The following is a 72,089-nucleotide window of genomic DNA, read 5'->3' on the forward strand; positions in this document are numbered from 1 at the left end:
TCAGACCTAACCAGAATTTTTTCTAAACATCTCTACTAAGGTTATCTTGAAAATTTATGACATTTGCACATGAATAAATGTATGGAGATTTTAGTAGGGAGGTCTAGGTTACAAAGACCAAGTAATTAAAAAAATATTTTTTGTTTTGTAAATATGGTCTTTAGTCTCCATTTAGATGATATTGATTATTTATTTAGTTGTATTATCATATATACTTTTAACCGCGCATTGGTTAAATGAAAACTTTGGCTTCAAACAATTTGTTTTTCATTGCCGGAAAATGGATGGTGAGCACACTAGCCAAAATATTTAGGAAAGCAATTGAAATGATACCTTATTCGTGTTCACGTTTTTTGCGTGACAATACAAGAAACATTAAAAAGGCAATATTATTGTTAAAAACCTCGTCAGTAACTTGTTTTTTCTATACGGTTAAGCTAGTCATAAAAGATTCGTTGTTTGAAGACGATCGTATAAAATTGCTTTTAGCAAAGCTACAAAAATTAGTTTTTATTTCAGTTTTTTTTCGAAAGCGAGCCAATTGCTTAAAAATATTTTGACCACGCACAAACAAAATAAAAAAACTTGATTTTTCAATAAGATGTAGATACAAGCTAGAACTCATTGTATTTTATGCTACAGACACTAAAAAACTCAAATAAAGTGTATTGTGCTATGTGGATAACTATAAAAACAATCATGATTCGATTATTACAGCTAAAGAATGTCAACTATTAATAAAATTATTCTACTTTTGAACCTTCTTTCTGTAACAACGGAATTTAGTAAAAAAAAATGCATTTCTTTCTAGCGTCATCCTGCCTGAGAGATCACTTACAAAGTTTGTTACCTTTAATGAAAAATCAGAAAAAGTATCAAGTATTTGTAAAACTTCAGCAAAAAGTATATGAGAGGTTTGTGAAAGATGGTTTTGATACCAATAGCAACAACATAAACCTAAATGATAACAAATTACTGTTAGTTACAACAGATGTTCATCGACGATATCGACTTTCCGCTTTCCCTTTTTACCTCAAAAATAATATAAAAGAACAGCTAAATAAAAGATTAAAAAGCATATCTTTTTGAAGCCTAATCAAAGTGGTGATTCTCTTATATTGCCACCAGAGATAAAAAAGCCACAACCCTCTGTGGATTTTGATCCGAAGAAATTTTCAACGTACTATTATTTGTTTGAAATATAACCAAACACAGTTACACAGGGGGAGGAGCAACAGGATTTCATTAATAATAAATTGCAGCAGAAATAAAGGGCTTTTTTGCTACAGAAAAAAAAAACAATAATGCTGAAACTGAAGAGTATAAAGTCTTAAACTGGTAGAACTTGAACAAAACAAAAAGCCCATATTTTGCCAGCTTTGTAAGAAAATATCTGCATCATCATCTTTTGTGAGTTCTAAAGTATTATTCTCTAAAGCTGGTAATTTTTACGAGCAAAAATTTAATCAATTGTTTTCAAAGAATGGTAAAAAACATTTATTTCTCCTGTACAACTTCAAAAAAGAAAAACAGCCTTTTGAAGTATAACACAGACATCCTTTGTAACTGCAGTAAGTTTCATATTTTTCAACAGTTGTTAAATTAATTTATATATCTTTACTGTAATGGTAAAAGCGTAACCCTAAGTTGAATTTTAAAACTTTTTACAAAAACTGTAATTCATAATTTTTTTAGTCTTTTACTATAGTTGGTATAATATTCAAATTATTACGGCTCCATGTTTATTCAATTGTACTTTGTTTAATAAATATGGACACCTGCAAAAGTTTATGCTCTAATTCGTTTATGGTTACAATAAAAACAAAATCTTATGTTAAACGTAAACTGTTTTAATTTTGTTTGTGATCATTTTTTTGTTAAAAGCATTTATTAAATTCTATATTTTTTTTTTGCATAACACAAATACAAATTAATTGTTAGTTATACTTGCATGGATATCAAAATACTGAAACTAAGTTTTTGTGTATTAGCTTGAAATTTTTAGTAGCAAGACGTTTGTTTTTTGTTTGATTTTAAAATAATTTATTCTTAAATAAAAGATTATTTATTAACACATTAAAAATGTTGTTAAAACGTTTTTGACAAAATAAGCAATAATATTTAAATAGTTATTATTCATAAAATTTTATTGTGTTTACGTTTCAAGCAGCTTAAATTTTTAAGTTTTCTTTTATTAAAATACTCGTATGCGGACTTGGACTCGGCCGGATTTAAATTAAAAAGTTGAAATTCGGATCCAGATTCGGCCAAATTCTAATTTGTAAATAAGATTCGTATTCGAATCCGGCCGAACCCTTATTTGAAATTAAGACTCGGAATCGGATCCGATCAAATCCAAACTTTTTAGATTCGATAGATCACTAGTTTCCCTTTTTTCAAATTCTCATAATCTAAATTTTCCTCTGTTTACAGAATCATAAACTTTTCAAAACCATTTTCACATGATTTTTACCTTTTATTTTACATTAACTACGATCACTTTATATTTTTTTCCTTAAATTATTCTATAAGATTGAAATATGATTAAAAATAGAAGTTTAATTAAAAAAACGATAAAACTTATTCAAATAAAAAAATGTTAATGATTATATGTTTTCTTTATTTGTAAGTAACATTACGAGACCTTTATTGACTAAAACGTATTGAATTACCAAAATGTTGAATATTTAAACTAAAAATAAGTAAAAAAAATTAATTACACAAATAAAAGTTTATTTTTTAAGGTTTAGTAGATTTTTTAAATACTTAATACATTTTTATATTTGTAATTTTGTAACTATCATAATAAAAAACAAAAAAAGTTTCTGAAACTTTGAAAAAGTAAATAATAATTTTTTAATGAAATAGTAAATATATGTCTAAATTTATGGTAGTGCGGTGGGCAATGAAATAAAAGGAATACTGAACACACTTTTACTTTTTCGTACTTACTTTTTTAACTATAATGTAGAAAAAACTTGCCAAATAAAGTTAATCAGCTCTGATTGTTAGATATTTTAAGAGTTATTTATTTTGATTGCTTCTCCTTATTATAGCTCCGCATCACAGCTGCCAAAATTCATTAAACAAGTTGTTACACAATCACTCGAGCCTTATTTTTTAAAGTTAAAAAAACAAGCATTTGTAAAGGATTAAGAATTCAGTTAGAATATAACATTAAAGTATTGTCAACTTTAGTATAAACTGTAACATAGTTGTAATGTTTATAACTGTCATAATAATAAACAAAAAAAAATGCGGAAATTATTAAATGGTAAATAATAACTTACCAATGAAAAAGCAAAAACATGTCTAGGTTCAATCGGTGGTAGTGCGCTGGGCAAATTCTAATAAAATAAAAAGAATACTAAACAAAATTTCAATTTATAGCACTTACATGTTTAAGTATGATGTAGAAAAAACTTGCTAAATAAAGTCTATTAGCAATGATTGTCAGATATCAAAGGATTATTTATTTTGATTGCTACTTTACACTGAAGTTGTCAAAATTCAACAAACAAAGTTGTTACATAATTACTCGAACATTATATTTTAGGTTTAAATAACAAACATATATTAAAGATTGAGAGTTCATTTGGTTTAGATTTAGAATACTAGCAATTTGGCATATCTACTATAATCTGTATCAAAGGTGTCAATGTGGTGATTAATTATATAGTTCTATAGCTGTTATCTATTTTAGTACATTATTGCCAGAATGCGAATGTTGCTTTGTCAACTAAACACTAAATACTTAACAAAATTTTATTTGTTTTATACAAAAAATGTTCAAGTGAATTTTGTTAACAATTGTGTACAATTACACAATAAATGACAATCTTAGTAAGCAGAGTTACGATTAATTTTAAATGTATAAAGAGTTTTGTACACTTAATGAACGTGAAAACTGGTTAACCTTTAAATTAATGCTATATTAATTGTCTGTTCAATTTTCAAGACAGTTACGAGTAGTAAAACAACGTGTAATGCTATTTTTAATCATAGTTGCCGAGTATTTGGAGTTCAGTTGCCATAACAACAATAATATTCAACAACTTTTTGCTACATCACTACACAATTTTCATTATTCTTATTATCGTTGTTGCAAAAAAGAAAATCTTCAAGCAGGGCTGTTATAAATTAAGTTTTGTATTGTTCGTAACGAAAACAACACACTTTATATTTAATTTGTGAAGGCTTATTGAAGCCACGACAATCTTGAAATAAGAATTCATATCAACTACAAACATTAGACGACAAAAATCGCGATAATTTATTGCAACCATGACTTACACAAGACATTTAATTTGTAGCTAAAACAGCTTTAAGACTACTTACAACAATTATTCGAGTCTTTAATTTTAATTAAAAAAAATTATTAAATACTCAGTTTCCAGTTACGCCTTACTAGCATTTTGACAATCTCTTCCTACATCAGATTTAAAAAAAACATTTCTTGGATTATGGTTTCCTCAAGTGGACGGTATTGTCCCCTTTTAGTAAATAATTAGCTAACAGAAAATATTAATATGGCAGTTAACTAGTAAAGAAGCGAGTAAATTTAAATTTGTACCATGAAAGCAGTATTAAGTAAAAGTGGTTGTTTATTTTCTATTAAGGAGGCCATTTATAAATTAGTTAGTGAAACCCTTGCTTGACTGCACAATAATAATTTTCCATTGTGCAAATAGGGCGTAAAATAACAGTTAAAAATATTAAAGAGTTTAAATTGTAGATAATCAATCGTTCATTAATAAAAAGCTAGGTAAAATCTTTTAAGACATAATTAAATTTTAATTCTAACGGCTTCGCTTAAAAAAATAGTCAGGAAGTGTTTTGAAACGAATTGAAAACAGTTTGTTGTGTAAAGTACGATACCGAAATTCACAAAAAAAATTTCTATTGTTTTTTTTTATTTTTTGCTCTATATCATTTAAATGACTTTTTTCTAAATAAAGTTAGCAGCTAATTAATTACTACATATCTATATATGCAGGTTTATCAAAATTTTATAAAAACTTCAATAACTTTTTAAAATATCACAAAAGAAGCAAGAGTTTAGCTTCAAGACTTAGAAAAACAAACTTAGAGGTTGCTAAATTTTTGAAATTTGTCGAATTTTCAGTATATTAAGACATGTAAATATTTAACGACAATTCAAACACGTCAATGAGTAAATAACTAAGCTCTCCTTGTTTAAAAAAATGTTTAAAACTATGAAGAAAAATTAAGGAGGAATCCGAAAAATCTGCATAGGCGAACAGTTAAATATAGTATGTAATTTTCACTTAAATGACAATCAGTTATGATCTCAAACAAGATTTAAAAGAAGTCATGCCTAAAACCTCATAAACTGTCCATATCGCGTTTATCTATAGAAAGGAAGAGGATTTTGTTAAAAAACAACATTTTAAAATAATTGAAAATATTTAACTTAAATGTAGTTTAATGTTATATCTATTTATTTTACAAAACTATTAAAAAAATCTAACAAAATGAAATTTATTGGACTATGAGTATAAGATCTTTTAAAATGATTTTTCTCTACGATTTTTTTTATTTACAAATATCCTTGTTTATAAAATAACATTTTACACAAACCTAATTCATATTTTAAAAAATTTTGCATTATAAAGCTTGTAGATGGTTAATGGACCCTAAATATTAAGTTTTGACTATTAAAAAAAATTTATCATAAAATCTTCTTAATAATTTTTTAATATATCTTAATTGGTGTTTTTTTTTCAAATCATTGGCTATTTATTTCTAGAATTATTCTTATTATAAAACTCTTTGGTAGGTGGATAACGTTTTGTTAATGTTTTTTTAGGTTTATTTATATACTAAATCTGAGGATTTTAAAGTTATATACATTTAAGTATCCATCTACCAAGAACTTTTGTTACTTTAAAATTTTTATTAAAATTTTGATAAAAAAAAAACCTTTATAATATATAATTCAAGTAGTTATTGCGTCCATTACAACAGAGTTGAGATGTTTTGCGCCATCAATAATAACTGATAAACTGCAACATCAAAAACAACAGCATCCGAGACAACCCACAACCGGATTTGTCTTAATTAGGACTTATCAAGCAGGCATAGTCGCGAGAAACCGCTATAGTGATCTTAACCTAACGGTTTTAATACGAAGTACTGAAGCGAACGCTTGTGGGTAAAGTTGAAATGAAAAATAATTTAGTGACAGATTCCTATAATAAAAAAGGTATTTAACATAACTATTACTAGATTATTAGACTGGACAATGAAGTATTTGAAAGCAAAAATGATCACAATCATGATAGACATATGGATGCTACGAGGATAAAAATTACAGGAATAACAGTAAAAGAAAATTTATTATAAAAGGTAAAATTAAGTTTCAAATTTTAAAAAAAACTTTAAATTCTCCATAAAACTTTAAAGAAATAGGTCCTCTGTCTGAGACGTTGAGCTATGAATGATTTGTTTGAGTTGGTTTTTTCAACTTTACCCACAAACGGTCGATTCAGTACTTCGTACTTAAGCCCGCTTGGTTAAGATCACAACAGCGGTTTCTCGCGACTATACCTGCCTGATGAGTCCTAATTAGGTCATAACTGGTCGTAGGTTGTCTTTGATGCTGTTGACCTTGCGGTTAAGTTCATCAGTTATTATACATAAATCAATAGATTTTTTTATATTTAATAATTACTTTTATTTTTTTTAAATTCATTTTAAACTCTGAAAAAATTGATGATTAATCACTTAAAAATATAAACTAATTTATAACCTTTCAAAATCAAAAAAATTTATACCACAAGAATAACTGTTTCTTTTTCTAAATAAAGTTATAATCAGCAAACTGTATCCTACATATTTTATTTATGCAGTTGTTGCAAAACTCTTTAAATACTTAAATATCTTTTTAAATGTGAGCATAAGAAAGCAACAGTTCAGTTTTAATTCTCAGAAAGAACAAATTGAAAAGTGGCTAATTTTATATTTATTCAGAAAGCTTATATGTACTTATAAATGAACTACAGTTTTATAAAATTTTAATGTACTACAAGAAAATTTAGCCAAGAATTATACTGATAAATAACTGTCTTATTTATTGGATATTAATCAAAAAATTCATTTATTTTATTACAACACTGAAAAGTTGCAAAAATAATTTATTTTCGAGATGAGTATGTAATCATTATGTGTACATGAGAAATAATTGTTATAAGTCACGAACGCAGTTCTCGTATTTTTTAACAAACGAAAAGTGGTCATCATTGTAATTGTACGATTGTTTTTTTGCTAATATTGAGGTACTTTTGCACCACTAGATCTTGATATATCGTTAATTATTTCACAATGCTGTTCTGACCATTCTTCACTTTCTACATCAAATAAAAAGCATTTGTTTCTGAAACAGGTGAAAAAGGCTAGTTTGCTCCCAAAAGAAGTTGCTAAAACTGGTATGGCTAAGTTGCCTATAAAGCGATTTGAGGGAGTCTTAATAAAAGAAAAATTCTCACTAAAAGAATCGTAAACCTCAAAAGTTGCAGTATAACCTCCCATTACATATAATTTATTCCTAATAGCAACTGAACTGTGATGCCACCTTCTATCATTCATGCTAGGCATGTTTGTCCATGTATCAGCTACATGGTCGTATGCTTCAACAGAGTTTAATGGTCCATTGTTACTTCCACCGGATACAACAATCTTTCCTTCAAATACAGCACTACTAGGTAAGTTTCTTTTGATCTTCATTTCAGCGATACTTCTGAAACTACAATTTTTTGGTTTAAATTTGGAACAAGAGTTAAGCTCTCTTCCTTGAAGTAATCCTCCTGTTACATAAATGTTTTCCATAAAAGAACAAACAGAATATTGTTCACGTTTATCAAACATATGAGCAACAGTTTCCCAAGCATTGGCAATTACTGAATACTTTTTCACAGATTTAATACATTTTAAACGTTTATTCATACCACCTAGTATAAAAATATCGTCTTTAATGCATGCTACTTTGGACCGTTGTCTGCCTTCTTCAAGTTGTGGTAAACTTGTTAGATTATCAAAGTTGTTTGCTTCAACAATACACACATCATGAACTCTTTCTGTATTTGTATTTACACCACCACACACAATTATATTAAACTTGTCTTGGTTACAATATCTACTGACAGCTTTATGAATTTTTGTATGAAGCGTTTTACTTTTTTCTAAAGCTACTGCATTTATAAAAGTACGATCGTCAAGAAAACTAGAAGACTTCTCTGAAACAAAATTCAAAGCAGGAACAGATAACAATGATAGACGAATTTTCAATAAAAGATCTTTTGCATATTTATTACGTTCTTTTTTGTGACCTAGCCAGGAAACTACTGCGTTAAAAACTTCCATTTCTGAGTCAATGTTTAGTTCACTGCTTGACAATACTTTTGACATATTTTTAAAATCTAACTCTAAAAATGACGTATTATCAACAATCATTGGAAAACACCGTTCAATAAACTGCAACGAATGATCAGATATTGTTGATGAATTAAACAGTCGATAAAAATAATAGATAGCCACAGCATTTCTAACATTTAGTTTTTCGTCGACATGTTTGTAAATTTCTTTTTCTTCACTTAACAAAACTTTGTTTTCTTTTGAGGTTGATATGATATCTAATGTCAGGTCTCCTATAATGTAACTGTGTAATAGTAAACTTTGTTCTAAACATAATTCTTTTTACTAAATATGTTTGTTGTCTTAAAAAGTATTTATTGAAGATAAAGTTTAAATGTTTTTATGTTGATAATTATTTTTTATACTTAATCTTGAGCTTAGGTAAAACTTTCATATCTGAACTTTTTTTTGCGTATTAAAAAACTTTAATGATCATTTTAAAATTGATTCGAAAACTTTGTTAAATTTTTATAACTTGTTATTTATACAACATGTTATTAATTTAAACAATATTTTGTTTTATAGAAACAAAGCATAAAAAGATAGCTAAAAAAAACTGAAACTATGAATACAATTTTTTTTCATACTATTTTAAAACTTTTGAAACATAATTGTTAAACAAAACTAACCTTGTTGAGCAACCGCTTTACATGTTTCCTGTTCTGTAAACGTTAAAGAATTGTTTCTACTTAGCTTAATAAAATCACACAGCTGCTTGTTTGTGCAAGATAATTTACTGTTGCTCTGTTCCGGATGAGTAGTCACATATTTTCTTTTCTTTCCAATACTACTATTAGAACAATTTGTATCTATCGGAAATTGGATGTCTTTTGATTTAATTTTATTCATAACTTGTTATATTATTTCTAAAATTAGTTGTGTAATGTTGTGTACACTTTAATATTTAAGTGAGAAAAGTTTTTCCTTTTAAAAAACTATGAACTTTAATAACTCATTTCACATTTGAGCTTAAAACAAATTTTAATTATTTTTAGTTTAAAATGTATAATAAATAACAACTAAATTAAAAATGTAACGGTTTCTATCACTTAACATAACAAAGTATCAATAGATGTTAGAAAGCAGCTAGTGAAATTTGTACGAAATCATTTCGCATTCTGATCAGTAAACTTGATGCTGATGTGGTGTTTTTTATTGCATATCCTATATATGCGGTTGTAACGCTATTCCAAGTTTCACATGAAAACCGTTTTGTTTTTAAGAGAAAATTAAGAGATTATTTAGTTACAATTCTTTCCCGGGCACGTCTGAAGTAACAAACGTGAGAAAGAGAATTCTTGGGCGCATTTCTCTTTTACGACGTATGATCAAAACTGACTGACGAAATATTTTTATGTAATGTTTGGTCATAAAATGAGAACAGACGGAGTTGTGTAGATAACTGCCAGGAGTTGCAAAGACTGTTTACAAGAAAGACAATAATGGTAATTTTTTAAAAATTGGTATTGAGTTGTTTTATAAAGTTTTAGTGTATATAGTTTTAATTGTGTTTGTTAGACTTTTAGATTACTAAAAAATTAATTTTTGTAATTCTTTTACTGTACATCTTTTTAGCTCTTTTGACTTTAAACAAGTGATTTATTAAAAGCATTTTTCACATAAGTGACATACTTTTATAGTTCTTGTAGTTTTCAACACTTGGTTTAGCATTGGGTCACCAACACCCTCTAGTTTCAATGTCGGTCTCGAAAATAAGAATTATCAATGTTTTGATAAACAGTTGATTAAAAAAATATCATATGGGTCACATAGAAAATATGCCATAGGGGATCAAAATAAATTGGCATGAGCGGTGAACAATACAATGGTTATGCTATTCAGACACAGTGAGCTGAAAATTACGAGGACCTTGATATAGCTGAGCTCAGTAAGTTGAACGTGCCAAAGTTACGGCAGATACTAGGGCTAGGGAAGAATAAAATCAACTAATTGAGCAGTTATGCTTGTATGAGGACGAAAGCAATAGGTCCATCTGCAGAATACTACCGTCAAATAATATCACCCATGCTAGTTTTTCCCCAAGAAACAGTTTCATAAGGCCTAATGAATCATACATGGCAACTAATAAACACCACGATGATATGACATATGCTAGACTTAATAAAGTGAAAGATCTTTCAAAACTGTGCCGTGATATCCACATAACTTCTGAAACGTACAAAATGGAACTGAGGTATTTTGAGTAGCAATGCGAGATGTACGGGATTAGCAACGAACAGACAAAGTCGAAAATTGAGACAAAAATGGCCTCAAAGGATGTTAAAGACTTTTGGAAGTCAACCTCGAGGCAGAAAAGAAGTTACATTAATTTATACCGCTTTCTGCAAGACAAAGGTTGCCTTTTACCAAATATTCTTAGGTCAAGAACAGGGTCTAATGCACCAATAAAATACCAAGATTTGCGTATGGGAGCAACAAAGTGGGCAAAAGCAACTTTAGATGATAGGGTCAAATTTTTCATTTGTTACTTGGCGCGAGATAATTTTAAAAGTGAGATCCGGGCAAACTTTGGACATTATATTGAAGAGTTTCACCTTAGGATGACAACAACCTTTGTAGGTCATGAAGAGCAGCACTTAGATAACACACAAGATATCGACTATTTGGTTCGCGAGCCACGCTTCAGAACAATTAGAACAAGTAGACGCAATAACGCAGGCTGGCATGAGAACCAAAACATTTCACCAGTTGAAGAAAATGAAAAAGCAGTAAAACACTGCTAGGTTGCAATTGCAAAATCTGCTTCTTTTGGTACAAGAAAAAAACTACAAAAATTTAAACCTAAAGCTTCAGGAAAAATTATAGCATATAGAGTAACTGGTCGAGTGGCATGGTTTAATGTAAGCAAGGGATATGGTTTCATTCATCGTGATGATGAGGACAGTGATGTGTTTGTTCATCACACTGACCATACTAAAAACATCCCTCACAAGTATATAAGGTCACTTGCACAAGGTGAAGCTGTTCAATTTGATGTAGTAGTGAGTACAAAAATAAACCACAAATTACAAATGTAACAGGACCCAACTTCAGACCAGTTCAGGGATCGAAATATGTCCCAGATAGGTGGCCTAACTATAATCAGAGGTTTAACAGGCACCGAAAGCCTCAACAAACATGTTATTAGGCCAATGATTATTGCAAATTAAGATACAAAAAGCAGATAGAAAAACAAAATAGTTATATGATAAAACACAACCACCAACATACCCTTAAGGTTAAAACAACTAATCTTAGAAAATTTTAAAATAAAAGCAGCAAGATTGATTCTTCAAACTAATTAAATGCTAGTTTAAATGCTAAGTTATAAACCTATTAACTTTGCTAAAGAACTGATAGAGCCTAAAAGACAAATTTTGAATCTACATATAAAACAAGATGAGTTGATAGAAGAAAGTCTAAAGATTAAAAAAAATTTTGAAAGTACAAACTTAAAATTAGGGAACTAACAAACAAAATTTTAGAAAAGCCAATTTAAAATAATAGTATTCTAGGGGTAAATTAGGCATGGCACTTCGGTAGTTTTTCTCTTGCGTCTACTTATGTTTTAATATATGTTTGTTTTCTTTAACCTAATACTGAAAATTCTGTAGTTGTTTTTGACTCATGTCTAGAATTATTTTGAAATTATTTTCTAGTAAAACTATTAAAACTTTTTGAGTATCAACAGAAAATATTATTACTTGAGAGAATCGATTAAAATCTTATATTTGTTTATTCCCAGTTATGTGAAATTTTTTTGTGTTATTAATATTTATGATTTTTATCTTTTGTTTTTGAAATGCTAGGGTAGAATTCTCTTCCCATCAAATGGAAAAAGAAGTTATATGAGTATTCTCTTTTAAAATAGCGGGAAGAGGAAGTGTAAAGCATTAAAATAGGCTGTGTCCTACTATGTTTTAAAGTTATTGTAAAACATGAAAAATGTAATACTAAATAGCATTTGACCTCAATTACTTAAAACAGTATCGTGATACTAAAATAAACTGAAATATAGCATAAAAAATTCAAAAAAAAAATTAATCAAATATCGAGACCTTAATTTTAAAAAAATATTAAAAATAGTATGACTATGAGTAAGAAAATAAAAAATTCTCAGTAATCCTCAATCTAGAAAAAAGTTCTAAGTATTTTTAATTCAGCCTACCCTTAGTTGTGCTAAGTCTAAGGTCTAAGGAAAAACTTAATCATATAATAAGGTTAAACTGAATATTGATAGAGTTTCCTAAAAGATTTTTGACCTGAAAGCCTCAAAATAATATTATGGTACTAAAGTAAATTGAAACATACAAAAAATCTTATTTTTCAAAATAAATTCTAAATTTTACATGTAGACTGAAATTTTTTTAATTTTCCAGGAAAGCTTTAGTTAAAAGAAATAAAAAACGAACAGCCTTTAGTTTAATAAGTTTAAATTAACTTAATATTTTTGGGGTTTCAGGTATTTCAATCAAAATGTTAGTCCAAGTGAACAACCCTTAGTCTGAATTACAAGAAGCTAGCCTGAGTTTGCAAAATTAATAGTAATAACATAGTAAAAGTAAATGATACAATAAAATAAGTATTAGTTAAACAAGTCGAAACAAAAAGCTATTGCAAAAACCAAAAAAAAAAATTATTGAAAAAACATCCTTTTTAGTAAAACATATTAAATTTAGAAAAAAAACTGTATAAAGTTTAAGGAAAACTTTACCAAACTAAACTGACTTAGACAAAAAAAAAACTTTGAATAATCTCAGTTAGCCTATATATTTAAAAATCATTCAAAAATATTTAAACAAGCTAGAGTATGTGTCATTACTGTAAAAGTTAAATTAAGCATACTTCAAGGGTTGCCACACTTGAGGCAAAAAAGCCAGAAATGGTCAGTAGAGTTACACCAAGCTAACATGAGTATGCCTGGATTAAATAAAAAATAAAGTGATAGGCAAAAACTGTAAAGTAAGTTAATAAATTGTAAACTGTTAAGATACAGAAACAATACAAAGGGGCTTAGTAAAAACAGAGTTAAAAAATTATAAAATTGTAAAAAGTACAATGAAATGGAGAAAAAGCATTTTAAACCTGAGAGTTGCTTGAAATATGCTTCATTTTAAAGTGTAAACTATCCTGAGTTGTTAAGAGTTTTTAAAAAACTTCATAATATTATGAGTAGTTTTAGTAAAGTCTGTAATATTTTAAACTTCTATGTTCAAAATTTATTTAAATACATAGTTAACTTGCAAATTTTAGAAAAACGAAAATAAAGGTATATTTTAATTGATTTTTTACACAAGTTTAATTCATGAACTTTAATTAAATCTCAAAAACCTACTATGTACTAAATAAATTTTGATAAAAAAGTTTATATTATTTTTTTACATATACACATAGTATTAGCTTTTACATTGATTTGTGACTGTAATTTTAAAGTAACAATCATAAGAAGGTAAGTAAAAGTTGAAAGCATACTTAAAATGTATATAACAAAAATATGTATAAAATGTATAACAGATTTTCAAGTTATATAAATTCTCATACCTGCAAACGTTTTTGCTTAATACTTTTTTGTTTTGGCTTTTATTTTTCCCATGGTAAAGTCATACAAATTTTAAACAACTTAAATTTTTATATTGTTTTAGATTGTTTTGTTTTTAAATACTAACACTTAATTTAATAAATTTAATTAAAATTCAAATTTTAATTTTATAAATAAAAACTAAATTTAACTTTATAAAAATACAATTCTTGTGATGTTTATATAAAAAAACATACATACATAGAAAGTAATTTTAAAAGAATGTTATACATAAAAAGTAAAAGTAAAAATCAAAATAAGTTTTTTTTAATCACTTTGACCATAAAATTTTTTAACTTCATGCATTAATTGGTCAAAAAAAAAGATGTTTAATTTTTAGTGAAGTATAATTATTAGATCTCTAAATAAAATAAATTTAATATAATGTTATTAAGCATACATGAATCTGACTTATTATTGACTAGTATTTGAAATGAGTATTAAAAATACTAACAGAAAATTATTTCACAATAAACTTTTGTTTCCTACAACTAAACAAATGCTATCAATATAAAAAAAGTTTTGTTTTTAAGTTGCAGTTCTTAGTTCTAAAAAAAATATGGTTGCTTGACTTATCTTTACCTAAGAACTTGCTGAAATGAATATATTTTTTTTAAGATTTAACTTCTAAGTGTTTAAACATGATATTTATGGGAATGTTCAACATTGAAAACATATTAATTGTTTAACAATTACAAAGTTAAAATAACATATATTTAGAAAGTAAAAAAAAATTAAATAGATAACTTTTTTAAAACAATTTTTTTCTACTTCTAACTAATAAAATTGTTTGTAATACCAGAACTAGAAAATTCAAAAAAAAAGTAAAATACTAATAACTTAAAATTGTAAGTAAAAACAGTTCTGGTATCTTTAAAAAATTTGAGCTTAACCATCTTAATCAAATTTTACTAAATAAAAATAGATTTTTTTTTGTTGTAGACATAAAAAGCTATTTTATGTTTATTACTTTTTTTTTTAATTCTTCGATAATATTTTACCGACAATTATTTTTAAACCAGCTATTTTAATTAGAATTTAATTTTGATAAGTCTTGAGTCATATCGATAGCTTTATCACAAACTTTTACAGACTGTATGAATAAATATAAAACAGATTAAAATAACGAATTTTTAATACTGACTACTTTTTAAATGCTTGTTTACTGAAAAAAGTAAATTTTGTGCTTTAGTACAAGTAGTAGTACCCAATCTAACCCAATCATTTTTAAACCGATCATATCTAACCCGATAATTTTTAACCCGATCACTTCTAATCCGATCATTTCTAACCTGATCGTAAAAAGTTAATATAATCATTAATAATTTGTTATTTTCTAGATTTAATTTAAACTAAACTTATTTTAACACAATTGTTTTTATAAAATACAGTTTAGTCCGAATTGAATAAAGACTAATGTTTATATAAATTTCGTTAGAATAAATTTTTAGTAACAACTTTATCTTAATTTAAAGTTTTTTCAAATTTGGTTTTATATTTTGAATTTTTTCTTTCTATCAACCTGCTTATATCAAACCTTTTTTTTATTATATACTTAATTATAACGTATAATGTTCAACTAGATTTCTATTTTTCAGTTTTAAACTTGTAAAGCAAATTTTTTTTATGAACATGGAGGGGTCTAACATTTTTTTTACTTAAAATAATATTTACTAATATATGCAAAATTTTATGATCTTAATTTTTTTATTTTCCAGCATAGTTAAACAACTGTCTTTATTTTTTCGGTATAGGAAATTTAAAGATAAATCATGTTTTTTTTGTAAACTTTCATTTGAAGACTTTTATACATCATAAAATTTATAAATTAAATGAAAAACTAATAGCTTAAACAGTTGTATTTATTTTAATTTCTTTAATGTTGTTATGTTTGTGATTTTTGTTATGCTTTTTTATAAAATTCGAGTACTACATTTTTTGGCTTTAATTTAAAGTATCCTAAGGTATAGTATGAACAATTTTTTTTGTATTTTTATTTTGCTCCTTCTATTAGAACCTATTGAATTCACTAACTTTGATCATTTATGTTCCAAAAGATGCTTTAAATGTTCTTAAGATGTTAAAAACTTTTGATACCTAATATAAAACTCTTAAAATAAGATAAACTATAGGTTGACCCCCTATTGTCTTAGTTTATAAAATATACTTCATGTTTCTAATAGTCACAATTGAACACTGTTACACTTTTATGTTAAACAAAACCGAACCGTATAATAGACTTACAAAATTAAAAGTATATATATTAAATATTTTATAAACCTTACAATAAACTATTTAAAGGGCATAGGGAGACTATAAAACATTTTTTTACACAATCTGATATACTACTTGTTACATTTTACTGCTTGTTGGAATTCAAATTAACTTCAGAGATATAAGCAATCAAAATTAAAATATTAAATAGATTTCTTATGGGATGTGCAAACTAAAAGATAAAAAAATAAATTGTTTCACTAAAAATCTATCTCCTCATTCAGTTTTTGAGAAATCGTTTTAATAAAACTTTCAGAGTAATTTTTTTTTAAGTTTTAAACTTGTTTAACACAGACTTTTTTAAGTTTTTCAAATAAAAATTAGAAAAGTATTAATTATAGTAATATTCTTTTTTTTTTTGATCATAAATTTTTTCATGACCTTTTTTTAATCCGCTTCCTACAAGTTGTTTAGGAGATTAGAAAGTTTCTTTCGTATAATTAAAATTAAATTGCTTATAAATTGAAAAAGGAGATATATTTTCACTGGTTTTGTTCTTAATCCGAGAAAATTTAATTTTATTCAATTCTATACGGTTGTATTCAAACTATTTTACAAAAATTTCTACATCTCAAAAGTAGATAATTATTAGTTTTCTGTAAAAACTATTTTATAGTATATAAAGAAAGCTTTCAAATAAGAGGTAATTTTATTAATTTTTTTAAGTGTTATTTCCCCCTATGCCATTAACATATAGAAAAATTATTGACTTATATTTGCTATGTACTTCTTTGATAGTTATTATCTTAAATCTATTCTTTTAGGACTATATTTTGCAAACTAAGTTTCGGTGAAAGACCTCGTCAGTGCTTAAATAAAAATATCTGTAACAATCATGGAAAATAGTATCTAAAGAAATTAATAAAAATAAATTTTAACTTATAATTTTTATTTTGAAAACAAATTAATAAAATTTTAATATCAAGATTGAATTTTTGGTGAAGTTTAAATTTTGATTAAGTTTTAAAATCGTTATAACATAAAAAATAGTAATAAAAAGCTATATGTAGTTTTTTTACTTATTCTAGTTAATTTTTAAAGTAAAATTGCTTCAAGGAAAATCTAGATAGTAGTATTAAGTAAGCTTTAAGTTGAGGTGCAATTTAATGCAGCTAATTTTAATTTAATTAAAAATTTAAACAATTTCATAGTTATGCTAATTATGAAATTTTTAAGTTTTGCTTGAATGCTTTTTACAAAAACTTTTAGTATCAAGGAAGTGATAGATACAAAAAAAATTTTTAAGAGCAAGCATAAAACCTATAATACGAACAACTTAAAAATAAATTTTTGAAATAGAGTTTTTAAAGTGTAGGCAGAAATAAAAGACTTCGTAAATTTTATATTATTTCTTGTTCATATTTACGGAAAAAGGAATATTACTAGCTTTTGAAAAAAGGAATACAAAATTTTTACCTTTTACAATGTAAATCGCTTGATAACCATTGATCTAGATTTCAAAGTTTGAAAAGCAAAACCGGTACAACTTTTTTATAATTAAATGCTTTTTTTATGTATCAAGATGCAACCTATAAATTTAATCTTTAAAGGTAATTATAAAAAAAAATACAAAAAGGCTGATATTTAGAAAGACTAACTTTAAAGGTAAAAGTTTTGTTGTTAATTTTACAATTGTTACGACCAAAATGATACATAAACTTTCCTTTTAAATAATTTTATTAAAAACAACTTTATATTTTGTTGTTTAAGTAAAAATTATAAAGTTATATCTAAAAAAAAATAAATGTTGTGTATAAATCAAATATTTTAGTAATTTTACAAATACTTTAAAAAAAAATCATAAAATTTTGGAAAACTTACTAAAAATTTGTAGTTTCATGTTAAATTATTTGTTATAATTAGTTAGCTTAGCTTGTGTCTTACATGCTTAAGTGGACTAGGCTAATTATTTCATAAACTTTACAGTTTTAGTTATATTAAGTCTGCTTAGATAGATAAAATGATAATTAGAATTCTTTTCTTAGTAAATTTTAAGTCGTTAATGAAATTTGAAGGTTTTTGCTTTATTTACTACAAATTTTATTAAATTTGCTTGATGAATAAAAAATATACTTCTTTATATTTTATGGTTAAAAGTAATTGATAAAAAAAAAAATATTAGGTAAATCGTAAGTTTTTTTGTTTTTATCGAAATTCAAATTTGTTTACGTCAAGTTCTATTTGATAAAAAAAGTTAAGTTTAAGTCATAATGTTTGCCTTAAACAATCATTGTTGAATTCAAGTTAATTTTACATTTGCTCTTTTACTTTTATACTCAGTATAAGATCCTTAATACTTATACTTCTCCTTAATAACTGATTATCCGATTATTATTTCAATTTTATTATTTATATTAATTATAAGTAAAACTTATTCAAAAAAAGTTATAAAGATTTCATAACATTTATGTAGTTATTGTCATAACATATTATGAATTTAATATAAAAGAAATTTACAAACCGAAGGTTAGAATACGCCCCGTATTTTTCCTACGTTATTTATTTGTTTTTTTCTTTTTAATCCTAAATACTTACTTCTTGACGATAAGTGGCTTTCTAATTTGTTCGGATGGAAGTATTTTGGAATAAGGTAGTTAAATATTTGATGAACAATAATTTAACATTTTGTTTCTGATAATGTAGTTATAATTTACTAGTTCTACATTTGAAGTTTAACTAGTTTTGTCCCTGACATGATATTTATTTTTTTTCTACAATATATATTAGGGGATCTACAAATAGACTCTTATGCTGCTTGGCGCCTTAAGTTAGTTTTTATCTTAAGTTAAAAAAAATATTTTATAACTTAATAATAGAAATTTGTAAAGTTTTAAAATCTTTTAACTCTATTTTTCTTAAATTTTGTCTATTAGATTTATTGAAATATGATTAAAAAAAGAAATTATGCTTATTTTGAATAATTACAGCATATTTAAAAAAAAAGTTTTAAATTGAATCACAAAAAACAAGTTTTGTACTTAAAACGGTTAAGTCATAATAAAATGTCATCGATATACTCCTAATGATGGCATTGATCTCTGAGTTGAAAGTTGCAAAATCATAATCTAAAGTCATAATATCAAAAAAAAGCATCTACAGTTTAATTATGATATTGGATTTTACAATTATTCTACAATTTTACAATTTTTTAACAATTACAATTATTATGATGAAGAGTTATTTTTGAGTTTTCTTTAGAACTATTCAGAAAGAAGAAAGAAAAATGTGAACACTCACAACTATGGTCAGTGGATTGGTGTGGAGAAAGACCTTTAGGTCATTGAGCCTCACACCATATATGTGTTAATAACTTTGATAAGTTTTATTAAAAACTTTGATAAAATCTAACTTTAAGTTCAAAGTATTTTTTTGGTAATTTCCTAGGATGATTTCGCACCAATATCAAAGCAAAAATGTTTTATACTTTCTAATTTTACATTCTGATAAGACAAGTATGAAATAGAATTAATAGTTTTTATCAGTTGTTTTTTTTTTATTATCACTGTTACCCTTAACCCTTACTCCTGATTGGTAGCCTTTTTTTTTATTAATTTATTTTTTAATTTTCTTTTTTATAATTTTTTTTATTAGTTTATTATTTTACTACCACTGCTACCCCTAACCCTTATTCTCGATCAGTAGTTTGTTTTGATTTTTAATTAATTTACCTTTCAGTTTTATATTTCAAAATAATTACTATTAGTTAAATTTATTGTTACTATCACTGTTACCCCTTACCCTCGATCGGTAGCTTTTTTTAAACAAAAATTCATTTTATTTACCTTAAGGTCTCAATGATTAAGGTATAGTTTAGATTTAGAGCTTTTCAACTCTATACTTGTCTGATCAGAACGTAAAATTAGAAAGTGTAAAACATTTTTGCATTGATATTGGTGCGAAATCATCCTAGGAAATTACCATTTTTTTCACTTAAACTAAATAGATAAATTCTTCAAGAAAAAAACACTAAGTACCCCCTCTTTTTTATACCCGTTACTGCTAATATTAATATTAATTATGAATATCATAGTATACCATAAGCACCACACCGTCTCCTCCCCAAGATTTCGATTTTTATGATCATGTACGTTCACATTTTTCTTATTGCCTCTCTACAAGAGCAAACCTTAAAAATGCAATAAAAATGTCATTAGTAAAACAAAAAGGGAGAAGTGGGGAAATTACTATAATTACCATATTTTCCTTTTATATAAGTAAAAACACAAGATTAATATAAAATTCTTAAATCCGTCCAGGACACAGTCTATTTTTTACTTGTGATTTTTTTCCCCTGCATCAGTAATTATAAACAAAAAAAATATGGTTTAAAACCTACAAGTTTTTTGCATACTTTAGTTCATAGCGTTTTTAAACAACAGTCCGTCCTCTTGTTAAAAAGTTGTCAATAAAAACAAACATGAGTATAAGCATTAACTGTAAAGCATAACCTATTCTAATAAGATCTACAAATATATGTGCTAAGTACAAAACAGCAAAAACATTCAGTATTTTCTTATAATTTTTTAATATGTAAATTACTCAGTTACAACACCTTATCCTCATGCCAATAAATACTAGATACATGTAGAGAAATAAAAACAAATAAATCACACCTATAAGTATACAACTAAATGTTAAAAAAAAAAATAATAAAAAAAACTTACAACTACTTGAACACTTGTACTAATGCCCCTCTGGCTAGTTTTTGGTCACTAAAGCTCAAAAATTTTGCTCAAAGCTCAAAACTGACTACTTGTGCAAAATTGATGCAGTGCAAAAGTGTCTTTGTGCAAAAGTGATCTTTTAAGCAAAAGTGTCCCTTTGTGCATATTTGAGGCCCACCCTACTCAGAAAGACTCATGCTAGTTTTGATATCTTTTCAAAATCTTAGGCTAGTACCTTAAATTAAAACTCTTTCTAAAAAGTTTTGTTTTTATTTACATGTCTTGATTTATTCTTATATTTTCAGATATTTAAGCTTCATAAACTGTATTATTTTCAAATTAAGTTAATTTCTTTTATCTTTTCAATGTTTGCTTAAAGTCAGGCTGCCTTTTTTGCCTCAAAGATTGGCAGCCCTGTAATTATAATAGATAATGTTTTTTTTTATTTTTATAAAAGACTTCCTTTATTTACAAATAAGATTCTTTGTTAAAAAATATATTTTGGTTACAAGTTTTTTAAACATTTTGATAAATCAAATATGACTAAAATGATATAATGTTGATAGTATTTAATAATTTTTTGTAAAAATTTAAAGTTTCTAACTGAAAAGCCAAATGTATTTTTAAATTTTAAACCTTTTTAAAATTTTTAGGGTTTTAAAAAATTGACCGTGGAACTTTTATGGTTTGTATTGAAAACTTTTCACAAACTGACTGTAATGTAATCCATTTTTGTTTGTTTGTATTCTTCTCTATTGTCAATGTTAATTTTTGAAAAGAATGTTTTCTCTTCCTACAGCTGATGCATTATATAATAATGCAGGAAGGTAACTGGAAATACATAAAAAAAACAGGCATAAACATTTCTTAAAGCCCGAAATTAAATACTATTTGAAAATAACCTACAATTTTAAACAGCCTTTTAAATATACAATAAAAAATAATAATAAAATTAACTATAGTTTTAAACAAAAAACCAAATATATTTAGATGTTTAGATGTTTTATCACAAAACAGATAAAAACAGCATCACAGTTTTTATTAGTTTAAAAGTTTAAGTACTTTTTACACTTGCTTTAAATTTTATTTTTACTAAAAAAGGATAAGACAAACTTTGTGTAAATAACCTAAAAGAGTTATCATAATAATCAGTGACCACCTTTTGAATACCAATCAACTGTGTTTGCTTTTTATGATTTTATACATTTAATATCAAGTAAGGTTGTAACCAATTTACTCACAACATACTTTTCTAAATTTTATTGTTTTTATATCTTCTTCTAATTTTTACCATAGGAGGTCCCACATTTTATTGTTTTATTATATTTAAACTAGTTTAAAAGAATAAATTAGTTTTTTTAATACAAAAAAACAGATTTCAAAGAAAGAACTTTCTCAAAGCAATTTTGTTGGAAAGAATTTGGCACCTTGTAAAAAACTGCAGTTTAAGACTTCTAAGAGTTCTTAAAAACCTACTTACTCTCTGTAGGCTTAATTACTAAATAAATTATAATTAAAACAGTACAAACATAAAAGTAAGTTTAATAAAACACTTTGAAGCAAACATCTTATCAAAAGCTTGCTTTTTATTTAAAATATTTACCTTACAGTTACTAATAAGTGTTATAGTACCCTGAGTAAATGTTTGAAATTAAAATAGTTATAGATTTTAAACTTTCATAACCAGAACTCATAAATTAACTAAGTTTTATGATGGATGAAATAAAAGAAAATATCATCAGACAAGTTGAAGATGATGAGAAAATTGTAAGTTTATAACAGCAACTTTAAAATGATAAATGTATAAATGAGAAAAATATCGTAATATTTGAATGGCAGCTAACTTTAGTACAAATTATTATATAATCTTAGCATTGAGTATTATGAAATATAAAAAATTGAATTTATTTTAATTGTTAAAAATACTATAATCAAAAATTGTTTGTCATTATAGTTTTGAAGCTGTTTTTATTTAAAATTGGAATATGTAATTGTCAAAATTCATTTTTTGTTCCAAAACAAATAGTCATTGTTATTTTCATTACTTTATAAGTTTTTAGTTGTACAATGGTTTAGTGTAATATTTTAGAACAATAACTATTGTGTACTGTAAGTTACTTTTTTATAATTATGGCATATAGTTTTTCTTTTTTACAAATAAAGTACATAATTTTGGTTTTAATTTCAATTTCCATTAAAGAATGTAGCTTTTATACCATCATAAACTATAATTTGTATGACAGGCTTTATTAATTATAATTTATTTAAACTGCTCATGTTTTGGATTGAGATCATTTAAGCAGAAAATATTTTTTATTTGATTTGATTTGATAACTTATCTTTTTATAATTAAATAAAAAAATAAAATCTTATATTTTTTATAAATATAAAATGATACTTTGATTTAATTGTATTATGATTAACATTATAAAAGCTTAAAAAGTTACAAAGGATCTAAAATAGCTCCATGATAAATGAGATATCTTGAAATTAGTAATATTGTCAGGTGATATATGCTTAATTTAACACTTTAAGGGCAAAGGGAGGTACCACCTTGATTTTTACAAGTTGATCTTATTTTATAGAGTTTTTACTAAGCTATCAGACATTTTTAACCGCTTGAAAAGATTCTAGGACTTGAAAAAAGACCATCTCACTAAAAATCTATCTCATTCATTTTTAAAGCAATTTTCTTTAAATTTTTACAGAAAGTGTATTATTAAATTTTAAAAAGATTGAATGCAGATTTTTTTTTGAAAATAAAACTAAAATAAAAACCACCTATTTTTTTTGTTTGATTTATCTAAAATTTTTATTTTTTAAAATAATAAACATTTTTAAAATTCCAACATTCAAAGTATTATTAACTATAAAATTAACGTTTCCTGAAAGTTTGAGTTCTCTAGCCAAAAAAATGAAGGAGAATATAGATTTTTAGTGATTTTTTAAGTTTCTGAGAAAAATGACCCAGAAAAATATACAGTTAATACGTTTGTTTTGGAAACTTTTTATAAAAATCACAATATCTTAAAAGTTAAATAAGATTTTTTAATTCAATTAAAACTGGCTTGTAGTTTGTACTTTATGCTTTAATAAAAGATCCAATTTATTTTTAGTCAAAAAAATGTCAACTCCCCTATGCCCTTAATTTATTTTTTACTCAAACAGTGGCTGACTGGCAAATAAATTATTATCACTGAAAAATATTTTACATACATTTCCATGTTTATTTCAAAGTCTAACTAAAATAAACATTATTTTTTTTTGTAATCCACTGTAGTGCATTTAAAGAGTTTTCAATACTTTATTTTTATTACTTATTTAAACTCTTTTTGCCATCATGTTATAAAGATTAACGATGTGTATAATTATGTTTACATTTGTGTAGTTTTTTAATTCACTTTACTGAAGTTACACATTTTCATGTAATACTTTTTACAGCTCACTTACAAAGGACTAAGTTTGGCAATGGCCATAGCAATTCCAGATGCAAGGAAGTAAGCATATTTAATTCACTACAAAATTAAAAACTATTAGTAGTATTTTTAACTTCTGACTAACTTAAAAGTTTCACCATGCTTTATTACAAATAGCTGGGTTATTATTTTAGGGCACTATATAGGGAACTTAATATTTTTTTATCAGTACATAGTTCTTACAAATATACTCAAATAAATAGGGTTCAGAGTAATTTGTTGTTGTTGGAATACTATCTTGTTTCAGAATATTTATTTTTTCTATAAAATATTAAATGAAGCAGTGTTTATTACATAGCTTTTATTAGTTTTTGTTTTTTTCAATTTCTTTAAGAAAATTTACTTGAACTTTTACATGAACTTTTAGATTTTTTAGATTTTGTGAATATGTAATTGAAATTTTCCCTGTCAAACCGTTAAATTTAAAAGATGTATTTTTTAATTTTGTCTACTTCTTATATTATAAAAAACTAAACATCTGAGAAAAGTAACTATATAAAATATGTTAACTGATGTTTAAACTATTTCTTAGTTCTTTTACTATGAAAGTTACTTGCTTTCAATATTTTAAGTTTTTTTAAAATATACCTGTTTTAATCTTTTCTCTAGTATTTTTATAAAAAATATACTGGATAAATAAAAAAAGTTGACATTATAGAAATAAAAATTCTATCAACTTTTAACGTATTTTGCAATTATTCAATATTATAACAGGTTTTTGCTTGAGTATTATGAAGAAAACAAAGGAAAATTGGATGCTTCATTTGTGCTCACAGGTTAATTTATTATGTTTATCTTTATAGGTAAAAACTAATCAGTTTGATATAAGTTACAAAATAAGTTGAAGATTATCAAGGTTTTATTTTCAAATTGTATTATAAAAAGTTTAATTCAAAAAAAATTACTTATGACTTCATTGACTCAACTTTTTAAAATAAATTCTTGAATGACAGTTAACTAAACTATTTCTACCCAAATATAAATAAAACTACTTACAATACTTAGAATAAATATAGTATCAAAAAATTTAATTTTTTTTATATGGTTTATGGCTATTCAATGGCTTTGAGTATAAGCTAAGTTTGTGTAAAAGAAACAATTTTAATTAAATTCTGAAACACTTGCTTTGGGATTACAGTTCACTGGTTCTCCTACAATTTGTAATTTAAAGTACAACTTCTAACCTTGCGGGTTTTTGCCAAATGACAAACAACTGTGGAACTATCATACATTTTAAGATAAGTTAGTGTAAATCTTAGAAAGGTTTTTAAAAAGAGTATGCTTAATTTTTTTTTTAATTTGGATATGGTTAGTTTTTAAACTGTTACTTGAAAAGGCAGCTAAATCTACAATGGAAGTTGTTTAACACTGTTGGAAAACCTTGCCTGACCAAGCATCATTGTAGTAGAAAGTAATCATTTGCAAAAATGGTAACTAAATTTGATGAACTCCATAGCAAAACAATGAAAGGTATTGAAATTAAACTGTGTTTTAATATTTTTAATAAATTTAACTAAATCGGCAATCATAACTTTTTAGTTCTTTCAAATAGACCAAATACTTTATATCAGCGTTTTACCTAAGTGGGCCATGGTAGACACTCAGGGCACCATGAGCAGCAAAGGGGCCAGAGGGGGGTCATGAGGTCATAATTTGAAACTTACAATAGATATTCTGGAGTTGCTGATGAAGATCAAAAAAAGGCCTTAGGTGTTTTTTACGGTAGCTTTTGATTAATCTTTGTACAAGGGGGCATTAGATTTTTCAACTTCTTTAAAGGGGCCTATTGAAAAAAGTTTGGGAAACCCTGTTTTATATGCAAAACAAACATTGAAACAAAATTGTTTTATTTGATAAAAAAAAAGAAGATTTAAATTAATATTAAACAATACTCCACAGGTAAAACAGCGAAAGGTATTGAGATGAAACTAGTATCAAGTAGCAAATTGGACGAGGAAAAATCGAAATTCAGTGATTTATTTTCAACCTTGATATACAGCGTGCAACTCAAGAACATGCTGAGTGAAAAATATCAACTTTTTAATGTTGATGTTGATGCTGTTGAAACGGCTAGGAGAACACAGCACAGGTTATTATATGTTAGAAAAATATACGTGTATTTAATTTAATTAAGTTTAAGTTTTGTACAGTTCAATAAACAGTGTTTTGACAAATTGCCAGAAGATCACAACATAGGAATTTTCTTTGTTGAATAATTTTTTAAATAAAATATAAATGTTGACGCTGTTGAAACTGAAAGGTGAACGCAGCATAGGTTGTTAGATTGTGAAAATTACTTTGTTTGTAAAAAGTAAATGTAACTATACAACATGTTTCAAAATATGGTATAATTATTTCATTGATATTGCTAGATTTTGTGGAAAACAAAGTTTAATATTTTAAACAATTAATGCCAGATACTATAAAAAAAAGTTCATGTATTTTGCCATAATTGTATAACTATTTTTAGCAGGCTTTTTACAAATTGTTTTCGGAAATATTGTACAAATATATATTTTTTAACAGATAATAAACAAATGTTATTATTTTTCACATACACTATACACATTTTAATCAGTTTCCATAAATGTTGCCAGATATTGTGTGAACATTTTACAATTTTTTTTTATTAATACCTTTAACTTTTCAAAATATTCTCATATACTTAATGTTTTCATAGACATTGCCACATATTATATTTAATCATTTATTGTTTTCATATACTGCATTATACAAATATTTAATTTTCACAGATATTGTCAGATAGTATACAAGGGAGGCGTTCAAATGTCGGAAGATGAAATGCTGAAGTTCAGAACTAGAATGAGAGAGAATGCCGGGATCAAAACTGATGGAAGTAATCCGAGTCCCATCAATTCGTTGTTCGCTAAAAAGTTTGTTTTGTTTAAAAAGTGAAACAGTTTGATTAATTGTGAACAGCCAGTATTAAACAAAGTTTGTTGTTATATTTATTTAATTGAAATTTGTTACGTTTTGAATTAAAAATGACGGTCTAATAATTGGAATGCAATCTTTAGAAACATAAATAAAAGTAAAAGTTAAAAAGTTGATTAAAAACTTTTTGTGGGTTCACAAGATTTTTAAATCTAGTGATTTAGTTTCCAACATTTTAAACTGCTACTATTGTTAATTCTAAATTATTGTGAATTACATCTTTTAGTAATTTGTTTCAAAATTTTCTAGATACCATTACAACCTTATTGGTCCTTGTGATGGTTTTACTTTCTTTAATCTAATTTTTTTTTTGAGATATCACCCATTGAAAATTCTCCGTTTAAAAGTTGAACAACTTTAGTTTTTGAAATTTTAATTTTTATAGATCTTATTTTCTTGTACATATTTTTTTGTGTTTTTGAAAAAATGTTGCTCACATAAAAACTTATTTAAATATAAAGACTGTTTCAGTCTAACTTGTAAACATCATAAATTGTTAGGCTTTCTTATCTTTTCTAGATACTGTAAATCAAATTCTAGAGAAAAGTTTATTTTTTCAATTAAATTTTCCAACATAGTATACAAACTACCCAACTATTTCTACCAATAAGTTATATTTCGCAAACATTTTAAAATTTGTAAAATTTTCAGACCGAAAAAAGAACCAAAGCCGTTTTTTGGAAAGAACGCAAATGGCACCCTCAAAACCAACGGAAGCTCACAAAAAAGCAGTGATGGTATGTTATTATTATTTTGTTAATTAGACTTAAAATAATGTCTTTTGATTGTGTTTTAAATAATATATATGTATTAGTTATAAATATATATATGTATATAATAAGGTTGTTATTTAAACTTAAACACCTTCTACTGAGCCACACTTGAAGGGCTTTTAAATAATTTATTAGAAAAATAAGATTTCAAAAATACTGGTACATGTGTTTCATAAGACTAGACGCTTTAATATTCAGCCAGCTAAATTTAAAATCAAATAACTATTATTTTAAACTGTAGCACATGAAAATTTTTAGTACTCTTTAAAACCACATATTTTATTTAAGTCAATTTAATCATATTATTTAATTTCAAACAGCTATACTTATTAAATCGGTTGAAAAAATCTGAGCTTTTATTAAAAAAAATATAATTTTTAGATTTTTGTAGCGTTTATTTCGTATACTTTAAATAAAAGTTTAATTATTTTTAAATTAATTATTTTATTATTTTGTTTAACTTATTTAATTTAATTCATTTTTAATTATTATAGGATGAAATGTTAATTCAATTATAACAGACAAAATTTAATCATTTCAATCAAATATTTATATTTAATTTCATATTTATACTTAAATAGTATAAATATTTAAAAAAGCTCTTTACATCCCCGTAAATTGAGCATTTTATTTTAGTTAAGGCAAATAACTATATATTTATACTTAAAGTTTAATTATTTATCAAAATTATTTTCAGGTTCGCAATCAAGCACTCCAAAAACCAGCAAGCTCAGCTTCAGCACAACTGGTAATTTTTTTTTAAATTATTTAAAGATTTTTATTTTTTGTTTTTGTTTTATTCAAGTGTTAAAACTATATTCTAGTTAAGTTTTATTAACATTGTACAGTGTTAATGTTTTCTAGTTAAAATTACCTCTTGTTTTGTTAAAATGAATTTTAGTTAGAAATCTAAATTTTACCAAAAAAATTATTTTTTTGTGAAAAATTATTAAAACCTTTTATTGCAAAAACAATATAAAAAACTGAGTTTTATATCATACTTAATGAGTGTTGATGTTGATTTTATTTGAAATAACCACTTAACTTTTTATGATTTATTTTTTATAACTAATCAGGTTTTCAATATTTTACTTTCCTGTGTTTCCTATAAAAGTTGTTTCCATAGTAACCGGTTCCATAATAATTGTATATTTAATGAAAACAAATAGTTGATGTTATTCACACGAACAGTTTTCTTTCCTTAAAATTATATGAAAAACTTTAAAGTGACTTTGCTTTAAAAATATTAATTTAAATTAAACGATCAAACCTTTGGATATCAATAAAATTCAATTTTTAAGTTTATAGTATTATTTTACAAATGATAATCAACTAATCAATATCAACTAAAGTTTGAATAATTCAGTTTATTAATAATTAATAATACTTAAAATTATTTGTATATAATAAATAATAAATATATTTTTGTGTTTTTTAATCAGCATATTGCCAGAAAAGTTATAATAAGAGTAAACAAGACATAACTTATTGTTAGATTTTCGTATTTATTTTCATGTCTTGTTTAGTTTATACCAAAATAACTTGTATATTATACTGAAAGCTTACTTGCAATATCCTGTGTTAAATTTCTCAACAAACCCTTTTGACCTTTTTTATTTGACTGTTTTATTGGCAACTAAAACAAAATGTTCTATTTATAATAGACGTAACATAGCGTAATATTTTATGCTTCTAGAAAATATTACGCATTGAAATAGACCCAAAAACGTTCATAATTTCAAAAATCTTGAAGAAATAAAGAAAACCTGGTAGAATTTTTTTCCAAAAAGAGAGGCCTGTGTTGAATTTAGTAACTAAAAAAGTCTTGTATTCCCTTGACCTTAATTTCTACTAAAACCAATTGTTAGAAATTATTTGTGCATTTTTTTTGTTTAAATTTGTTTATTAGAACTATTTGTCATAAATAAAATATTGGAATTATGAATAAATTATTTTAGCATTAAATTTTATACTTTAAAATAGAATAGAATATTCTGTTCTTAATTTAGTCACAAAAAAAACCATGTATTCTTAATGGTTGACCTTAATTTTCACGAATTATTTTAAAATATTTCTGCGAATCTAATGTTAAAAATTATGAATTATGAAACATTCTTCCACAGTCAAAAAGGAGCCGTCTGCGTCCAAACCGAAGGAGGTTTTTAAAAAGAAGAACAAAAAGCAGCTGAAAATCAGTGAAGCGAAGAAAGTCAGTGAAGCGGAAAAACTGACGCAAAATGACATCGATGACGAAATGGACTTCCTCGACGACATGATCTTGTCCAACAAGTCCAATTCTCAAGTTCGTTGATTTTTTTTAGATGTTTAGTTACAATTTTTTCGTAAAAAAATTTTGTCAAACAAGTCTAACTCTAAAGTTTGTTGACTTTTTATTTTTAATATTTTTCGTTTATAACCTTGGTAAGATATTTTTTCCAGCAAGTCCAATTCTCAAGTTTGTTGATTTTTTTGTTGAGTTTCAGCATAATATTTTGGGTTTAATTTCCTAGCTAAAATTATTTTGTAATACAAATCAAACTAGCATGTTGGTTGTACAAAATGTTGATTTTGCGGGTTTTTATTCTGAATAGAATTGTAAAGTTTATTTTGTACCTCTTTTTAGATAAATTTTATTCAACCAGTTTATTGTAGAATATGAGAAAATGTTAATAATTGATAAAATGTTGATTCGTGCAGTGGTGTTGTGACATTATGATTTTATTTTTCTTTGCCAAAACAAGTTTCTCAAACAATTAAAAATCATTACTTAGTCAAAAAAATTATTAATTTTAAATTAGTTGATTAATTTTTATTAAATACTATCAATATTTTTTCATACTAGTTTTCTGTTTATGTTGTAAAAGAAGTACATTTTTTTTTTTATAATTTTTCTTTTTGTTATAAAAAAATATATGAAGCTCTTAGTGACATTAAAAAAAATACAAGTGTTCGATTTAAATTGAATATAAGTACAAAATTAAATAACAATGATTACTCTTTATCATTATACAGCATATACAACAGACATTTGATAATAAGTTTACCTTACAAGTTTGTAAAAAATATTTCAGACAAAGTTTACCTTTTCACATTATAAAATAACTAAAACCATCTTTTTCCACTATTGGTTGTTTTAATAAGATAACTAACAATGTTATTACATACTGTTTTCAAATCGCTCTTACTTACTACGGTGTAAAAAAATACAAAGTTCGATTTTTTTTTGTAAAATTATTAATAACTTTGAGTGACGTCATCAAAAAGCCACAAACTCTCGATTAAAAATTGAAAATAGATATTGTGTAGAAGTCAAAATTAATGTCAACTGATTCGTACTGTCAGTAAATTTTTTTAGCCATAAGTAATGTGGCCATGAAAGCACGATAATGTAAATATTTTACATCGATGTTTATGATAGCATACAAAATTTGCTATTGCTCAATCATGAAGTAATTAAGATTTTGATGTTTAAAACAATAGTTATACAACCTTTAATTATGCTTTCTTAATTTTATTAAAATGTAATATAATGGATTTTTAGTATGGGCTGTATTAAAGACTTTTCCAAAAAGTTATATTTAAATTATTAAAAACTTTTCTATTGTTTTGAGCAAAAGTGGTGTAATAGTTTAAATTATTCATAAGTTTATACTTAACAGTATTATGAAATAAACTTTGAATTTTTACAACATGCATGTTTATGAGCTTTAAAATGAAATTTAAAAATTTCCACTTTCTGATGCTGTATACGTTTTGGAATTGATTAAATAAATGTTACAATTAAATATATCAATTTATCAAGCTTCAACTAAATTTATAAACTTTAATTCAAACGTTTCAGTCCATTTAAAAAAACCAAAACATATGTTTTATAAAGCTAAATGCTTTAATCTTGTATAACTTTTGTATCATTGTTTAGTAACATGATATTTATTTCAAACCGTACTAGCTGAAGATTAAAGCATTTAGCTTTATGAAACATTATTAAGTACATACCTAAATTATTATGTAAGTTACTTTGAACGTTATCAGATTAAATTAAAGCAAAATTGTTAATACAAAATTAGTAAATTAAAAAAAGTTCAATTTTTGTTTGAAATGTTTTTTAAAACAATTTTCTCTAGCTTAATATAAAAAAATATTTTTTAAAATAGGTGTTTACCTGTATAAAGTAAAATAGTATTTTTTAATTTTGATTGCTTTTCAGTGAAAAAAAGAGTCTTTATACACTCTTATACGTTAAGTAGTTTTGCCTTTGGTGCTTTGAAATAAGTAAATTACAAAGTAGATACAGTGATTCATGTTTTATTTTTATTTTAAGTTTGTTTTGCAATTTGAATAAAACTTTTTTGCATCAAGCAACGCGTTTATTAAATGTTTTGCATATATAAGGTAATAATTGTTCAACAAATTTTAAGTAACATTAAAATTTACTATTTCAAAAAATTATTTGCACTCTGCAGAGAGTAGTGACGTCATAAGTATTAAACTAACAAAATTTTAATTAAAGTTTTTATATTAATTAGTGAAGCAATTTATCACAGTGCAAATGAAATTTTTAAAATCATAATTTGTATGCCATCGAAAGATTGGCTAAAACTCTAAACAACGTTGTAAATTTTAACATGTTTCTTTGTTGTTGATTTTTTTGATATTTTATAAAGGTTCTGAGTTAATATAATTTGTTTTTGTTTTTTATATACCAAATCAGGATTAAGTTTTCTTTAAAGATATTGATGATTTTATTTAACCTAAGGATATAATATTCTTTATATTTTTGCTGTGTTGTGGAGTGTTTCTATCAATCTATTCCTAACGTAAAAGTTTTCATTTTGATAAAAAACTTATTGAGGATTACCAAATAACCTGGAATCCTGGTAAAACCTGGAGTTAGACAATTTAGGCTAAAAAACCTGGAATTTTAAACTATTTTTACATGTCAAGTATAAAATTTCGATTGGACACAAAAAATCTATAATATCGATAACATTTTTTGTCGCCATCAACAATTTTTTTATTAAGAATACATCTAAAGTAGCTTAACAGTATATTTTTAATGTTTTTTAACTTTTTAACACATTTTTTTACCTTAAACTTAACTTTAAAATAAAGATAGACCAAAAAATATGTAATTTTAATAACCTGGAGAAAATTTGCCAAAAACATTTGGCAATTCTGCATATTGTATAATATTAATTTGTGTATTCTTTATTTGACATTGTAATATATGTATTTAAAGAAAAATTTGAATAATAAGATGTTTTTTGACTTATAAAAAGTCTTGTAATGCATAACAACCAATTAAAACCTACTCTAAACTCTCTGTTAAATTTTTTATATGTATGTTTTTTGATAACTATCAATTATTCATATTGATTGAACAAAGTTTAAAGTTGTTGAAAAATAAAAAAATTGTTAACTTTATTGCAGTATTAATATATAATATTGTTTTTACTTACATTAATAAATTGTTATTGTTTATAAACCTCAGTGAAACCAAGTTTATCATAAATTACTTTATTTTATGTACAACAGTTTATTTGTATAAATAAACTTATTCACGAAACTATGTACGTTTTTTATTTAAAGTTCAACACTAGTTTTGTAATTTTTATTTGTTTTGTTACTTAATAATAGAACTTAAGTAATTATGTTGAATTCGTTAAATCAATTTCTTCTAAGGTTTTTCAATGCCTAACAACAAACTTTAATTAATTTTTATTCTTATAGAATAATATAAAACTTGAATGTAAATGATTTCGTTTTCACTAGCATTAACGCGTATTTACCAAGTAAAGTTGCATCAATTGAACATTGAAATCTATAAATGCACACATGATCGCTTTAATGAATTTTCTTCCCGTAGTAATGTATATTTAAAGTGCAAATTTTTTTTGAGAAAAGTTATTAATATGTTTAATTTTTAGTGACGTCATGAAACACAAACCTTTGATTAAAAAATTCTATAAGTTAAAGATCCAAAATTTACGATTAAGATACGAACCTTTGAGCTAATTTTAAGACCGTAAACTTTATGGTCATTCAGCATCTACTAACAAGAATATATAAAGCTAGCGCGTTAAGCAAAGCATAAGGAAATATATTTACAGTTATGAGGCATTTTGACACTAAATATTAGCTAATACATTTTGTATTGTGATATAATATGATCTCTTCTAAATAATTTTTGAGTTTTTACAGGGTGGCCACAAAACTTGGAATCCTGCCAAAACCTAACATTTGAAATTTTTTGCTAAAAAACCTGGAGTTTGAAAAAAAAAACTAGAATTTTTAACAATTATCATTAAAACTACTGGAATGTAAAGCATTTTTTACATCTAAGGTAATGAAATTTTGATTTGACACAAAAAATTTATCATATAGATAAAAAAAAATTGTAGTTATCAATATTTTTTTCTTAAAAAACACATATTAAGTAGCTTTAGAGTATCTTTTGAATGTTGTCATACTTTTTAACACAGTTATTTATCTTTAACTTAATTTTATATCAAAACCAGACCCAAAAAAATGTACTTTTAAAAACCTTAATGAATTATTAAACTTCTGGAGAAAATTTTTAAAATACCAGTGGCAACCCTGAAAATGTATTTTTATTGGTAATGTATGATTAGCTTTTGTTGTAAAAAAATTAAAGTGTTTTATAAAATAAAACACAAAATATATTCTTGTAATTTCAAAGTATATTATATATTTTTTGAAATTTTTTATCATATTTAAGCTTGACAAAACAATTAAAACAAATTAAATTATTATCTGCTTAAATATGGTAAGCAGGTTTGATTTAAAGTTAATTAAACTGCTTGCCGTTATTTATTCACTAACTACTGTATATGTTTCGATAAAATTCTGTTGATTTTAATATTTTCTATTAATAGATCAATTAATTTTTGAATTTTTTTAAATTGTTTAATAGCTAATACTGAACTGAAAGTTAATGTTTTAGTAAGCGTACTTGTAATTAAGTTTTACTTTAAAATAAGTAACATTAACTCTATAGTTTTATAAATGAAGTGAAAAATCATTTAAAAAATTAACATCAATATAAATATCGTTGAATTTATTTGCAATGAAGTATTACTGACTAACTTATTTGATAAGTACTAAATTATTTAAAAGAACTGTGGCCCAATTAAAATTAAAAGTATTTGTTTGTAAAAGTAATAAATTTGTAATAAAAGTGGTTGGTATTAGCTTATAAGTCATTTATTAAACTTTTACTGGAATTATTTTCGAATAAGACATTTATTTCGGCTATAACTGTGAACCTAAATAATATCGATTATTAATTGACTTAAACATTGCTTTATATAAAAAAATTGCTGATCAATAAACTTGTAATTCTTCTCCTTTAAGCGGAGAACTTTGATTGTTACTATAAAAACAATTTAAAGATATATATCTATTTACTTCCATATGTTGACATAAGTAGATGTTTACCAGGCTTAATAAAACTTAAAACAGGGTTGCCAATAAACCTGAAATCCTGAAAAACCTGGAATTTGACAATTTAGGCTGAAAGAATCTAGAATTTTGAACAATAGTCACTATAAAACTTGGAAGAACCAGGAACTTTAAACAATTTTTACATGTTAAAATAAAAATAAAAGACCCAAAAACAAGTACTTTCAAAAACCTGGTAGAATTTTCTCCAAAAACCAGTGGCAAATCTGTAACTTAAGATATTGATAAATAAATATTACTTTTATTATACAGATATTTATAAGCAAACTATATGATTTTAAATATTCTATAAAAATATATCAAGTTTATTGAAACCTTAAAATTTTCAGAAGAGCACCAAAGAATCAAAATCAGCGAATAAGGGAGAAAACGACAAAAAATCTGAAGAAAAATCCCCCAACTCAAAAGAAAACAGCAAGAAAACCCCGGAAGCGAAAGAATCCCCTCCTAATAAGAAAATAAAAATTGAGGAGAAAACGCCCGCTGGTGGAAAGAAAAATAAAAAAGTTGAAAACAAGAAATGCAAATTTCCAGCCAGTGATTCTGAGTTAGTTTTTTTTTTACAAATTCCAGTAAAAATTCTTTAACTAAAAAGTTAATTTATGAATTTCCTAGTTCCCACCCCTGATTTCAAGTTTTTGTTTGAATAAAATATTTGTTTCCAATTAAAAAAAGTCTATAAATTTTATCTTTTACATGTTTTTTGTTAATTGTGAATTTACTTATCTTTATACTAGCCTAATTGTTCAACTAAAAAACAAAAAAAAAAGCTTTTGTACATTAAGAAATACACTGCCATTTATTATTAGAAAATTAGTATTTTTAAATTTTGTTGCTTTTTAATTAAAACATCTGATATTACAAAAAAATTGTTTTGTGTAGTTACAAGTAGCTATCCATTTAGAAAATTAAAAGAAGTTTTAAGTTTTGGTTAAAAACTTAATGTTTTATTAGTATCAATTTTTAAGCGCATAAAATAGATTTTAGACTTAGATTTTAGATTATTTCCAAAGAGGTGTCTTTTTATTTTGATTATAAACTAACTTTCTTTGTAAAGTTTTATTAGACTCATTTAAATTTAATTGTTATATACCAATTATTGGTGAGCGCTAGATAGGTAAAAAGCTTATTTAATAAATTATTAATAAAATCTAATTTTTAACCTATACATAATATATAAGTGTTTATATGTAATGTAAAAAATTGTATTACTACATATAAAATAGAGTAAAAATTACTTAACATTAGTTTTAAAATTGACACTGTATGCACCAAGTTGTCAAAAATTTTGTATCAATTATAATAACAAATATACGTAGTATAAGCTGTACATGATACATAGTCATTTTAATATTTACATTATACTTCGCAAAAAGTTTATATCTAATTTAAACAAATAAATAACAACAGAGAAGCAATGGAAACAGAAGAAAATGAAATTAGCAAAAAATATGACGTAACTTGCGTTATTCCTGCGTATGTTTGTTTTATTGAATAAAAATAAACTTGTTTTAATTCATTTTTTATTTGTTTTACAAGTAGTTTTCAAACAAATTTCAATTTGGGTTTGAATGTAATCAGATAGTTTTTGTAAAACAGGGTCTTAAAGTTTTATTATTTTGAACAAATTTTTCTCACTTTTAGTAATGTTTAAGTTAAGAACTTATCTAATCAAAGTATTTATGTGATAATTACAGACTATTTATAATGCATAGTTGTCTATTTTATTAAAAGATTAATTATAAAATGTTTTTGTTGTTTATTGTCAAGTTGAACTATTTTTATTATTTCAAGTTATGAACTTTATAACTATTACAATATTAACTTATTTTCAGCACTCCCGAATCGGAAAAGAAACATGCCATAAAGAAATTGATCAATAAAAAACGTAAAAGAGCAGTCATTGTTAGTTTTTATTTTTTACATTTACGATAGAATTTATAAAACAATGTTAAGAAATTCCATATTAAGTTTTTTTAGTTGTCAACTTTTGTTAAATTTATTCTTTAAATCAACAAAGTGTATATAAATTTCTAGCAAATTGTAATACAGTTGTTCTAACTATCTAAAATTTACAATTATATGTTTTAAAATTTATTATGTTTGGTTCATTTTAGTTTGGTTTAATCTAAGAGTTGAGTTGTTTGACTTAAGCATTTGGTTATTCTTTATATCTCAACTCGATTATTACATAAATCTATATTTTTGTACACTTTTAATGTTCTGACTACAATATAACTTTATTTCAGTTTCAATTTAGCTAAACTTAGTAAAATACAGTTTTTTTTAAGTCATACAAAATAGTTCTTTAATAAATAACAGTAGAATGTGATTTGTTTTATTTTTGACTAAAAATGGTCAAAAACACTCTAAGACCTCAAAATTTAGATAATCTGGATAAATAAAAGTTGTAAATACATGGAATCTTCAAAATTTGACATGTTAAGCGTAAAAAACCTAGAATTTTTAAATTTTTTTACATAAAAAGTAGTAACAAAGTTTCAGTTAGATACGAAAAGTATATCGTTGAATAAAAATGTCGATAATTAAAAAACATATTTAGTAGCTTTGAATGTTGATAAACTATTTAAGACTTTTTTTTCTATTTAGTTTTATACTGAAAATTACCAAAAACCTTGTTTTAAAAAAACCTAGAACAGATTCAGAAAACCCGGAAAAATGTTACCAAAAACCTTTGGCAACCCTGTTAAATGTTTCAAAAAATTATAGCGATCCTATACATAGCAATATAAATGAAGTCTTTAGAAAGAAATAGTCAAGAAAATATTTTACCAGGAAAGTTCCTCTTCAAACAACGAAGAGTCCGAATCCGATCAAGACGAGATCGAACTCAGCTCCGAGGTGATCAGGAAAAACAAGAAGACTTTGAAGAAGTTGGGAAAGAAAGTCACCAAGAAGAAGGAAACTTCAGTACAAGGATCTGATGATGACGAGAACCCCTCCACTCCCAAGCCGAAAAGCGAAAAAGCCAAAAAAGTCGAGAAGAAAACCCCCAGCTTCGGGTCGGTGAAGATAGCAGGAGGGAAGACCAGAAAGAGGTTTCAATCTTTACTGTTGTAGATGTGTTAGGACTATATATATATAGTTTTTAGTTTAGTTTGCTTTTTAAGCAGTAGTCAAGCTTATGCAATTAGATAACATTTAAAATATATATTTATAATAACAACAGCTCTAGTTAAAACTCGCATTATTTATTAATTTTCACAAAAGCAACTTCTAATTATTTAATTTATCTTATACATCGAAATCTCCTTTTTTTAATGTTATTATAATTATTATATACTTTAAAACTTATTTTATACAGAATAAGGAAATCGGTGACGTATGTCGACGACGACGGTTGCATGGTGACCGAGAAAAAGTGGGTGGAAGTTTCAGACGAGGGAGATTCCCCTGATGAGAAACCTGAGAATAAAAAAGTCCCTGTTCAGAAACCTGTCCAGGCAAAAAAGCCCGCCAAAGCTCAAGTGCCGGCTAAGAAGCAGGCGAAGAAGCAATCCAGTTTGATGAGCTTCTTCACTAAAAAGTCTGCTTGAATTTAAAACTTTTTAGTTTAAAAATAAGTTCTGAAGTGATTTTTCGTTTGCTGAAAATTTAGTTTAGTAGAAATTAAATTTAAAAAGCAAAGTAGATGTTAGTTTGAATTGACATCAAATTTTTTTGTTAAATATTTGAATATTTTGTTTAAACTTTGTTTGTACAAACACTAAAACTTAAGGAATAAAAAATTAATTTTTGAAGTTTTCAGATTAAAGAAAAAAAAAAATTTTAAACTTGTATGAATTTTAGTTTTTCTCTTAAGTAATTGTGTTAAGCTTTGCTTTTTTTGAACTATTTCAAGATTATGATTTAGTTAAAAACTACTACTCACATTTGTTTAACTTGCGCAGAGCTTTTGTTCAAGTTGTTAAGTTTTATGTATATATAGTGTCTTTAATTTTTTTTAATATTTCACACTCGTTTTACACAAGCACTTACAAGCTGCTTGAATTATTGGTAAAACAAAATAAATTTATTTGAAGCTGAATAAACTGTACAAATTTTCATGTTTTAAGTAGTAGGTTTACCACAACTAAAAACAATGAAAGATAATTTTGAGTATTTATATATTTTGAGCCAAAGTTTCTAATAATAAAGAAAGTGCGAAATGACTTTTCTATATATTACCAGGTTTCAGTTAGGAGAAACAAACCTGGAAACAGAGACACTTTAAAAGAAAAGGCCTGAAATTTAAACAAAATTAAAAATCTTGAAAAACTAGGAATTTAAACTTTTTCACATTTAAAGTAATAAAATTTCGATAAGATAGAAAAAATATATCATAGTTATAAACACTAATTCTATATCATCAGTTTTATTAGTTAATAAGTTTTTTACCAAAAAATTATATAAATTCAGATATTTTTTGTTACTTAAGTTGAATTTTCTAATATAAATGGAAAAAGAAATTGTTTTTCTAGACTTTAAGGAAATTTATAAAAGCTGGAAGTAATTTACAAAAAAAAACTTTTGGCAACTCTGACTTTTTTAATTGACAATACATTAATAGCCGATCGTTTTTTTTTACGATTAGACTGATAGTTATAATGGAAAAACCTGGAATTTGATAATTTAGGAAAAAAATGGAATTTGGGAAATTTTGAAAAAAAAACCTGGAATTTTAACAGTTTTTACATTTTCAGTAGTTAAATTTCAATTTGACTCAAAAAATCTATCATATAAATAAAAATGATTTGTCATCATCAATCTTTTTTTACAAAAAAAAACAAATTTAAAGTACCTTTACAGCAGGGTTGCCACTCGGTCAGGAAATCAGGAAAAATAAAAAAAGAGACAAAAGTCAGGAAAAAAAGGGTGGTTTTTAAAAAAAAGTCATAAAACTTGATAGAGTTAAAACAAAGTCAGATTTTTTCAGTTTAAATTTACAAAATTCCTTGTTTTCCAAAGCCTTCAAATGGTGTAAATTAATTAAAAGTCTTTTAAAGTCAGAAAAAAATTCCAAAATTTTCCTAGAAATTTACAAAAATATTTAATTTTATTTCCAATGCATTCGTCTGGTATAGATTAGTAAAATATCATTTATAAAACTGCAAAAAATTTCTATTAACATTTTGAACAAATACTCTTCTTGAACAAAGAGATTTTGTAAGCTTTTTAGTATTGATGATCTGTTGCAAGGACACTTCCATGGTGAAACTGTGATATATAAACAAAAGTTTACCTTGCATAATTTTAGAATTAAAGTGTTTTTTGTTTAAGTAAATAATTGATTTTCTTTTAACTAAGCAGTTAGTTTAGTATTTTATGTAAAAAGTTAATGTGTATACTTTACCTGTTTATAATTTTTTTAAAGTTATTTAAATTTATAAAATTAAGTTATAAGAGAGGTTTATGCCAAGATTAAGTTTACTTATTATTTGTATGTTTTGTAGAGTAACTTAAGTTTTTGAAGTTAATAAGAGTATATTTATTTGTTACAAGTTTTATACTAAATGATAAGAGGAAATATTTTATAAACAAAAGTAAAAATAAATGAGTGCCAAAATAAAAGAAATGAAGCCCACAAGCCGTGGCTTGATTTAGAGAAAAGATTATCTTCAACAAGTGTAGGGACAGCAGATAAGAGCGATTTAAATAATATGAGGCAAATGATTTTAACTGCCAATAAAATGAAGTGGAATGCAGTTCAGATGAAGGAAACCATGTCTTCATTAGATAAAGAGGTTGAAGTGCTAATAAAAAAAGGAGAAAATAAATTTTAGTACATACATTTAAAAAAACAGTATTTGATGAAGTTCTTTATTTTTTTAAAGTTTTAATTGTAAAAGTTTGTTATTGTTTTAAGGTTTGAGTTATGAAAGTTCCTTATTGATTTAAGGTTTTAATTGTAAAAGTTCCTTATATGTCGTTTCGTTTATTTAGATACATTTATGCTAGGACATTCTGAAAAATTGTGTACTTTATTGTTTCAAGGTTTCAACTGTAAAATTTGTTATTGTTTTAAGATTTTAGTTGTGAAAGTTTGTTATTAATTCAAGCTTTTAATTGTAAATGTTCCTTATATTTCGTTTGTTTATCTAGATACATTTTGGTAGGAAATGCTAAACATTTGTGTCTTTTTTCAGACAAACGGTGTTTATATGGTAATAATACAATTATTTTGATGATAGAAATGTTTATTACACACATCAATCATACACAGATGGTTTAAGTGATGTACTGGAAGTTTGAAGATAGAATTCAGCAAAAAACTGTTGTTTTTAACCTGTATTAAAATTAGATTGAAAGCTTTATATAGTTTCAAGTGTTAGATTATGTATTTTAGAATAAGTTTAATTTAAGAGTTTGATTTAGAAAGGTCAGGGAATTTTTGGTAAAAAGTCAGGAAAAGTCAGGAAATTTGTTTTAGCTTGATCAGTGGCAACCATGTTACAGTATCTTTCGATGTTTTTATACCTTTTAAAACAGTTTCTTACCTTAAACTTAACTGTAAATTAAAAATAAACCCTAAAATGTGTACTTTTAAAAACCTGGAAGAAATTTGGAGAACCTGGAATTTTTTTTGAAAAAACAAGTGGCAACCCTGTAAATAGTAATTAAACAATAAGTATTAAAATACATAAAAATGGTACAAGTCTTAGTAATTACAAAAATTGTTTTGATCTAAAATTTGGCTACAACTTAAGTTTGAAAAAATCTAAAATACTAAAATTACTTTTTGTAAGATTTTTAGCTGTACAATCAAAAACGAACTTTAAATCTGGTTAATTATTTACATAGTTTCTAACGCTATAAGTAAAAAGTATTAAACTGTGAGTAAAATTGTTGAATATGCACAAAAGTTTATCGATCTTTTAAAATGTATTAACTTTTTTTATTATAAATAACTTTATTACAGCAAATAAATCTGTGTACCTAATTTTTTTTTAAACTTCTGATGAAAACATACTATTTTTAAAAATTAGGCTTAAGTCGCTTTTAAATCATAAAGGTAATTGCAAGAAAGTTTTATAATAAAATTGGAAATTATCTTTTATTTTATATAATTAATCTAAAAAGAATACTTATGTACTTCAACTTGAACTAGATTTTTAGTTTTTATTGATAAGTTAATTTAATGTTTAAACGTCACTTTTCTAGTTGCACTTAATATTACTATTACTTATCACATAAAAATCAAAGCAGAACAATGTGATTTTAAAGCTTTTTATAAATTATAGTTAGATAGAGAATAAAACTCAATACTATTATTTGATGAGTAATTTCAACTTTTACCAGTTAGCTAAAACGGTATCATTTATAAAAACTACAGTTAAACTTGTGTTATGCAAACATGGCAATTGCAAACTAGATTTGCGTTTCATCTTACTAATAAATTATGTGAAGATTAGTAACATTCTTTTGTTTTGTAATCAACAATATTTTGCGTAGTTCATGATAATGTCTTACTACAATAATATTCTGAGTTATATTAACGTTTTACAAAAGTCAAGCTTAAAAATTAAATGTAAGTACAAGCTTTATTTAGTTTTGTAGTTTATTCAAATATCGTTTTTATACTTTGAATAATGTAGGATGTAATTCATTTGCAAAAAATTAAAACACCTAATGTTTTTACCTGTGAACGCTTTAATAGAAAACAGGTTAATATATAAAAAAAACTGTGTAGCTTCGCAGTTTAAAACTTTATATTGAGCTTATGCTGAAATTTTAAAAACCAAGTTTTTTGGTTAAGAGTATGTAATTAAATATGGGAATATCTATAACAGCTGTTGTTTTTGCGTTTAGAAGGTTTTACTTAAAAAATTAGAGTTTTTGCTTACATTGACCAAATAGTTGTGATTTATACCTAAAATTAAAAAAAAACACTTAAGATAAAAAAACTTAAGTTTTACATAAAAATAGTTACCCGGGATGTTTTTATTACATAAAGGTATTTAGTAATAAAAAATTTTTTAAGGTACAGTTTTTGTAATATTTTGAATTAAGTCAAATAGAATCATTTTATTAGTGATTATTATATAGTATTTAAACATTAAATATCGGCGGAAAAAAAAACAATCTAGTTTGAAAAGTTTTGATAAATTTTGGTTTGCTGCATGTAAAAATATGATTAAAATTATAAAATAATAAAAATTAAGTCAGCAATCTATTAAATTTAAAATCTTTAATTTTATAACTTTGATTTAAAATTTAAATTACTTTTAAATGTAAGGACACTTTATAGTTAAAAATACTAAGGTTATTTAAAATCAAAACACTTGTTTTACTTTATTTTATTTTGTAGAGAGTATCCCTATGTTCATTTTTCTTAAAGTCATTTTGAACAACTAAATTATATATATTAGAAAATAATATGTAAAACAGGTTTTAAAAATATAAAGAGTACTCTTTTGTAACTATTTCTAAGTTGTGTTTAATATTTTTCAAAATAAACATAATTAAAATTCCAAAGTCATTGTATAATCTTGTTTTTTTTGTTTATAACCAGCTCTCTTAAAACCAACAAAAAAATCAAAATATTCAAAAACAAAATGTGCGCACACCAGCTTTAACATTTGATTTTAGTCAATAAAGAAACTTAACTGATTTATATTATGTTAATATATAAAATTATAACCTTAACTAATCTTTAAGTCTACTCAACATAAAGATTTCAAATTATTCAAATACTATAATATTTTGCATACAAATAAAAGCACTGGTAATTTGTGTTTTAACTTATAGTTAATAAACCAAGCAGTAATGTTTTAGTTGTTTTTATATTGTATACTTAAACAATACTTATATTGATAAATTAAAAGTAAGATATAACTTCAGTGTTTACTATTTGTCGCATTTCACGAATAAATGTTAAAATTTTTATTCTTACTTTGACGTCATTAGATTTTAGTCGCAAATGCTGTCTTAACAAATATATTTATATCTATAAGAGGTTCGGGGTATTCAGTTTCCTACATTGTTAGGTGTTTTGTCCTAATTTTAACTAACCTCTGAATGTGGTTATAAAAATTAATAAGTTTTACAGCATGAGCAAAAGCTTGTTTTTTGTTCAGAAGTTTATACTTGTGTTTGTTTTAAAATTGATCTAAGAACTTTTAGGTATTAATTTGTGTGATATCTGTCAAAAAAACAAAACTTTAAATAAAACTATAGTCTTCTCTTACTGCTCAAAACATGCATTTTGATTTAATCTTTTTTACTTAAAAAATAATGTAAATTATTTAAAATAAACATATTTGTTTTTATTTAAAAAAAAAGAAGTAGGATATTTATCCTGTTCTATCAAAACCGATTTTTAAAAAATTACTTGTATGTACAGTTTTAATTTAGTTTTTTAATTTATATAAGTATCTGGTTTTACACTTGAGTAATGTACAAATTATTTTTTTTGTACTAATTTACTATATCTTACTGACGTCAGGATTTACCCGTTATTACTGTATTAGAAATTATGTAAAATTAGAATTCAGTTTTTAAAAACTCTACATGGTTTTACAGTCTTTGTCTATTAACTAATTCAAATTTGCAAAATCAAAATACTATAGGGTTAGAAAATGCGCTAAACTCATGAATTATTTTTAATTAAGCATTACGTATATTTATAAATGTTTCAGTATTTAATTTACACGACTTAAAACGTTCAGCCAAAAACTAAATTTATCATTTATGAAAATATTATACCTTAATTTACATTAAGTTAGGTAGAATTTTGTTTGTTTGGATGAACTTAAAGTATCTTGTTGACGTAAACATGCTTTTATTTAACAACGATTTTAAGAAAATAGGTTGATTAAAAATATACTATAGCTTCACAAGTATAACACTTTAATTTTCGTTAATGTCGTACTTTTAAACAAATTATTTGGTTAAAATAAAGTAACAATTACATGCGATAACAACAAGAACATTTGTTGCTATTCTGTCAAGTAAGTTTTATTTGTGAAATGTTTTTGACGATCTTGAAGATCTTTGCTTACAGTGACCAAACAGCTGTGAGACACACGGAAGGTTAACATTTAAATTTTTTTTTTGTTAGGGTAAAAAAGATTTTGTATATAACAATATTTATTTATTATTGCACAGGATAATTTGATGATTATTTAAAGCAGTGGTCGGCACGCTACTTCGAATCCGTGAACCCTAAATCGAAAAATTAAAATTCTGTGCACCCCAATTTGCATCCTTTAGCGCCGCTAGTGTTAAGAATATGTAAACACTTTCAATCGTTTTTTTTTACTAATAATTCGGTAACACCCAGTTAATTTTTACACGCTTACTTTAAATTTACCAGTTTACCTATCCATTCCAATAAAATTTTAATATCGATGATCTAATTTTTAATACAATACTTTACTTGTACCACCCAGGTCTAAAACACTAACTAGATTAATTTAATACATTGCCACAACCCCAATTAACGATTAGTAGTCTTGGTACTTTTTATTGTATGGCAAATTTAAATATTTAGTTAAGTTAACGTAATAATTTTATAAAGCGATTACTATCTGTGTTTTACAAAGGTATTGCCACGTAAATAACGAAATCTTTAAGAATCTATGAGATTTGCTCACTTTGGTTTTTCTTTAGGCGGCTAAGGGTGGAAAAGTTTTTACATAATGTAACAGAATAAGACTAGGAGAATACAAAAATGGTTGTTTTATTAAAGGTTGAATATGTCTTAAATGTAGAATGATTTAAAAAAAACTTTAATTTAGTTTCTGCACGAAAAAAAAATCATGTATCCCCAAAATAAGTTTCATGCACCCCAAAAGTCTCGTGCACCCTAAAAGAAATTTCATGTACACTAGTGTGCACCAGTGTACACTGTGCCGACCACTGATTTAAAGAATTGAATAATTTTATTAAAACTGCATTAAAAGATGATATATAAATTATAGAATTTTATTTCTAATCGTATTTAAAAAAAGAATCAATACAAATCAAAAACAGAGTTTGAAAAGTGATAATACGTTTAGGTTTAACTGAAACTAAAACTAAAGTTAAGCAATCTCATAAGAAAAAACTCAAATACAGTCTAGTAGGGCTTTAATCTTTAATTTGATAACTTTCCTTGAATAGAAATACATTTTAAACGCTTAGAGGTTTTTATTTAAAGAATACATATTACTTATAAATAAGTTAAAAAATTTAAATAAGTTGCACTGAAACTAACATTTCATTTTAGTATTTTAAAGCTTGTGAATAAATATGGAATTTTTTGTAACAATAAAAGCTGTTCCAAAACATTTTTCATTATTTTCAAAACAAGCTTTTCCAAAACAATTTTAATAACTCTTAAAACAATTTTCTAAAACAATAAACAATATTGTTTATTTAAAGGAGTTACATTTATTTCAGTGCTTATAAAACGGAATTCTACTTGCATTTACTTGCAGTAGCAGTAGTAGTTTCGGCAGAGCATTCGGCAAGTGTGCTTTAAGTTAAAATGCATTTTAAGCACGTTAGATTTAAGAACTAATATTTTCTTGTGTGTTTAACTTTAGTTCTCGTATAGAGTGATGTAATTGTATCTTTGTGTTGTTTAGTTTATGTAAATAAAATATAAGTGTTGTTTTGATTGTTGTACTAATCTACTTTACTAATCCCTATTAACCCCCGTAATAAAATATCTGTATCGAGACATTGGAAACCATGTTTGGCCTGTATTTTAGGAATCTTCTGATATTTAGGAATTAGATGCCTTATCAATTAAAAAACGCAGCGAAAAAAAAAACTCTAGTTTATTACTAAACAACTTTTTAACGAGTTTCAAATTTTGACAGTATAATTTGCGATAATACTTTACTTTGCGACATTTCACTATGATAATAGTAAGAAAAATTGTGTGAATAACTTTCTACTTTGAAACAGCAAGTCTAAGATTATAATAAAAGTGTGTGGTAGTGGTTTATTTAGTTTTGTTAAAAGTGAAGCTTGATGTCAAGGATTTTTTGCTGGAAGTACTATACAATTTTTGCGGTTATTTCTATGTATAGTTTTATATATGCTTTTTTAGTGCTTAAATGCACAGTTTATTTGCTAACAAGCATAATATTTCTTCTTCTAAGTGCACAATATATGTTGAAACTAACATAAGTCGCATGGGGCGCAGTATTTTGATTATAAAAAGCACAGTCTTTTTACTCTAGTGCACAATGTTCTTTTGAAGATGTTACAATTTACATAAGTCGTCAGGGGACGCAGTACTTTAGTGCAAAATTGCATTTTATAAGTTGCCAAGAGAGCGCAGTTATTATATTTTTCTAAGCATAGAAATGTAAAGTAAGAACCGCATTAAAATTTAGAATTACAACAGCAGAATTGTTCTTCTTAATAACGTTTAAGTTTTAGCTGATAAAACTAATTATTCTATGTGTTTACTACTACTAGTTTATTGTTTTGATCTGCTGATTGATTGTATTAAAGTATAGATTGTATTTGTTTTAAATTAGAATGTTTGAATGAGTTTTCATCTTTCTTAGTCGTTAAATGGCTTATCGTTTGCCACATTTTATTACTCGTTTCAAGTTCAAGTATAAAGTTGTGTTAAAATTTTCCATTTGAAAGAAATAAGAAATAAACTCCCCTTAAATTTAGCAGTCGTCGCTTGTTAAATAAATTGTTGCGTTTGTATCTTTTTAACGTTGTTTGAAGCAAATTGTCGTTTGATAACCACAGCTTTAAGCACACCTGACACCTCGTGCTGCATGAAACTTTAAAAGTTTTTTTGTTTATTAATATGACAATAGACAAAATATAAAATGAAGATTTTGTGTTTATTCTATGACGTCACGATCAAAATTCCTGCTGTCATTGTTTCCAAAGCCAATCGATGTGATGTTTTGCTGATTCAACAAACCAGCTAGAAGACAGAAAGTAAATGTTTCCTAAAAGAACCAAGACGTTGTCAATGATCCAATTGATGTTTCACAAGCCTCTGTTAACCACCAGAGGACAACAAGCCCAAGGACACAACCCCGAGGACTACAAGCCCAAGGACGACAAGCCCGAGGACAACAAGCCAGAAGCCAACTAAATGACTATCATTGTTACCTTGTTGTGTTTTATCAAAGTTTTTGTAAATTATGTAATTTTTGAGATAATAAGAAATACAGTTTCTTTTTCTTATTTTTTTTTAAACCGGACTTTTGATACTGTTAAACAAGTTTAAAGTTAAGTAGAATTTTAAGGATTTAAATTATTTAAAACCAGGCTTTTAATACTAGTTTAAAAAATAATGAATAAGTAATGTAATGAAACTAACATTTCATTTTAGTATTTTAAAGCTTGTGAATAAATATGGAATTTTTTGTAACAATAAAATCTTTTCAAAAACATTTTTAATTATTTCCAAAACAAGCTTTTCCAAAACAATTTTAATAACTCTTAAAACAATTTTCTAAAACAATAAACAATATTGTTTACTTAAAGGAGTTACATTTATTTCAGTGCTTATAAAACGGAATTCTACTTGCATTTACTTGCAGTAGCAGTAGCAGTTTCGGCAGAGCATTCGGCAAGTGTGCTTTAAGTTAAAATGCATTTTAAGCACGTTAGAATTAAGAACTAATATTTTCTTGTGTGTTTAACTTTAGTTCTCGTATAGAGTGATGTAATTGTATCTTTGTGTTGTTTAGTTTATGTAAATAAAATATAAGTGTTGTTTTGATTGTTGTACTAATCTACTTTACTAATCCCTATTACCCCCCGTAATAAAATATTTGTATCGAGACAAAGTAGTGATTTTTATTAAAACTCATTATTTAGTTAAATTTTCAACATTTTAATTATCTAAGTTAGAATTCAATGTGTAATACAGATTACAAACAATATAAAAGAAATTTTTTACTAGTTTGTTTACAACCCTTTTCTTGATATATTTAAAAAATTCTAGAAAAATATAATTAAAAAACAACGATAAGTATTATTATATATATTGTTTATCAAACGACAAAAAACACTAAAAAAGTTTGGTCCAAGGACCTAGTACACGAAAAAATCTTTCGGTTACCGAGTCATACACCATAACAGTTTAATGTAATAGCCAGGACTATACGCAAAATAGCTTTTGATTTTAAACAGATCTTTATTTAAAAAAATGTTTCCGAAAAAAAATCTAAAGTCTGGAACGTCAGTTTTAAACTTTTATTTTCAGTTAATTTAAAAAGCTTTGGTTTTTAGTCAAATATTAATAGTTTTTGTTTTAGTCAATTAAAAAAAAGCTATACTCAACATGATTTACGGCTAATAATCAAATATGCACGAAAATACACACTTGCATAAAGGGAAATTTTTGTACTGGTTGAAAGTTGTTTTTTTTTATTATATTTTTTATTACATTTTTTACTATCACTCTTCTCTTAATCCTTGACATCGGTCGGTATTTTTGTTTTTTGATTTAGTTTTGTTTAGTTTTCTTTACTTACTTGTTTTTGTTTATAATATTTTTTTTTTCATTTATTTTTTTACTCTCGTGAAAAAATGAAGCTTCAAGCAAAAATGACCTTTTGTGAAAAAGTGTCTCTTCAAAAATATTCGACTTGTTTCCCTTATTTACAACCTTTTGAGGAACCACTTAAACGTCTTTTCGCTAATGTTTCGCATACAATGAATTTGTATTTTCCGAATACAAAAGTTTAATTGTAAACTAAACAGTTGTTTTAATGCTACAAATAAAAAAAAGGTCAGGTTTTCAATAATATAGCAGTTGTATTTTAATTTAGTTTTTCCATCTTTGGTTTCGTAAAAAAATTAAAAATTAGATTTTTAACTAAGTTTGATTTAAGCTATTTCCAAAATAACAATTTTTTATATACAAACTAGATTAATACGTGCTTTAGTTTAATATCACTAAAATAAACATTAATTGTTTTGATAGTGAGAATTTTTATTTTTACAGTAGTTATTTTATATAGGAAAAATTAAAAAAACAAGCTGCACAGTTTGCGGTAGTTCCAGTTTCTCACAGTTTGCGAGTAAATCAGAAATTTTTTAATCACGCATTGACGTCATCAGTTTTTAATCGTAAACGCTATCTCAACCAATGCGTATTTATATAAAACTTGTTTTGCAGTTGTATACGCCAACTCAGTTTGTTGTCTCGTCAATGACAAATTTTAAACCACTTAAAGTGGTAAACAAATCTTTATATATTTACAATAATTTGTTATCGTCGAAAATTTATATCCAAAATACTCAACTCCGTTTGGAGTTTTTCCAAAATAATAACTTTTAAAACAACCTTATAAATCTTAACAATTTAGACAAAATAAATTAGTTGTGAATTAATTAAACAACACAGGAAATGTCGTGTGCAAAAACTTTCACTTTTTAAAATATGTTTTTAAAACATAAAAACTTCATTAAAATATATTTTAATAATATTTTAATATTATTAAAGTATTATAAACCCCGTCAAAACATACTTAGTAATATAAATAATAGATTTAAAATATAACTTACTTATAATAATTAAAGTATAGATACAGAACTTAAGTATTTAACTAAAATTATAACAAATTATAAAATAAGTCTAAATAAATAAAAACTTTATTAAAAGACTAAAGTAAAGATAGTTATTAATGTATGCAAAAAAGATTTTTAGTTGTAAATTACTGTTTTGAGTTAATTTCAAACTTCATAAAACAATTAGAGTGTTTTGAATACTAAAGTGTAATTATAATGTTGACGGTTGTTTATATCTAACTGTATAATAAATAAGTCAAATTAGTTTATATATTTAGTGAAAGTTTAAAACTTAAAAAATAATAATTAAAAAGTATAATTACAAAGTTATGTTACCATAGTGTTATTCGAAAACATTTATATTAAACAAGTTACTTTAAAGATTAAACACAAATGTGCATTACGAACTAACCAAAATTAAAGTCTTAAAATGTTTTCCAGTTATAAACAAGCAGTTGCATTAATATTAGTAATATTTTTTCTTTGGATTTTGGAACTTGCGTATTTAATTAAGTCTTCAGAATTGCATAAAAGCAGTTACAGAATTAAAATATTTTAATTAACATAGACTAATTTGTTTTTATGGTTAACATAACTTAACTAAGCAGTAAATATACATTCTTATAGTATTTTTTTAATATAATAAAAAATTGATTGCACAGTTTGCGATAGTTTACCCTTTCTTACAGTTTGCGATAGTTTCAGTTTCTTACGGTTTGCGACAATTCACAATTTCTAACAATTTGCGAGTAAATCTGAAATTTTTAATCACGCATTGGCGTCATCAGTCTTTACACATGAACGCTTACTAAAACAATACGCACTTATATAAAACTGATTTCTATTATGAATATCCTACGCCGTTTGACATTCGTCCAAGATCAGTTATTTTTAACCACTTACTGTGGTAAATAAATCTTCATACTTTATACAAAAGACCTGTTGTAACTTTCTTTCAAAATGTCCTATTCCATTTGGACTTTGGTCCAAAATGAATAAACTTTAAAATTACTTTATGTAATTACAAATACTAAACAGTTATACGACACACGCACAAGTTGTTATTATTGTGATAAGAAGTTTCTAAATGATTTTGTTTGAAAAATGCAGAAAAATGTTAATTTCGAATTTGTTAAATAACTGTAAAATTTTTTAACAAATCTATTAATTTATTTTAAACCAGAATATTTGTTGTTATTCTAAAATGAAATGGATTCACAAAATAGATATTTTTATGCATAAATTAATAATCACACATCGAATTATAATAGTTATTTAACTTTATACGAAAGTAGTTGTTGCTGATTTTATTATGCCCGATTTTAAATTTTAAAAACCTATTTTTTATAACTGCGACTGTAGCATAAAAATAAAACTCAAACTTTTTTCACTTAAACTGTTTTTATGTAAGACATTACCTATGTATGTTTTACTAGAACTAACAATAATTAAACTTTAAATCCATCATATTTCTTAATTTTTAAGTAAATTATGTTCATAGTACATGGGTAATGTCTTAAATCAAAACGATTTAGATAAAAAAAAACGTAAACCATTTAAAACAGTACTAATTACAGTGTAGTAAAATATTTTTTTTATTGCTCTAGTGACCGTTAGAAAATTAAAGGTGTTTAAGTTTACAATCGGGCATATTTGTATATCTTTTTAAGATATTTCAGATTAGAAAAAAAACGAAAAACCTTGACAACACAGCAAAGTAAAAATATTACAAAAAAATAAATATCTATTGGATAAAAAGTCTGTTAGAGTAAAAATTCAAAAAAAAAAAAAACATTTTTTCACAGGAGCCCCACTTAAAAATTTAAACCCCAATCCAATTGATTTTTTTATTAAAGGCAAAGGAGCGTTCTCTATAATTTAAAATAAAACTTTAATTAGCTTTAGATAGTAGAAAAATAGTTGAAATTAAAACTAGAAATTTTATATATTAAAACAAAAATGCTAATCGAGCTAAGTTAACGCTTGTTAATTTTAGTTTCTTTTTAAAGTCTTTTATTAATTCAGCCTGCTTTACAACTTCTTTTTGTTACTCCCATAAACACTTAAGCTCCAAGTGACGTCATGATAATATTACTACGAAATGCTTGTTTTAGAGAAATTGTTTATAAATCAATTTATAATAATTTATTTCAGAGAGAACGAACTCATTTTTATTTAATTTTAAAACCATTACATGTGGTTTTAAACAGAAAATTTCTCATAAGTTTTTTATGAGAAGTAAAACATATAGTTTATTTTTTTTGTAATCAACAATAAAAAATTTGTTTTTAAAGTATATTAGTTAATTTGTTTATAACAACTTTTATTAAATTCTCAAAATCGACGTAGAAAGGCATGTTGTGCTTATTCTATTTTAATTTTTACTCTGTAAAATAAATTATACCGTACAGAAGTTATAATTTTGTTTATTTCAATCCTAACTTCATAATTTTTTATTAAACAAAAATTATTTACAAACATAATATGTTTTAATAATTTTAGTTACACTTTTGTTTATGTTTAAGGTACTTAATTGAAGTTTATACGCTTTTTTTCACGGTGTTTATAAATTGCTACCAAAACTTTGTTTGTTTTACTCTATTTACTTAAAAAAACATACCTCTAGATAAAAACTTATGTTGAAAGCTGTTATTAAAGTTTTTTTTTTTAATCAAAATTTATTTGTAATTGATTTTTTACTTTTTATTCAAATTTAAGTTGTATTATAATCTTTTTTACAAATTTCATTGTTAAATTTAAATAGTAGTTAAGTTTACAGTATTCCTTTTAAAGCTACTTGTTAATACTATAAAGGAAAAAATGTGTATGGTTAAAATAAATAGCATGTGCATATTAAGTGAACATGAGACTTGATATTGCGCTATAGAATAGTAAGTAATTAGGAAACTAAAACTTAATGTAAGATACTTGAAATGCACTAACACTGATTTGGTTTAAAACTGGTTTAAAAATCTTATTACTAAAACTGTTTAATTACAAAAAAGTTTTTGAAAACACTGAATCATACAATTCAGTTTATTTTTATAGTTATTTTAATTTTTAAACTAAGTTATGTTTTTTAAATTTGAAGTTCTATTCTTACACTTTGTAAATTGTTTAGATACACTAATATGCAATTTGTTTAGCACAAGTAGCATTAAAAAAACTTTTCTAAACTTTGTTTAAAATTTAAAATACAATATGAATATAAATTAATGTATATTTTTAACTACATAAAACTTAACTGAAAGTTTTTTATATATAATTTCTTTACTGTATGTTTACGCTTCTAGCAACAGCTTTTTGCTAATGAGTTCAACAATCAGCTTCTTTACTGCTTACTGTCGTATTTACTTTGTAAAAAGTCGTCTTTGTATTTTTAGTGTTTATATTTAACGCAAACTGCTAAAAAAAGAGGATTAGTTGTTAAAAGTCATAGCTGAAATTCACTACTTATTTAGTTTGTTTATAAACTTAATTTGTTAAAAACAATAAAATTATTTGTTTAGGTTTAAGTTTCTATACTTTATTTTATAAAAATTTTCAAAATGTCATTTAATTTTGCAATAACTCTACATAAAACAAACTTCTAATCAATATCATAAGAAAAAACTTTATAATATAAATACCTATAAAATTATGTATTAAACAAAAATATAAGTGTCTAACTATCTTTCAAACGTTCATTCGTTCATAAAATTTGTATAATGTTTTACAATAAAACCAAAACATTTTGATTTAAATTTTTATTATACTTTATTTTGATCGCACAAATTTAAATCTCCTTGTGACGTCATTTGTGCGACGTAATTATACCTGCTACTGGTTTTTTAATAGAAAAATATAGATAAAAAAAAACAAATTCAAAGTTAGTTGTCTTACAACACACATTAAATTTGCTTAATTTTCAAAACCACTTTATGTGGTTCAAAATAGTTATTCAAATAAATAAGTCAAGATATTTGTTTGTCAATTAGAAGTAAAATAAAATAATATAAAGTGTATCTAAATTCGTTCTTATTTTAATCGTAAAATAAAATAAATTGAAAATAGATTTCGTTATTAAGACAAAAAATATATTTTAAAGGTTTTGAAAAATTTAATATAAAGTTTTACTGATTTTTATATTATAACTACTTCTTGATACTTTTAAAAACAATCTAAGATATACATTAATAAAATCTACAAATATTTTTTTTTTCAACAAAAAAAATGCTTATAAGACGTAAACTATCTGAAGACTGTGTTAATTTTTTGATAAAGTTTCAATAAAAAACATAAATAAGTGCAAACTAATTATTTTGAAAGACCTTTTATATAGTTTTTAAAAGTTCAAATACTCAATTTTTATTTTTAGAGTTTTTAAAGATAAATACAGTTAAGACTTTGAATATTTAAGATATCAGATTAGTAAAAAAATATTTTTTTATAAATTAGATTTTGTATTCATTGTACAAGTCTAACGCATACGCGAATAACGATATATTTTTGTTAAAATCACAAAAATTAGAAATGTATATTCAAGGGTTTATAAGTTTAAAATCAAAATTATTACATAATAGTACAACTTCAAAAATATTACATAATATGAACTTAGTTAATTCAAAGAAAAAAAAATTCTAGGCTGTTATTGTTTACGACAAAAAACATATATATAAAACGATGTAATGTAATATCAGTATTTTGTTAAAGTTCTTTAAATTGTTTTAAATTAAATTTTAAATAAGACTTTTATTAACCATAAACAATTATTTTAAATTTGAATCCATTTACTTTAACTTTGTAGTTTATTTTGAATTAAAAATAAATTAAAGCGTTTATACAATAATTTTTTTATATAAATTTTTTTAAGCTTCTTGTCACGTCATGAATATTTATTATAAAAATAAATAAATATATATATTTTTTGTTCTTTCGTTTGTTGGAAAAAGTTCCTATTAGCTACCATTTTTAAAATAATTTTAAGTGGTTTATAACCTAAATGCTTGATTTTAGTTAATTTTGGCACTGCATTGTTTTTAACTGGATTGAGTGCTTTTGTCGCTAAATTTTATTGCAACTAAATTAACCTTTTTAATTTTACACGCAAACAATTTTTAAGCTTCTAGTGACGTCATTAGTCTAATAATCGCGAATTGTTGTTTCAAATATTAAGTTCAGAATAATAAGCTAAAAAACATATTTTGAAGTAATTAAAATCTTTCTAAGCCATCCGCATTTTCAAAACCACTGGATGTGGTTTATTATAATATACGTTATGAAAATTAAAAATTTTTTTTTTTATAATTTCTAGAATAATTAAAACTGAATTAAAAATTTGCTATATTAAAAATGAAATGAATTTTGCTATTCTTTATATAGTTTTCTTTGTTTAAAACTTTATAATTTTTTTTACTTTATTAAAAGTTTATTATCATGTATTTAAAATTTTTACACAAGACAGGCCAAAACATTTTTTTTGCCAGTGGGTTTTAATAGTAATTATTGTTTTTTTTCATTGTAACTGTAGTTCAAATTGAAGTTTAACTTTCGTTATTGAATTTTACTAACAATAGCTAAACAAAAAGTTTAACATGAAAAAGAAACATATAATAACTAGTTGGTCGAAAAAAAGATACTTTTATGAAGTAATTTGTTAAAATTAATCTATTTGTTAAAATTATAAAAGCTAATAAGTAAAATAGTTATTTAAAAGTAAAATGGATGTGAACATATTTATTCTCTGAGTTTTGATTGCAATTTAAAAGGTTACAAATAAAAAGTTTTTTGTATAAATTTTCAGTTAAGAAAATAAAAAGTTTACAACTTATACTATTAACTAATGAAAATTTAAAAAGTTGAGAGAGGTCTTGAATATAATAGTATTTTGAAGTATCGAACTTAACTAATGAATATAATTTATATATAAAAAAAATAAAGAACATGGTATCGTAAAACTTAAAAGTTTTTTTTTTGGTACTGCACTGTTTAAAATGCAATGACTATTTTTGTCGCACAATTATATCCTACCTTGCAACTAAAATAAACCTTTTTAATTTTGCAACTAAAAACTTCTTAAGCTTCTAGTGACGTTACTAGGCTAACAATCGCGAATTATTGTTTGAAATGTTTAGTTCATAAACAAAATCTTACATTCAAGCCTTTCCCTATTTCCCACACTAGTTGGATTTACAAAACCACTTGATGTGGTTTATAAAAGAAATGTATCGTGAAAATTAAAAATTAACTTTTACTTATTTTGTTTTCTACTTTCAAGATTGCCTTCTCAGAATGGTCGGCTGACCAAACTCAATATAGTTATTGTGATGGTTTTCGATTTTTTAAATTTGTCTTTAATTGTAATAAAATTTTTGAATCATTATAAGTAATTTTTAACCGTTTATTGTTAAGATGTGATTTTATTATTACCTGTATAAAATGCTTGAATATATACTTTAAATATGATCACTTTTAGTTAAAAACTTTTAGCTGTTTTGTATTAGTCTTTTTAAAATTAATTATCTTTATTTCTTGATTAATTTATTAGTTCAACTTATTTTAAAAGTAAATAGTTGTAGACATAAAGTTAAGAATAAAATAGATAAGTTTTGTAAGTTTTTCATATGTCAACCTACTTAAATTTATAGATGCACATTAAAAACAAAGATTGTGGGTTAGAGAATAGTTTAAGTTGTTTTAATATTTAGTTTGAGATAATTTTGAAAAAAATTTAAATTGTTTTTAAATTGTTTTTTTTTACTGTGCAAAGTTTTTACTTGGTGAACCTAAGTATTAAAAAATATTATTTATAAGTTACTTTGACTTTAAGATTTTTTAGCACTTAGTTTAGTGCAAATTTATAGATTATTTCCTTTTAGTTTTTGACTACTCTACAATTTTACTTTAAAGTCTTCATTAATATATATATTTCTGTTTGCAAAAATGTTAACAACCTAGTAACGTTGCTTTTAATCACGAACGAAAGTTTAAGAAACAAGTTCAAATGCAAAGCAGTTTCCTAAAAGATCATTTTTTTCATGAGTTTCATGACCTTGGCTTAATTTTTGAAATAACTGAACATGATTTATAAACAAAAAAAACTAATTTTTTTAGTGAAAAAAAAACATTGAAACTTTTACTGCTAAAATATTTTATTACAAGCGAATACTAAAAGTATGTTAATGACTTTTAGTATTTCTTACACCAAAAATTTTGTTTGTTAAGGAGATGTGTGTTTTAAAAAGTAGTAATTGTCTAAAGTTTACAATGTGTTTGTAGCTGTACACAAACAAATTAATCACTTAGTATAATGGCTAAATATTTATTTATAGTAAAAAATTTTATGCAGTTTAGTAAGCTTTTTTTTTTACCTAAATATGTTTTTTAACTACTGAAGTTAAACTTTTGTATGGACCACTATAGATTAGAGTTTTTTAAAAGTTTTTAATACTTTTAAATATAAAATAGCTTATCGTATAAAATAGTATTATTATACTGTTACCAACTTATACGTTTTTTGATATGACAAACTAAACATAAGTGCAACTTAAAAAATTTAATATAAATCTCTCACTTACACCATGAACTTAAAGCGACAAGTATCTGCTTCAGAGTCGATTATATAATAAGTTATTAATAAAATTGGATAAATAAATATTATAATACAAATATAGTTTTTATTATTATTATTATCATTACACTTGTACCAAAATTATATTTTAAAATAATACTTTAATTTGTATTTTGGTTGAAAACTGAACTGAAATTTTTTAAGCTACTATAAAATTTATTTACGAATAATTTCCAAGACTTGATTTCGTGCTAAAACAACATTAAATTACTTTAAGGTATGTAAACTTCAATTTTTTTTCTTTAAAAATTTGACGATTAATAAACATTCAAAAAATTTTTTTATACATATTAATTTAGTTTTATACCTTTTAAACTTTAAATTTAGATTAAAAGTCAATGTTTTAATTTATTGTTGTTATTAGGCTTTGCGCATTACAGAGATTTTTTTATTTAAAATGATTTTTTAAAGTTTGCACTGTCTAAGTGTAGTTTTATAATTAATAACTTTCATTTGGTTAGTTATATTACTTTTTCTAAAACACACGTGTGTTTTATCTAAAATTTGTTAAAATATAATGATACAATATTAACATACCAGTTTTATATCGTACGACACAATTTTAAAGTTTGCCTTCTAAAGAAAGTACTATGAGTTTTTGATTATAAAGTTAGTTTTAAAAGATTATTACAAAACCTCATTACTACAGAATAATAATTACGGTTGCGTTAAAAAAAAGTTCAACTGTTGTATTTATTTATTTATTTATGAGTTTGAAAGTTAATCTAATAAATATCAAGTCAAAGAAAAAAGTTTGTTGAATCATTTCAAAACGTTTAACATCTAAATGTGTAGCGTAAAAGACATTACATCAGGTTGAGCTGAAGAGAAATTGTTCAAGTTTTATTGTAATGGAAAAGTTTGTCAAACGCTAAAAAAGTTTTAAAATAACTTTTAAAATAAATAAAGCTTAATCATATTCTGTTGCAATATAACTGTTTATGTGTAATTTAAAGTTCAGCTACAGCTTAGTTTAGTACTAAAGATAATAATTATTGATTACGCCTTTGTTGCTTTTTGCTAAGTAAATTATTACAATGTTGAAGTAACTTTTATTAAAAATAGTACCTATTTAAGCTGCTAAAATTTCTTGTAAACTTAAACAAAACTATAACTATTATTTTAGGATATTCGCTTATTTTCGCTAGAAAAACTAAAATTGGTTGCAAATGCTGAATAATTCACAATGTACTAGTGATAGCTTTGAGTATGGCATTTTCAAAAATAATTTGGTATTAATTATTAAAATTGCTACATATATAATATGCTAAGTCGACTTTTTAAATTGGAAAAACCCTTTTATTTCCTGTATGTTTTGTACTATTTTATGAGGATTTATTCAAACGCTTTAAAAAAAAACAATAAAAATTTGAGAAAAAAATTGTAATCTAACAAATGCACCTCGATACTTTTTTATTTTATGTTTTAAAATTAACTTTATCAAGTTGAATAAAAAAAAACTTAAGTAAAATTATTCTCCCAATACGCTTCTAGTGAGTGTTATTGATATCTTTTCATATTGTAAAGTTAATTTTAAAAAGAGCTTGTTTCAGCTCACAAAATTTCCAAAGCTCCTAGTGACGTCATGAAACTAATAACCGCGAATTAAAGTTATACATTATAAGCATTTAAACTAAAGAAATTTATTTTAGTAGTATCCTAAAAGCTGACTAACATAGTTACTTTTTTTCTAACCACTTTATGTGGTTTATATTAAAATGAATATTCTGCAATTATTACTAGATGTTGTAAGTTTATAATTTTTAAGACAGTACTTTTGCTCAAACAGTAGTATAAACTAGCTTTAAGTATTTAATATAATAAATAAACAACATTATTACTTATAAAAGAATATTTTTATTTTATTAGTCTTTTTGTCTAACCATTTAAAACAAGGTTTTTTATAGCTTTTCATAAAATTAATATTGATCAATTAAGTTGTGAAAGACATTTGTTTTGTCAAATTTTTTTTTATGACAACAACTTAATATTTATTGAGGTAATTACATCACAAAACTTAATACTCGCAAGTTTGATATCTTCTTATTCGAATAAAAATTTAAAACAAACTAATTAAAATTTATAAACGAGCTAACAGTTAGTTATTTATAACAGTTAGTTTTGTTTATTTGTAGTCGTTTACAAAATTTATGTATATTAAATACAACTTTAAACAATTAAACTAAACTGAAATGCTTAATAAGCAACTAAAAAAAAAATATTAAAAAACTTGTATGATTATTATCTATTTATTTTAAATACAAAATAAAATCCACTAAAATTTTTAAATTTTGGCAGTACAACAGAGTTTAGTTTTCAGAAAAAGTATTTTTTATCTCGAGACTAGCGTTATGATTTTTGATAAAGTAGTGTATATGATTCATTAATATCAAACTTTTAATCAACAAATTTATATATACCTGTAGTTCACAGTTATAGGATTTGATTAGTAAAACCAAACAATTTTAAGTTTCAATTAAAGTAACAAAATGTAATTAAAAATTATTAATTTTTTAATAAAGATAACTCATTTGACTACAGCAATATACTATGTATTAGAAACTAAGCAATAATTTAATTTATTTGAGAAAAGTTTTCATAGAATTTTTTAGTTTAAGTTACTTTAAATACAGCAGGTTATAATTCAATTAAGTCATCCCATCTTTAAACGAGTAAACATGAACAAAAATAATGTCACATTTTTACAATTAAAAAAAAAAAGCAATTTACAATGAGCTAAAGATGTTAAGCTTTAAATCTGTTAATTACATCTTTAGTTTCAGCAGAAAAAACTCTATTTAAAAAAATAAATAAATAATTTATAATAAAGGTAATGGTTTGAGATAATGTTGTATAAAGTTAGAGATTATAACTAAATGGCTATTTAACAATAAAATAGACTTGTTTTGTTATTTTAAAGCGTTTCAATATTTTTTATATTTTTTATAAGTAGTTTGTTTAAAGTTGATTTTAATATTTATTTACATAAAGTAGTCACGTTTGGCATGGTTTTTAAACGCATGTTTATAAAGAGTAATGTTATTATTTTTCTTTTTATTGATTTGTAGATATTTTATGAAAATACTATTTTAGCTTATCTAATGCAATAATTTATATTACTGACTAAAAAAAATACTTATAATACTCAGAAAAATTTTCTAATGTATTTTGTTTTTTGATTTGATTTAATATGCTTATTGACTTTGCTTTAAGTTTTTATAGACTGTTCAAAATAAAAATTATCATAATTCGTTTCCATTTTAAGTATCGAGTTCAAGTTTTTAAGTTTTTAAATTTTTTGAATTCAATTACTAAGTCTTATAATTTATTTTTTGTTCAAACATAAACAATCTAACACAAAAAAATTTGAACATCAAAATGTTATTGTTTTTGTTGTTAAAAACACTTAAAAGTTTATTTTTTATAGAAAAAAGCTTGTCTTTTCTTTAGAATTTAAAAATAAAGATTTAGTTATATAATTATGGTCGCAATATAAATACAATCACATAACTTTTGATTAAAATCTTATAACTAATTTGTAAGTATATTTTCACTAGCAAAACTACGTTTGAGTTTCGGTATTTAAATGAAAAATATTAATTATAAAAAACATAATGTGATTTTTTATATATTTTTGTTTAATAGTAACATATTAATTGCAAAAATATCAAAAATATTTAAAGTAGTAAGTTATATAAAAATGTTTTAAACTAACCTTTTAAAATTTTTAAATAAATTCACCTAGAAAGTCACTTCAAAGGTATACAATTAGAACGCAGTCATACCAGCAACTTTAATAATTGTTATTGTATTTAGCATAGTTTAACAATACAAAATAATAAATTTATAAAAATAAATTTTGTTATTAACTTTGTCTACTAAATATTTGCGCTTAATGTTTTTTGCTCGCAGAATTCGTAAGTTCCTACTGACGTCACGAAACTAACAACCGTTAACCTTCGTTTTACAAATAAGCTCTTAAACAAAACAAAAATTCAAATGAAATGTTGGGAACGTCTTCATATTTTCGATTTTTTACAACCACTTAATGTGGTCTCAAACAACTTTGATTAAAAATGAAATTTATTTTTTACCATCATAAAACTAGTGAGTGTATTTTGTAAAAAAAAATAAAATTCGATTTAGTGAGCGCATTTTAGATATTTCTCTTTGAATTTTAGTCAGTTTAGCTTACTTCTTTAGTTTTCGTTGCATTGTTGAGCAGCTTCAATCAAATTTCTTTTTAGTCTTAGTGCAAGTTTACCACGTACTATAACATAAGATATGTTTTCATTTGTAGGTATTTATAAGTACTTAGCATTTGTTTTAAGAAAGGTGTATGTATACTAAATTGAAGCTAGAATTTCTCGTCTAACTTACTAACAAAAGCTTAAAATAAAGTTTAGAATGTAAAAAACAAAATCAACTAAAAAAAAGAAATCTTAAACAAATCTTTTACAATTTTGAATTAAACTTTTTTGTCTTACTGTTTAAAAGACCTAAATGTTAATAAGGAAACGAAATTAATGTTGTAATAATAAAACACTGAAAAAAACATAGTCACTTAGTCTTAATTGGGTCAGAAAAAAAACACAAACATCTTTTGCACATTTATTACTAATTATAATGCTTACACATGAGCGATAAAGTAACTTAAAATCTCAAGTTAAATCAAAATCTTAAAGTTTAGGATTTATAAATAGTAAATTAAAATAAAAATTTATGATTTTTTGTTATTTTTATCGAATGTAAAGATGATTAATATTCTAAAAAAAATTTTCTGAAAATTAACTTTAAAACTTCTAAAAACAATTTAATATTGTAATAACTTTGTAAAATATAGTATTTTTAATACGTAGCATAATAAACATTTTTAAACATATATATTTAAAAAGTAGTGTATAAAACAAAAATCCAATTAGTTAATTCTGTAGCAATCAGTATAGTCTATAAGTTTTGATAGTTTTTATAGTTAGGCCAAACATATAATTTTATTTAAAATTTATTTTTCAACTTTTTTTTACAAATTTTAACCCCCAAGTGACGTCAATTGAGTGACGAATATTCGAACGAATGCTAGTTTCAAATAATAATCATATAAAAAAGTCTTCTGTTAAATTAGTTTTATTACAACAAGCGTTTTGTTGGTGCTAGACTTTCAAAACCACTTTATGTGGTGTTATAACTATTAAAATACAAAAATTAAAGTAATTGCTTGTCACATAGAAGTAAAATAATATAGAGTTTATCTAAATTCGTTCTCATTTTATCCATTATATAGCTCAAGATCGAAAGTAGAATTCAGGATTAAGACAAAAATTGTTATGGTTTTAGAAAGTATTAAAAATACTAAAATAACATCTATATAATAACTACGTACTTATAGTTACAATCTAAAAAAAAAAAACAACCATAAAATCTACATAACACTTTTTTATTTCAAATTTGAAATAGAATGAAATTTACAAGAAGTTAACTGTTAGAAGACAATATTTATTTTTTAAAAAGTTTTACTAAATACTATAATTAAGTGCAAACTAAACATTTAGTTAACTTTGTTATACAGCTTATAAACGTTCAAAAACTCTAAGGTTTACGTTAGAGTTTTATAAGGAAAGACAAATTTAAGTGTTTGTACACTTAATGATTTAGATAAATATTATATAAATAAATATAATAAACAATTATAAATTATAAATATTATAAACAATTTCAACACTTTTAAACTTGTTTATAAACTCTAGAATGTATATTAACGCGAGTTATGTTAAACATTTTGTACGAACCATTAAGATTAAAAAATATTTATAGTTCTGTTTTTTTTTTCAATTTAAAGTAATAAACATTACTTCATGGCTAACGCTAATAATGTGTCATCATATTTACTCTTTCTTTTGAAAATAAAGATTTTTTTTTAGTATAGTATAGTAGATCTAACATCTTATTTTTTTAAAATTCGAAAGCCTACATGTTAGATAATAAAATGTAATGTCAGTATTTTTCGTCACGATAACATCCTACACAGTTGACGTTTCCAAAAGCTCTTAAATGGTTTATAACCGAAATGTTTGATAAAAGAAATTACTTGTTATAACTACATACAAAGTTTCAAATGACACATATTAGTTGAATAGGCTCAAACCGAGCAAGTAGTATAACCTAAAGTCAAATTGCTTGTTCAAATAAGCAAATAATTGTTTAAATGTTGTAAAATGATAATTAAAATTATCTTAGTTTCAAAAGATTTTGGATAGTTTTAATTAAGAAATGTTTTTAACGTAATCAAAATGGAGGCTGTATGTATATAAAGTAGAAAACATACCTTACTTTAACCTGACTCAGGTATCTGACATAGTTATCTGACTTAATGTTGATTAATTATATTTTTTTTGTGTTTATATGTTTGTAGGCAATTAGCTAAAATGATAAACTTTAAAACATAATTTTTAGTTTAGCCAATTTTTAAGGGCTTTTACACCGTTTGTTAAAAAACAAAAAGTGAAAATTTCCTTAGGAAGTTTTTTTCAAAAGCATTTGATTACACTGTGTTTAAAAAATACTCACAAATTTTAATTTTCTCAATCATTTGTAATTTGTTAAATAATTCTATCTTTCTTATTATAAATATATATTTATATATTTTATTTAAAACTGCGTTTTATAAAAATACTTGTACATATGTTTCATAAGACTAGACGCCTTATTCATTGGCCAGTTTGAAAACTGAATTTTATGTAAATGGATAATATTATAAATTTTGTTATATTTCGGCACTGAAATGTTATAAAACTGCGCATTGTTTTTTTGTCGCAATGTTATGTGCTACCGTGATTATAATAAAAAAAATTTTGCTCGCACAACTTTTTAAGCTCTTAGTGACGTCATTAAATGATCTTCGTGAGTTATCGTTTCAGATAATAATCTTATTAAAAGTAAAACTTTTAATTTATTTTTCTTACTGAGAATTTCCTCGATCGATTACGAATTTTCAAAACCACTAATTGTGGTTTATTACAGATATTTTGGTGAAAATAATTTTTCGCACTGAGGCTAATACCCGTAATAATCGTTGATTTTATTTCATATAAGAAATTCTTTCAGCAATTTAATCAATTAATGCCTTAATCTACCGAAAAGCATCCATTTGTATTAAAAAACCTTGTGCTTAAAGGTTGTGTAAGAAAAATAACATAACTGTATTGAACTGCTAAAGTTTCAATGAAACACGTTTATTTATTTTGCTTATTTGTTTATTAGAAAATCTTTAAGTATCTATCAATAAAAATCATTTTTATAGAAATTAAGTAAAAAAATAAATTTTTTTAAGTAACTGATTAGTATTATAAACCTTATGGCCAATTTTGTGCAACTCTAAAACCTTATTTTAGATCTACACTTTTGTTGTCGCAAAATATATAGAAAAAACTCTTAATTTTGATAAAAAATTGTCGCAAAACTTCTTTAACTTCTCGTGACGTCACTATTATGGTGACTGTGAATTATCGTTTTAGATACAGAGATGTATATAGAAATTTAGAAATATATTAACAATGTAAGATTAGAACCTTCCTCAACATTAAACTCACCGTTTTCAAAACCATGGGATGTGGTTTACAAAAAAGATTCACTTTAAAAACTAATATTGTGAGAAAACTAAATTATTTATAATTTAAGTTTGAAACAATGACGACTTTGCCGTTTTTAAAATCCTCGGCTAAAATATTAACGCTAAAAAAAAAAAAAGAATGTTATAATTTTTATTTATCTTTTTATTTATTATATTTTGCTCTAATACAAGTTTTTATTCCATATTATAGTATCTGATTTTTATGAAAAAGTGCCGTTTGTTATTAGCTGTATAAAATTCTTAATTTTTTATAATATTTTTTTTTACTTAGTTTACTCATTTTAGAGTGCTTAGTGTTTGTTTTTTTAGATAAGGTTGATTTTTTCGTTCACAGAACTTTTTTTTATATAAAATTATAACATGCTAATAGTAAAACTGTATCTTAATAAAAAGAAAAATAAAAACTAGTGTTATAAAATTGTCATTTACATACTTATTTAAATCTTCAAATATATAAACAGTGGAGTGGGATGTACTACAAGCAATTTTTTTAAAATGAATAAGTTTTATACTTTTTATCTATCAAAGTTTTAAGTTAAAAATAAGTTGTTACTAAAAAATATGTATATAACTACACTATATACATTAAAATATTTTAGAACTAATTTTGAGCCCTGAAACTTATTTTTGAATAGTTTCACTATTATTGTTCCTTTTTTTTTTTAAATATTGTTATCATTACTGTTTTGAAGTTTATAATTTATAAACTTTAAAATTTTTTAAATATTGTTTCACTTTATAATTTTACATCAAATAAATTTGCTCCGAAATCTTCAAAGCTCCAAATGACTTCATTATGCTTTTTACTCCTGAATGCTTGTATAGCCTATGTATTTAAATATTCTTGAATTTGTTATTATTTTGAATTTGTTTTTAACTTTCAAAACCCTAAAATGTGTTAAAAATTACAAAAAATCACAAAAACATTCAACGTTTTTGTAATATGTAACTACAATATGTTTTAATAAACTTATGTAAGTTTTGTATTTAGCCTCAAATATCTCTACAAAAAAATTAGTTATCTGAACTACACAATTATATCATTAATAACTTTTTCAGTTTAAAGTAAAAAACTTACTTGAATCAAATTTGTTTTATATGTAAATTTAGTCTCAATGATTAGAGTTACAATGGAATTAATGAAAAATAATACTTCAATAAAAAATTAATCACTTACTAAGGTTCTAAAAATCAATTTTATGATGTGATCCTTTGTTAAATGTAAGGTTTTTAAAAATAAGTAAATACATGTATAACATGCAAGGTCATTTTTTTTTAAATCAAATAGATCATTTTGTTTTAGTTTATTGTTAATATTTTTTTTTTGAAATTTTATTAATTGTTTTTGAAAGAAAACAAAAAAAAAATAAATAGAAATATTGAAATTTCAAAATTGTAACTTGGTGCTTAGTTATATGATATTTGAAGTATAATTTTATCATGTTAAGACTTTTAAAAAAAGTCGATTTCACAACATATTTTAATAAGTGATGTTGATACTTTTTATACTGTTGAACTTTTTTTAAAACATGCGAATAATTTTGCTCGCAAAACATTATAAGCTCTTAGTGACGTCATTTGGAGCTTAACCGCAAATTACCGTTTCATATTATAGTATCTAAATCTTAACAATATAAAAAATTTAAGCTTCCGAACCATTACGATTGTTTGTGGCACCAATTTATTTCAAAACCACTCGATGTGGTTTGTAATGCAATTAGTATTGATCAAGTATAATTAAGTATTATAACTATGTACTTTAAAAGACGATAAATTTAATTGTGTTAATCGAGCAAGCAACGTTAACTGGCTTCAAGTAGACTACAACCAATAGATAAACATTTTTATTACTTATTATACAACTATTTCGTTTTTTTACGTCTTAATTCATTAAAACTTGAAAAAACACCTATTTTAAACATAAATATTTATTTTATAAGTTGCGAGAGATTTTTATTTATTTTAGTTATTCAACAACTAGCTAAAAAGCTTAGGAAATTATTTTTGTTGATTACTTTTCTTGTTGATTTTCAAAATTTAGAATATTTTCACTCACTTAAATTTAATGTATATATTAAAACATGATTTTGATTTTTTTCGCATTTATTATTTTTAACTGCACTCACTTATGCTCGCATTATTTTCAATCTGCCAGTGGTGTTATGAATAACTTCGAAGTTTATAAATTTATTAATATTTAACCTTGTTTAGTATTGCCTTAATCGCTATTTCAAAATCACTCGATGTGGGTAAAATTTTTGCAGGTAGTAATACAGATTAAGACTGCGTAAAATTTATAAATATTTCTTGCTTTATTTAAAAAAGGTTTTAAAATTAAATATTAATATAGAAGTACAATTAATCAAAAACAAATATTTTTTATTACCAAAAAATAATAAGACAATCACAAGTAGTTTTATAGGTTACAAAATAAAATGCAAAAATATTTTTTAATTTATTTAAAATTTCAACTTTGTGCAAATAATAAACGAGAAATTTTTTTAAATTAGTTAAATTATTTTTTTGTTTTTTGCGTTAATAACATATTCGTATGTAGTCTCCTAAATGGATAATAACTTATTCTAAGCTTTTATTTAACTCACAAAATTTCTAAATTTTTATTCTGAGTTTTATTTAAAAAGTTAAATAGTAATGTTTAGCTCAAATAGTAAAGTGTTTAAGGAATGTTTACTTCTGATGACATTTCCAACAACGAAATCGGCAAAAGTCTGCAGGGCAGAAGCCTGGGCTTTTGTATGCCGCCAGACAAGCTCAGTCCTGGACTGCAAGTTTTTCATTTGTGTCTTACTGATAAGTCCTAATAAGAACAAAAGGACAAAACTTAGGTCTAGACTTTAATTTATCAAACTTTTCTACAACGAATTGATATTGTAACAACTTTGCAAAACGAAAAATTCTTATCAATGACATTATAAACGTTTAAAATATAAATATCCAAAAAATTATGTAAAAAACAATATATAGTTTAATGATTATCTATCTAACATTATAGCTTACAAAGTTTGTATAAGTTTTTGTAACTAGGCAAAAAAAATAATTTTAAATAAAAACTTATCGCATTTTTATTTAGCTTGCATAAACTTTAAGCTCCTAGTGACGTTAACAGTGCGATGAAATTTTACCAGCGAATGGTAGTTTTAGATAAAATTATTAAAATAAAAAAATAAATTTCAAATTAATTTTCTGCATTACAGGCATATTCAATTCTAAACTTTTAAAGCCACTTTATGTGGATAAAAATAATCTTTAAAATACAAATGTCTAGGTAATTGTTAGTCGTATAGAAATAAAAAACTATACAGTGTTTTAAAATTTGCTATTTGTTCATCCTAAATATCATCCAGATCGAAAAAAATCAGAATTAAGAGAAAACATTTATGATTTAGAAAATATCAAATAGACTCAAACAACATTTTGTTTAGTTTCAAGAAATAAATATTTTTAGTACTTTTAATTACAATCTAAACTCAACAACCATTAATCTTCTACACAGTTTTTTTTAACCTAAATTACAGAGTAATTTTTAAAAAGTTAACTCTGGAAGACAATGTTTTTATTCTTATTAATTTTCACTAAATAGTTATTTTTCTTAACTGCAAATAATTGCTTAATTTACTGAAATGTAAAGAGCTTTTCAAAAAAAAAGATTTTAATTATCTTATATAAGCTAGAATTTTACTAAAAATTACAATTAAGTACAAATATAACATAAAGTGACCTTTTTGTATAAAGTTTTTAAAACCTTCAAAAACTTGAAATTTATTAAACGTCTGATTGATTATATTTAAATACATTATTACTTTGTCAAAGATTTGAAAGGAAATTTAAAATATTATTTTGCATTAAAGCATATTATGAGTACTTAAGTTAAAAAAAAACTTGTTTTCAATAAAAATATAAAAATATTATTAAGGATACAAATGGATTAAACAAAAATGTTATCTTGGCATGATTTTTTATACTTATCTAGGTTTTCAGCTTTATTCAAAAATTTGTGTCGCTTTTTAAATTAGGAACGTAATTGTTCAATCATTTTAAAAACCTTAAAAAACATTTATACTTATATTAGATATTTTTGACATTTTATAAAATAATGTTTGTTTTAATAATTGCTAGTTTAAGATAGCTCAGAATATCAGTTTACTTCAATGTAAATACTATTTAAACGTCTATTGACTATATTCAAAAACATTATTCCTTTCATAATTAAACAGTGTTTGTACTATTGAAGACAAAATGTTTAATTTTTATTATCTAGAACAATTTTTTTAATGCAAACTGTGTTTTTTTCACATTTAAGTAACGTCACACATTAACGCGTTATTAAATAGTAAATTAAATTAAAACAAAGTTTTTCTTAACTAAACATCATCTGATAAATCTTGTTCAACAAGATCTAAATTTTCAAAACCAGAATATGTGATTAAAAAATTGTAATGAAGACAAGTATTTAAACAGGTAATTTTACTTTGTATATTCATTCACTTATACCTATCAAAACTATAAACGAAATAGGAATTTCAACTATTATAACTAAACGATTGACAGTAGATTATGGTGTGATTCTCATTTTTAACCACTTGATTTATTTTGTTTTGAAGTTTTATAATAAAAATTATAGTACATAATGATTTATAAAACATATGATTTAAATCAAGTTTTTCATAAATTTGATAAAAATAAGAATCTTAGTAATTTTTTTTTGTTAACCAAACCAAATAAACAAAATCAAAAAATTAGTGTTAGCAAATTTTAATTGACTTTTTTTTGAGTTTCAGTCACTTCGGTTTACTCACTTATTTTTACTCGCATTTTGTGCTGTATTAATCTAATTTGTATAGAACCTTTAAGCAAGACTACCTATGTACTTTAACCTTTTGCATGTTTTCACTTTATATGTATATAAAAGTATTTATTATTTGTGTTAAGGTTTTGTAATTAAACTAAATTGAAGTTTAATTTAAGCATAAATTCACCAACAAAAGTAATAAAAAAAGTTTAGTATGTATTAGATAAAAAAAACTAAATCAACTAAAAAAGAAAATTTCGAATCAATTCAGTTACAAGTTATAACAACTTATTATATTTTTATTATTTCTTACTTATTAAAAAAGTTAAAAGTTTTAAAAAATAACGAAGTACATGTTGCCTAACTTAAAGTGGGTAAAAAAAAGCATAATCACTTAATTTTATTTTATTCGAAAAACATTTACATATTAAAAACTTTGCTTAAAATTTTAAATATATTCCTTACACACCAGCAAAGGTGTAATTAGAATTGCAAGTTAAATTAAAATGTTAAAGTTTTATAATTAAAGATACTAAGTTAAAATAAATTTATGATGCTTTGTCATTACTACCTATTAGATTCTTAAAACTCTAAATACTTGGTTCTGGACTTTGATTTATAAAAAAATTTAAAAACGAATTGACATTGTAAAATTATTGTAAAACAAAAAATTTTCATCAATAGCTTATAAGCATTTAAAATATAAATATTCAAAAAGTTATGTATAAAACAAAAATATAGTTAATTGATTATCTATCAAACATTATAGTTCACAAAATTTGTATATTTTTTTTTAACTAGGCCAAACATATCATTCTATTTCAAATTATTATTTTATTTTAATTTTGCTCTCAAAAAACTTTAAAGCTCCTAGTGACGTCACTTGTGCGACGCAATGTTACCAGCGAATGGTAGTTTT

General features: G+C 24.2%; 2 protein-coding genes across 2 annotated transcripts; one reads left to right on the plus strand and one right to left on the minus strand.

Annotated features, from left to right (window-relative positions):
- Positions 1–7,798: 7,798 nt before the first annotated feature.
- On the minus strand, positions 7,799–8,427 carry LOC145828961 (kelch-like protein 28). Its single transcript, XM_082936704.1, has 2 exons — positions 7,886–8,427; positions 7,799–7,826 (listed from the first exon to the last, which is right to left on the minus strand). The coding sequence occupies exons 1-2, from the start codon at positions 8,425–8,427 to the stop codon at positions 7,799–7,801; spliced, it is 570 nt and encodes a 189-aa protein (XP_082792830.1).
- A 14,207-nt stretch (positions 8,428–22,634) lies between these two features.
- On the plus strand, positions 22,635–39,192 carry LOC145828962 (uncharacterized). Its single transcript, XM_082936706.1, has 13 exons — positions 22,635–22,716; positions 24,391–24,446; positions 25,140–25,201; positions 26,325–26,514; positions 27,179–27,319; positions 28,032–28,117; positions 28,851–28,901; positions 30,277–30,455; positions 35,965–36,182; positions 37,046–37,111; positions 37,471–37,540; positions 38,432–38,694; positions 38,961–39,192. The coding sequence occupies exons 1-13, from the start codon at positions 22,660–22,662 to the stop codon at positions 39,190–39,192; spliced, it is 1,671 nt and encodes a 556-aa protein (XP_082792832.1). The 5' UTR covers positions 22,635–22,659.
- Positions 39,193–72,089: the final 32,897 nt, after the last annotated feature.

The sequence above is a fragment of the Thalia democratica genome, chromosome 2 (genome assembly GCF_965202585.1).
Source record: "Thalia democratica chromosome 2, ktThaDemo2.hap1.1, whole genome shotgun sequence".
NCBI lineage: Eukaryota > Metazoa > Chordata > Thaliacea > Salpida > Salpidae > Thalia > Thalia democratica.

Excerpts from the sequence above, each read along its gene's own strand:
- LOC145828962 (XM_082936706.1), top strand. The coding sequence starts at position 22,660 with ATGATGGATGAAATAAAAGAAAATATCATCAGACAAGTTGAAGATGAT. Across the intron at positions 28,902-30,276 it reads GCTCAGCTTCAGCACAACTG|TCAAAAAGGAGCCGTCTGCG; the intron begins GTAATTTTTTTT and ends ATTCTTCCACAG. Across the intron at positions 37,112-37,470 it reads GTAACTTGCGTTATTCCTGC|CACTCCCGAATCGGAAAAGA; the intron begins GTATGTTTGTTT and ends ACTTATTTTCAG.
- LOC145828961 (XM_082936704.1), bottom strand. The coding sequence starts at position 8,427 with ATGTCAAAAGTATTGTCAAGCAGTGAACTAAACATTGACTCAGAAATG. Across the intron at positions 7,827-7,885 it reads TGGGAAACTGTTGCTCATAT|GAGGATTACTTCAAGGAAGA; the intron begins GTTTGATAAACG and ends TTTATGTAACAG.